We start from the raw sequence: 60,948 nt of genomic DNA, 5'->3' as shown, positions 1-60,948 counted from the left end.
GGACGAACAACACCCCTTCCCCAAAAGACAACACCACCTCTTTAGCTTATGAGATTTTCAGAAGAATCAAACTAAAGTTCATGAAGGCATAATTCAAAATTGACAAGGAATTTTAAAATTTTAACTAAGTTTGAAGACATAAGAATTTTAATGTTGTGGCTCCCACTACAGCCTCCTCATAGTCTATTCCCAATCTTTGAGACGAATGTAAGTCGAAAACTTAGCCTTGAGCTACCAACCTTCTATAAGGCTTGGTATTATTCCATCCATCAATTGTAACGGGGATAATTCATGATCTATGTTCAGTTTAATCGAGGTAGGCCGCAACATAGAGCATAATATGTCGCCCAACAGAAGATGTGAGTTTAGAAAACTTGAGTAGTAGTCTTACAATTAACTAATCATTTTATGCCACCAAAACTTAGGACATTGTTAACTATGCTTTCAAGCATCAACATGCTACCCTCTTTAGTTTTGGGAATACATCCATGATCCATACCATAGAAGTCAATAAAGCAAAAATTGACTGATGTTTCATCAAATCAAGATGAAAAAAATTGACACATCAAACCTATTTTCCTTGGAATTCTCTATAATACAAGTGTACACTATGATTTCAAATCCATTCCTTCTCCACCTTCAATGGTAGGTGATTTGAGTTGTTTGTTGTTGCCATATTTTGTGGGACATAGCATAATCTTCGTAATCCATGAAGATGGCATGACTTGCAAATAATAAAATAAGCAGCAAATATTTGTTCGCCTTGATGACATTTCCTACTGGTTCTTCCCTGATGTCTTAGACAGGGAGAGGTTTTGTGCCAACTCCATAGAACTCAATTGTTCAAACTTCAAACATGTTACTCTACTTAACACTCAATTAGCCAAATTTTCATTTTACAACTTAACATATCACTAAGTGAACAATGGTAAATCGTAAAGAATTTCCGCAATATACATATGATTTGTGGCTTGTGCATTGGCCTTAACAACCTGCTTGATGTTCCATAATACAAATTCATAACAAAAGTGTACAACCTGCACCGCCAAAAGTTGTGTCATTATACAAATTGTGAATCTATTTGCTCCAATTCTTGTTCCTCCGTATGTCTCTCCTCCTCTTTTGCTATCAAAAAGTCTTCGCTCCTCGTTTGCTATTCAAAAAAAAAAAATCCCATCCTTTCATTTTCTCCAAGCTGAACATACCATTATTGAATCATACACCTCTAAAAGGCTTAATCAATGTATCTAGAGCTCAAATATTCTAGAATATTTCTTTTTCTACATCAGTTTCCATAAGGATTAAGGTGGAAAGCTTATCATCCTTGAACAAGCATTACTCAACTTACCAAAACATAAATCCCAAAGCCCATAAGTAACACTAGATTATAAACCCACAAACAAATGATCAATTAATGAATTGCAGAAGTTATGTCGTTTTAACAAAGGATTCATCCAACAACGTCGAAAAAAATCTATTCAGGTGAACCAGGTTCAGCTGGCAGAATAGCGTTGTGGCTAATCTTGACATAAATCAGACAACAACCTCAAATTTACTCAAATTACTCCAATACCATTATTTTTAGCCTCCATTAATAAATAGATTTAACAAAAATTGTGACGGAAGCTGACATATCCTTTTCATGTACAACAAGGACTCTCCCAATACCTCAAGGACGATCAAACTATGCACAAAGATTACGCGCAGGAACCTAATCTCAATGTTTTTTCTCCACGCTAATTTCATCGCCCTTTCCAAAATCCGCTTAAAAAGGAGAAAAAGTGAATAACCTACCATCTTAACTTCCATTCCAACACTATGCAACAGCGGGTGGACTCAATCACCTAAATATCACATATCAAGGGTTGGAACCTATTTATGAATTATAATAAGCAACATCAAGAGGCATTCCGTAGGCACTACAATTAGATATATCAAACTAAAATCTAGCCCAGCTGCGCATATCCAAGGCTGAATCAAGAACAGATTGGACTCCCATTGCATTGCTAACATCAGATAAATTAACACAGCTGTATAACTGGTGTCTCAGTATTTCCATAAAGATAACTATCTAAGGAACAACTTAGAAGATTGAACTGTGAGTATCCACAACAAGTGAAGCCACAGATATATTTCAGTATCCTTCATCCTAATCTAATAGTTATATACTGCAGAATCCTCGAGCACAAAGCTGTTTACAAACTAAATTTAACATGTCGGTCACCTTCCCCTTCACCTTCAAGAATTATTTAGATCCTTGTTGATAACAAGCCTTCATTCATTGCCTACATAGCTGGCCTCACCTTAATCTAAAAGCTACAACATCCCTATTTAATCCAAGCCACTTCATTACATATTCATGGAACTTCAAATTCTAAGAAAATATGAAAAAGGTACAGATTTTACCTTGCTATATGAAGCTTTACCACCCTCAAGCGGATAGTAAGTGCAAATTCAAAAAGTAATTATAGAAGAATACTTGCCTGTGCTTTTATGATTTGCAATTGTTACTGGGTCGCACCTCTTGTGCCTGCTCAAAACCAAAATAGAATATTGAAACAGTGGCTCCAGTCTGAACTATTTCCCAGGGTCATAAGCAGGATTTCCATCCAAACCCAGGAAGAAAAAACAGATGTAACAAAATAGAAATAGAAAGCAGCATCAATAGATAGACTTCAAGCACATGGAAAAAACTCTGCACAGATCAATATTCAATCATAAACCAGAAAGTAGATGCTACATCCGAAGGTTACACATATATTCTGCCACCAAGGAGTCATGCCTGCTTTTGAGGTACCAGAACAGTACCAAAAACAGCATACAGGTAGTCTCTGGACCTGACTCCTATAAATCATACATAAATTCTGATTGCTAGCAGAAAACCACCCCCAAGTGAAATAGTACAGGAAACCTTAGCAAATAAAATATGGATACCATCAACTATGTTCAATTTATTCCGTAAAAACATTGAACGATCTCTAATACCCATTCATTCACTCAAAAAAAAAATAATCTCTAATACCCATTCATCAAATGCTACGTTTACAAGAAAATCTTCCCATTCATCCTCCCAGCATCATTTCACAGAAAGACCATACAGGACAATGACCACAATTTACAACAGAAATCAGTTTTATTAGAGACTAAAGTTCATTCAATACTTGGGTGTGTTTACTACTAATAATCGAATCTTAAGGCAATTTTCACGTAGTATATTAGTTCAGCAACCCAATACATTAGAAATAATTACAAATTGCATTTCAATGTATGCTAAGAGAGACTCTGCAGGTTGACATTTCAAATGGCAAATAAACAACAGAAAATATCAATTAAGAACATACAATGTAAATCAAAACCACACAACAAAATTAATACTTCAAATAGGTAGACAGATAACACAAATTTATTGCTACAAATTTTAACACAGCCATAAATAGTCAAGTACACATACGAAACATGAAAGCAAAATTGCTACAAGCAACAATATCCACAAGCTTTTCCCGCCCTTTGTCTTTTCAGGAAAGGGGAAAAAGAGAGGGGGATAAAGTGGGCTGCTGACACTGGATTAAGAATAAATAAGCTGAAAGATATACTTCAATAAAGTTACAAATGAACAGTGCAACCATTGCTAAACATTTGTAATTACTCACATGAGGCTCCTTTGCAGAAAGCTAGAAATCAAAATCTGGAGAAACTTTATCAATACACCGTCTCAGAAAAGCAAAATCATCAATGAGCAAAAAGAGTTTCATTGCGTCTAGGAGGTCTATCAGGAACTGTCCCAGGCTTAAATTTAGAGGCTTCATGTCTTGCAAGTTCAGGTGGAACAGGACTATTACTCTGAACAAGCATTTGCTTTAGATCAAAGAAGACATCAGTGTCATGCAAGGTCAAAAAGGTAGTCGCCACACCAGTCTTCCCGGCTCTACCAGTACGACCAATGCGATGTGTATACATCTCAATATTACCAGGCATATCATAGTTTATCACATGTGCAACATCAGGTATATCTATACCACGCCCTGCAACATCAGTTGCAACCATGACATTGTACCTCTTGGTCCTGAAACCTTCAAGGCTAATTTCTCTTTGTTCCTGTGATTTTCCACCATGCAAAGTAGTGACTCGATAGCCTGCCTTGTCCAAATTTTTCGCAAGCACATCAGCAGTCTTCTTGGTGTTAACAAACACTATAGCTGTCTTATCACCTAAATCATCGAGCAATTTCTGTAACCTGAAAGTTTTTTCTGAGTCCTTCATCATGATGACATGTTGTGTAATGAGGTCAGTGGCTTTCCCAGCTGTGCCAATAGTTACCACTACAGGATTCCTTAAGAACTTCCTGGCTAGCCGCTCAACAGCAGGTGGCATAGTTGCGCTAAACATATAGGTGGTCCGGTAAATCTTTCTCTCATCAAGCTCCTCTTCTTCATTCTCAGGCTTCATATTACTAGAAGGCATTGCCTCCAAGACACCAACAACCTGTGGCTCAAAACCCATATCTATCATCCGATCAGCCTCATCAAGAACAACATAATTGCATTGATTTAGAACAACATAACGCCTTTCCAGACAATCCAAGAGACGTCCAGGAGTTGCAATAACAATCTCACAGCCCTGTCTGATTTTAAATCCTTGCTCCTCGATGGATTGCCCACCAACAATGGAGACAACCTTGATGCCCAGATAGTGTGCAAACTTAACGGTTTCTTCTTCAATCTGTTGTGCGAGTTCACGGGTAGGAGCCATAACAACAGCATAAGGACCCTCAGCCTCATTCTCCTCAGTAATCGGTGGCAGCCTAGTAATGTAAGCCAACATAGGAAGAACAAAAGCAGCCGTCTTACCCGAACCAGTCTCCGCAATGCCAATGACGTCTCGTTGCTGAAGTCCCAACGGAATAGCTGCCATCTGAATAGGAGAAGGAGTCTTGTAGCCAGCTCGCTCCACAGCTTTCAGCAGCTCTGAACTCAATTTACTCTCCACCCAATTCCTCATTGGCCTAGGTATCCTTGAACCTTTATAAGATATATTAAAGTCCTCCCTGAAAATTCTCCAGTCCCTGTCTGTCATTTCTTCAAGCCTCTTTTCAGACCAGTGGCGATCAACCCTCATATCATGGCTTTCGTACTTTTCAGCAGCTTGCTCCCGGCGTCGTAGTGCAGCAGCTTCCTCTGGATTCTCTTCAGTGCCATCTTTTCGGCGAATTTCCTCACGTAACTCGACTTCATTTTTAGCAGCCAGCTTCTTCTGCTCCCTACGGTCTATTCCCGCTCGAAATCCTCTACCAAACAACAGCTGAGCCTCATGAGGATTCTGATACAGGGCATTCATATCACGAGAGGTGTCTTCAGTGTTCTCCCAATCAAAGGAGAAGCGGAACTTCTCACTAGGCTTTATCACTCGCTTCTTTGGCTTCTTTGAACCTAAATACTGCTCTTTAATAAGCTCTAGTTCCTTTTCCCTCTCTCTCTCCGTCAACTTCTCTAGCCTTGCCCGATCCCTAGCTTTGCTCTCCTCTTCACGTTCCTTCTCACGATTCCGCCTCTCAATGTCACGATCACGCTCTCTCTCACGATCACGCTCTCTTTCTCGTTCACGCTCCCTCTCTCGATCACGGTCACGGTCACGATAACGATCACGATCACCATCACGAGAGGAGCGGTGATGAGAAGAATCTAAGGATTCTTTGTCAGAAGAATGGCCTTTAAGAAGTTCAGCACGACGTCTCTGTTCAGCAACTTCTTCTTGTCTCCTTTGCAGAGCCAACTGCTCTCTCTGTGCTTTAGTCAAGAACACAGGCTTCACATTATTAGCAACTTCTTCAAAGGATCGCTTCATTGTATTCAAAAGTGTCTGATTCGTATTAAAAAATGATCAAGAAGCAAGCACCTGATTAACATCAGCAAAAAAAAAAGGATCACTATAGTTTTAGATAAAATAGTTATGAATCTTCAAATATGCAATAAAGGGAATTGATGCTTCCACTCAGAGGGAAATAGCAGGGAAGATGGCACACCCTAATGCAATTGACGTCAGCTTAACAAAAATTTTGCAATCAAACTAAAGAAAAATGTATCAAAATTTTAAAGTATCAAATATGCTTAGCCATTCTGGCACAACTTTTCATGTTTGTAGATGCCTTAAATTTTGAAATCTTGACAACAATCATACATCAAACAAAAGGCTTCTTGATAGTTACCAAATAACAAAATGTTTGAAAACGGAAAACCTGAATAACGAAAAAAAATGATCAATAAAGGCAAGAGAACATGGAAGGCAAGACAAACAAGAATTGCAGCATGTAGATTACCAATTGATAAACTAAAATAGTATTCATTGGAATAAAAGCATAAAACATAGGGCAAGCCATGCTTCATCATAATCTTTATCAAATCAATTATAAAACACCATACAAGCCCATATGAAATGAAGAAATTAAACAAGCAATGAGCTCAATTTGCAAATTTACCAGTCTTAGAAACACTCAAAACTACACGAAATTACTTCGAATCACACCGAATTATGACGAAACATGGCACAGAACATCAATTTCACAATAAGCACCCAAAGTTTGGAATCCATTTCCTAGAAACCAAGTACAAAATAAGGAACTCTTAATGCATTATTTTGACATTCAATACAAACAAAACAGTCCATTACCTCAATGGTATTAAGTAACACCATCTTAAGCTCCACCAAAAAAAAACATAGTTTACTAAAAGATACTATACAGGAGCTCCATAACACGAACTCTAGGTTAACAACATATATTTATTAGAACTCTAGAACATAGTTACGTAAAACGTCGAACGTTGCACCGATCAGAGTTCAGAAACGTTCCCAGATCGGCGGCGGCATCGTTCCGGTTGCTAACATCAGAACATTTTGAGCCATCCGAAAATGGTGTTGAGAGGGAGAAAAGATGCAGTCTAAGAAACTAGAAACCTAACAAAAGCGCAGAAGAAAAAGAAAGAGAAGAGGAGAAAGAGAACTTACGGTCGTCAATGGTGGTCGAGGACTTCGAGATTCCGGTTAGGGTTTTCACAGATGTGTCGCTCGTTATTCTTTTCTGATTTCGGAACTATGACGGAGTATTTTAACATTTACTGTATCATTTGTGGCTTAGTACGAGCACTATAGTATGATGTAACCTTTTTTTTTTAGATTATTTTTGACTTTTAAATAAAAAGTTAATTAAAACTTGGTCCGAATTGTAATAATTTTAACACAAATTATTATATGATATCGTATTTTTGTAAATGTATCTTATATTGGGTTAAATTTTTCAACTAATATAAAATTTGAGTATATAAACCCCTTTACAAGAATAGTTGAAATTTTAATTAATTTTCTTCTCACAATTAAAAAAGCATAAGTATAAATCTCTGTTTGTTCTATCATTTTCTATTTATTTATTTATTTATTACTTATGAATGGAAGTATGTAATATTAAGGTTTTCAAGCAATTCAATATAATATTTAATTATTAATATCTTTAATTGCATATATTTAAAAATCATAAAAAATATATATGTTAAAGTTCATATTTTAAAATGTATCTAATAAGTTCTCACTTAACTATATTTATAGTTACAATTGGGTGACAAAAAATAAGACAATATTAGTTGATTAATGATGTAAAAGTATAAGTGTTGCATTTTATTAGGACCCAAATTAATTATTTAACTCCAATTAAAGATGAACAAAAATAATACTACTTCATCCTTAATCAAAAGTATTGACACATGGTTAATTTGACATCTTGTTGTTGACAAGAGCTATTAATTTTATGACTAGTTAAAGCTGGAGCTGTTTTTGGACGGGCTACCCGCCAGGCTTGATCCATCCAGCTCGAAAAACGAGCGGATTTAGACAAAGTTTTTCAAAAAATAATTAAATTTGGACGGGTAATACCTGCCCGCCAAGATAAATTGGCGGGTAGCGACGCCATAAAAATTTCCGCAAGTATACCCGCCCGCCCGCCCGCTAAGTTTAATATATTAATTATTAAATAATTAATTCTATTGATTATGAAACTAATAGTCTACTGTTTAGTACTAATAGTTTACTACATACCCAACTTTAGTAATTAGAGTTCATATCCACTTTAATAATTTTTTAATTTATTATGATTAGAGAGGTATATGTCTGGACTTCATACTCCGTGGTAAAATAAATCAATGGTGCAATGCTTTTGTTGGATTATTCAACATAATGTTTATATTCATGTAATTTGATTCCCGTCCGCTTTAAAAAATGGGCATGTAGCGACAAAAAAATATGCACGCAAATGCGGGCGGGCTTTTGAATAATTGACCCCGTTGGTAGATTTTTTAGGTACTATCAATTATTTATATGGGAAAATGAGTGAAACATTAAAAAGCCAATGAAAAAGTTAATCATAGTGAAATTATTTAATAAATGATTAATTGGCTTTTTGATAGTTGGGGTTGGTCATAAACCAAAAAAATAAATTTGATAAATGACCTTAATAATTGGCTTTTTCGGCAGTCGTTAGAACAAAAAAAAAATATATTTGATATTTAACTTTTCAACCAACTAAAAATCGGCTTTTAAGCCTAAATCAAAAAATAATTTGGTTACCTTTTGTTATGGGCATATTGTCCCATTTCCCTAACAGTCGGTAACCAATAGTTCATTTTCTAATATCTTTCTTTTAATAGCTGGTTTATCTAGTTAGTTTTAAAAACCAATATTTTCATTTGGTTAAACAAACAAACTAAAAAGCCAACAATCATTTGTCAAACACTATCTACATTATGCTTTTTCCTTCTAGACTTCTAGTGCAGATCCAGGTTTCAAAACCCAATTTAAGAAATAGACCAAAGATTTCCATAAACAAAGAAAGAAGAGACCTGGAGAAAGACAAAAGCTAATAAACACATCATGCAGATTGCAGATATTGTAAGTTAAAATAAATTGTAGGCAGTTTAACAGAGAGCATTAATCTACAACTATCTACCGAATTAATTTCTAGGCAAAAACTAATCTCCAAAAGTCTAATATGCTCTCAGAAACAAAAACCGATTCTACACAACCCTAAAAACGCCTATAAAACTGTCTGAACTGTTGTGATATTTTCAAATAGTAGCCACAAATGCTGTGAGCGACTTATCATTAAACAGCACAGATCGGTATTTTCAAATAGTAGCCACAAATGCTGCGGGTGACTTGAAACAAAACAGATCGGAGAACCTACAAATTTAACAGCAACGACAGGCAAAATGACATGTATCTCAGCCTTTGGTACTCCGCTTCCTCTTGTTTGAATTCTTTTGCGACTTCGATGGAGACTTCACCTTTGGATTTTCGGGCTTTTTTACTGGTTCGGGCGACGACTCCCTATCTTCAGTCTCCTCCTCCTTTGCCGAAGAAACAGCTTTCACTTTGCTGCTGCCACTTGGTTTACTGCCAGTTTTCGGAGATTTGCCCTTGGACTTTGAAGCAACTTTAGGAGTTTCTTGCTTAGACTTATTGCCCCCCTTGGATGTCTCATCGGTATCTTTGGATTTCGCACTTGACTTAGGGGTGATTTCAGAAGCCTTGTTGGAAGATTTAGAATCATTGGTTTTTCCAATTTTGTTTTCCACAGATTTACCAATACTCTTCACGGTTTCATCCTTTGATTTGTTATCTGTTTTATTACTATCCTTCTGTTTACTCTGAGACTTGGGTGGAGCTTTGGATTTGCTAGTTGAAGCTCCGGCCCTGGCACATAAAAACAATTAGGCAAAAGTGTATATACAAAAAAAACAGACCATATAATTAAAAGATTAAGGCGAACAATGCAGTACTTTTTAGCGGAGGTTTCAGTCTTCCCTTTTTTTGCAAGGACAGGGCTTGTCTTAGCTTTCTTAGCTTTTGGCCTACAGATGAAAAAACATAAATAGATACCAATGAGACAACCGTGGAAAATGAACAAAAAATGCACTCTAGCGATCTGTCTCTTGATAAAAAAAAAACATGACATTTTTTTTAAAAGTGAAAACTCAGGATACATTTGAGTTTGATTGAATCAGCAAATTTGCAAGTCTAATGCTTTACACAGAACTCACTGACGGCAAGTAAGCTTACGTTTCAGCAGTTTCGTCAGCGGTTTCACCATCAGTTGAATGGTCCTGAGATCAAGATGAACAAGCCCACATCAAAAATGGATATTTATATTCAGAAAAATAATAAAACAGTGATATTCCTCCACAAACCAAGAAGCTTGCAAGAGACATCACCTCTTCAGGCACAATATCTTCTAGAATCTGTTTCCACTTCTCCCTCTCAAGCTTCAGAATCTCTATATCACCATCAATATAAGCTACCTATATGAAAACGTAATTAAATACTTGAAACAAAAAAGAAAAAAGCATGTAAACAAATGAAAATTGGGGGTAATTGACATGTAAACAAATAAAAAATGTGGATAATTGACTTCCAATCACCTTATGCTTTCCACTAGAATTGTCGAAGTGCTCAATAACACCTTCATAGAACCTGCAAATAGCTCCACAAAAAAGACATTAAATCATGAATAGAATCCAGCAAACCAGGACGAGAATACCTACAATCTTCAAGACGTGTCATGCTAAACTGACAAAAAGAAAACACGAGTCTTGTTTATGAATATGCATACAAGTTAAAATAAAGAAACAATGAAACATCCACACAAAGGAAGGAAGTATGCAACCTGGGCATTACAGGCTAAGAAATTACATCAAAGTTCATGGAGGAACTATTATAATCAAATCAAATCAAATGATAAAATAAGTGTCAAACAAAAGTGGACAGATGGGACACATGGTTGAGAACGCAAAGCGGGTGGATAACAGCTATTAAAAAATGAGCTGAACAAGAAAACAGCCAACTTACACAAAAGTACCTGGCATGAGCTTAATAACATATGCATGCATGGCCACCCAACAGTGTCATGATATGCTAAGTAGCAAATCACGGACCTAAAAAAAGGAATTCTGGTTGGTTTTGGTCTACTTTTGGGGTATTTTGAGCAAATTGCAACTTCAAAAAGCATATTAGCACGGCAACCCATCAAGACCCCACACCCAACCAAAGCGTATTAACAGCTTTAGACAGAAGGGTAGCGAGACTAAGCTTATCTTCTGTATACGAGGGAAAATGTGAAGAGTAGTGAAAGTGAATACACCAAGCTAGAAGATTGGTGTATTGTGAAAATTTTGGTTTACATAGCGATAACGGTCACAAAAAGGCTTTTTGCATTTTACAGATGGTTTCACAGTTGTCACAGTGGTAAGCTCTAAAACCTTTACATAAACATGCAATATTTGACACTATGCCTCAGGCCATGTATACATACATGTTTAGTGACAATTTCAATGTTTTTAGCAATGCAGAATATTTGTAAAACATACAAACTAGGTGAGCAAGAATGCAGAAGGGAGCAATTTAAAAATAACCTTAATATGGTCCTAGTGCATTATATAAAGAAGCATACAATAAAAGTGAACTGTCAAAATTTGTCAAAATCTAGACAAAACGAAAAAATTGATGTCCAAGATCCACATAATTAATCAAATACACACAAGGGAAAGCTAAGTGCTCAACTTACTTCTTGTCATCGGGCCACCAAATCATCACCCTTGCACCAACCATTTCCTCACCATATTTCGGTCCCTGAAAACTCACAAAAATAATCAGAATAAGAACACAATTCTACAATAAAATCTACAAAATGGCTATTGGAAGTTCCTACCCTAAACACTTATATGAGAAGTTTGTTAAAAAAGAAACCTCTAAAAAAAACATCATTTCATTACCCTAATGATATTACTTGCTTCACCAAGGGGGATTTCAAACAAAAAGCTGTATAAACTAGCCTTATGACCCAAGTGATGCGACCCATCAACATCATGTGTCATTATGATCAAGAATGCCCTACCAATAAATTTTAGCATGCCGCCAAGCCCTCTACAAATCTAAAAGACTGGTAGTAATGAGAAGCAGATTTCTATTGATTTATCCGATCATGACAATTTTTACATCAAAAGGAATTTAGACATCCATATCAAAAATCCATTTGAAATCAATCATCACCTGAAAGCTAAAATGAACCCATTTTTGCAAGTTAAATGTATCATACAAATGTTTTCAGACCGTATACATTGGCTCAGACTATGGACTTCAGTAATCTAAACATTGAAGGAAAAAAATGTAGCGCAATGAGAAAATCCATTCAATGACACATAACTCTTCCTAATGTCACATCAGTACCTCTCAAGTCCTAACTCACAAATAACCATCAAAATACCATCCGTCACTAAAAAGGCATCACCACAACCTTATAAGTTATATCGTACCACCATTTCAAAACAAAACTTTTACAATACTACACACAGCTTATCAAACAATTCCCACAGTACCTGTAGAAACAATCTAAACAATTTCATTAAAAATGTAACATTATATAGCTGCGCTCTCCTGGGAGAATTACTTGATAACGAAATTAATAGGAACATACTTTCTTTTGGCCTGAACGCTTCCTTTTGGAACTTGACTTGGATGCTTTTTCTACATCACCTTCACCTTTAGTCAATTTTGCAGCAGACTTCTCTGAAACAACAGATTTCTGACAAAAAGCAACAAAAACAGTTAAGGCATCAAGCATAGGGCAACAAGGCATTAGTTAAGAATTTAAGTCATCAGAAGACAAACTAAACAGCTTCCTGAAATACCTTCTCCTCATCCTTAAAGGGCTTATTTGTAAGATCCTTTGCAAGAGTCACTTTATCATGCCCTCGTTTCATCTTATCTTCACGATGAGTACCAGCTTCAGCCTTCTTTCCCAACTGCTTCGTTGCTTTGGTGTCCAAATCACTTGTCTTTTCATCTTCCTTCTTTGATATATCAACAGAACTTGGTATGCTATCTTCATTATCAGCAGCAGAAGGTACCTTTTTCTCGGTGCGTTTTGACTTGGCCTCGGATACACCAACTCCTTCAGAGGACTTCTTTAAAACATCTTGCTTTTTCAAATCTGTGTCATCCTTTGGCACATTATCAACTACTTCATCTTTCTTCTTCTCGGGTGGGACCTTTTCCGAACAAATTTCATCAACACGGCTTCTGCTAGGAGAGGGAGAGGGAACATTAACAGGCTCATCAGATGTTTTAGGTGAAGAGACTGGGGACTCAGATGTTTTAGGTGAGGAGACTGGGGCCTCTAGCTCATTCTTAATTCCAACTGGCTCTACAGTATCAGTCACATTCCCCTCTTTCTGTTCTTCAGCTTCTTCCAGAATCTCAGGCATTTCAACTCCCTTCTTTTCATCAATAGGAAGTTCAGAAGAGCTCTTTGAAGAATTTGATTTCTTCCCTTTTCGTTTGTTGACTTTATCCACCTTTGTTCGTGACTTTGTGACTTTCTCAGCAACTGAATTTTCAACCTTCGTCTTGACTGGTGCTGGTTCTTCAACTTGCATCTCATGATTTTCCTCCTTGGATTTGTTATTACCAGCAGAAGCATCTTCTTCCACCTCTCTCTGGAAAGTACCATTGCTCACGGCAGATTTTGGTGATCCAACAGTAGTAACACTGACATCTTCAGAAGGAGGTGCATCATTCATAGTTTCCAAAGCAACCTGAAAAAAGAAATAACAGAAAACATTTAACCCATTTATAGAGAGACAAAAAAACAATGTAACAGAAATAAAAGAGCAAACGTACTTCAGCGGCCTTTTCTGAAGGCTCTTTAGTCACATTGTTCTCCTCATCCTGAGTAAAGGCGAGAAAGATTTAGAACATGGTCAATCAAAAATCCAGAGATGACAGATAGTATAATATATACCAAACATCTACATATGCCCAGGAAATTAATCTGGATTTATAAAAACGGAAGGAAAAAAATAAAGATACTTGTGTGAGAAACCCCACAATTGCGACAAATTAGTTACACTCCTATTAAAATAGCACTGGCACAATTGGAGAAGACTTGTTCAACTGTTAAAATGTGTGGTTATTATCTTATCTTGTAATAAGAATTACAATAACCTTTCCAGGTACCAAACTCCACTTTGCACATCTAAAATTCAACTAGATTTGTAACATGTATCATCTAGAATTTTTAAAATGTACATCAACGAGAAGCCTTTCTGTATCAAAATATCTTCCAGGCTACAGATTTTCAGTCCTTTGATTTTCGCTTATTGGATTATAGTAAAAATGACTCATCAAATAATCAGAATTTTTATTTTCCAATGAAGCTTGCTATCAATTGTCAATCGGATGTCTTTTTTTTAAAAAAAAGATAAGGTTGCGTACATACGACCTCTCGAAAAAACGCCTAAGCTTAGTAAGAATCAAATAATAGCATGGAATGCTGTTGGTAAATGGTAGAAGATAAGTCAAGTAACTATATACATGGACTTGTCCTTCAAATACAAGAGTAAATGACAAATAGTACATGTAATTCAGAGAAGAAGCAACAATACAATTTGACAACATCACATTGGATGGATATTGTACCTAGGTAACAAATTCTTTCACACTCAACCATTCCAGGGCTAAAAATAAGAGAACACTCTTCATGCAAATTATAAATATAAACTATAACTTCAACAAGTCATAACACTTCCAAGCATTTTATAACTTGGCTAGTTAATAGAAACAATACTAATGTACACTAATATCCGATACAATTCCTAAAACAAGAACTACTGATTTACCAATGTAAAAAATAAATTGGCTCTAAGGAATTTTTCAAAGTGGAGTCATGTCATCAGTTCACAGCCTCTTACTACCTCACCATCCCTCCCCCACAACCCTCCTTCCCTTGCAAATGAAAATAAAAACAATAAAAAATCCATGTATTGGGTCTCACCTAGGGCATGAGATCAAAAACATGAAAATACATAGCAATATAACTACACACCGCATGAGCCAAAAGAAAACACCAATTGTTGGGCAACAACTTTGCAAAACTAGTGAATACAGTAAGAAAAGAGCACAATAATCATGAAAGAAGAGATGTACTACCGCGTTTTTGCTTGCAGCGTCTGCATTCTGGGTATCATTAACTTCACTTCCCGATCGCAAAACATCTGACACAGCCTTAGTATAATCATCTATACTAGTACCAAGAGACTTCATAGTAGGCACCAGAAGATGTTTAAGCTTGTTATCACATTTTTTAATCACTTCCTCCCCAAGCTGGCGAGCAATAGGCAGAACTTCCTAAACATGAGAGAAAAAAGGGATCAAACATATTTTTTCATGATGATCAAAATATAAGCTTCTGGAATTGAAGATCACAGACCTTGTTCTCTATTTTCAGGACATTCAAGATAGATGACAAAAGATCTTTTGAAATCTCTTCACTTTCATCCAAGACCAGGGTCATGATTGTCTTCATAGAACTTAACACATTTGCAGGGTGCTCAGTCCTGTAAGTAGCAGCCACACCCACAAAATAAGCTCCATCAAGTATGAACAATATATGACAGTTTATCATAAAAAATCAATTTGATAATCTTCCAATTGTAATTCAGTTTATCCAAGAAAGTCAACAAGACCAAAGGCAAGAGCATGAAAGAGTGTGCTGCTTGAAAAACACAAATATGGAGCAAAGCTTCTCTGTCTATGTTATTTGTCTCACTTCACATTGTAGTGTAACAATATTTTTAAAGCACTTCTTATCCAACACTTAGTGCCGTGACACAAAAAATAGAACTGCTCAAATTTTACACTGTTACCACACAAGGACGCGTCCATAAAAATATTTGCCAACTACATTAACGCAGATTCTAAATAGGTATTCAGAAACACTATTTCTCTATACTGCAATTATTAAAAGCATGGACAGAAACAAGAGTATGATGCCATAGCCCTAGATTAAATGACAGCCTTTCTCAGAGCACTAGGACAATAATTAGCAGTAGAAGCACCATAGTAAACTTAGAAAGACCAGCAGTCTCCTTAAACGGATAAGGTGAGTCCTTGAAAATGAATAATAAAAATGTATTCTTTACCTCTATGCTATATAAGAAGAATGGCCAACAAAAATCCCCCATTAATGCAAGAAACTAATCAAAACGAGATAAACTATCAGAAAAGAGCCCATCTTCTGAACTTCTCTCCTCAAAAATACCCAAGACACTTAGCTTTACATCAAGTGAAGGGAGCATATATACAGAACACAGCTCTAGAGTTTCACGCATTTACTACTTGAAATCTCTTGAGGGAAAGATGGGTCTATCGGGGGAAAAATCTGTAAGGTGAAAAATTAGGTAGTTTATAAAAGTACTTTTCATTCTATTCCTAAAACAAAGACCAAGGAATCTAAAATATATACATACTACAAGATGAAAAGACAAATATGAAAGCTAAGCTAAGAATTCTATCATGCAGAAAACCAAAGGTTTTGAATACAAAATCAGACAGCAGGCCATAGACTCAATCATATAGCAAAAGACCAAAATACTAACAGGGAATCATCATAAATTATAAATTCCCCACAAAATATTACCTTATTGTTCTAAAGAAGTGCTGAAACATTTCCAAAATCAAAGCATCACATTCGAGATCAAGCATCACAACACATGATCTGACTTTTGCAACTGTCTCCAGGATGGAGGTCCTCTTGAGGTACGATTTGCTACATTTGTCATCCAGTTTCTCAAAAGTTGATACAATCAAATGAAACACCTCCTGAACACCATAATGTATTATAGCATATAATATGGAATAAAATTTTTAAATTGATCTAGAAAAACAGTCTAAGGGCAGACTTGGGATTGAGAAGCAATAGAGTCACACCTTCATTTGATCATCCTCATATGGTGCATCTGGAGCTGTAATCCTTGTAATCTCACTGATGCATGAAGCAACAGCAACTTTCACATCAATATCTGGATGTCTCAGAAGCTCATTGGCAACCAAGGCTTTCATTGATGAGGAGAGTGCATTCTTCATCGACTCTGATGGTGACTGCTCCACTCGGGAGAGCAAACTTTCAACTCGCTACAAGAAAGTGATTCAATGGTTACATAAACAACAAACCTCATTCCATGGAACTATCTAAAAGAGACTGCATTATAACAACTTGGTGCTTAAGCATGTGTTCTGATCAGAGTTTGAGTGCACTGACATATCAGCATGATTTATAGATCAGTAATAAATCTCATAACCACTCCCACTGCTACTCCTTCATTTCACATAGATACACAATATATATAGGCATATTAGGCATCAAGCACTATGAAGCCAGAAACCCAAGTTGTAACCTATAAACATAGGTCAGGAAAAGTCCATGAAAGGGAAATTAGAATCAAATTAGGAGTTTTTCAAACTATGAACTTGAGTCACAGTTGTCAAATTATCACTTGAGTTCTCCAAATCTAAATAAGTCAATTTGGAGTTTGGAAGCTATTGGCCAGCCCTATGGAAATAGATGCATAGCTTCCAAAAGGAGTAATTGGTAACAAAGCTGTATGATCGTAACAAGAGTACCGATAAACTGCGGATTCTAGAATACTTGGAGAAGATGTCCAACTAGATTTCCTGTTCCTGATATTCTTTTCCTTTCCGGTCTTTTCAAGTGTAAAATCTGTCTTAATTGTCCAGTCTTCTATATTGCAAAGCATTCTCTCTAATCTCTCTCTCTCTCTCTCTCTCTCTCTCTCTCTCGGTTTTTAAATAATAAAATGGAAATGCGAGTAGAAAAAGAAATGAAAGTTTCTCAAATCTAGGGAAAACAAAGAAATGATTCTTCTATTTCTAAATTAAAAGCAACATTTATCTCAAAAAGCTAAGAAATGATGCAACTAAATAAATGTAAAGTATCTAAAACAAGAAGCTGAAAAACGATACACACTAAATGTCTAATTTTTGTGCCTACAATTAAACATCTCATTTAAATAGGAAAAGAAAAGGATCATGCGATTTGGAGGCCAAAAACAGTGTTTAGTTACCAAAAAAAGAATAGGCTAAAACTAGAGTTTTCATATATTGTAGACTGGAGTTGACCAACTTGTTGGCCTCTGCTTTAATAATACTAAGATCATAAACAAACAATTTTTCCTTGAATGCAAAAGTGTTTTTAAATTACCTAACCGTACCTTGAATGCAAAAGTGGTACATAAAAAATAAAAATAAGGAACTCTCTAGGTCTTGCTCCATCTTTTAACTTTTTCCTTTACGCCTCAATTTCTCACCCCTCTCCTTGGTTCCTTTTCTTTTCATAGTAGTCTCCTTCCTTAAAAGAGAAGAACATGCTTCTTTTCCACTAATGTCACTCTAACTTTGTTCAAAGGTCATAAACCTCATGATTTGATCCTCCCTTACTATTAATTTGTGCATCGATTTGTAAATTTAGCTTTCGAATACATCCTAGATCCAAGAAAGCATCAAGTATCACGAATTTTAAACGTCTTCTGGCTGATTAAGAGCTTGTAAATGCAAGCAGGGAAGAATATTCCATTCAGATTTCTATATTTATCTTTCAACCAATACGGGATATTTAGAATCTTGTTTTCAATGTTTAATATTTACAAAACATTTTCCTTTTTAAAACGGAAAAAAAATTGCGTTTTAATATGTCTTTCACAACATCTCAATTACAACAGTGGCCTTAAGAATTTCTATGCATACAACTTTCTCTAATTATCTTTTTGGGGGACTCACTATTAAGTCTAGTGCATGTTTTTACAACCCATACAAGCTCAAAAGGTAACAAATTGATAGTTTTACTCTCCAACAAAAGGGGCAATAAGAATCGGTGAATTAGTTTATCCTAAAGAAGTCGATTATATTCAATGTGGAAGTCCCTATTTAGTCATTCGTTAAGAAATGCTGAAATCTCTTGTTACTTTATCCATTCATGAAATGCAAAACTCCTTTATTTGTATTCATTCATGAAAAGTAGAATTTTCCATATTAGATTGTCCATTCATAGTTGTAATTATGGCCTTGGTATTGTTGTATCCATAAACACTTTTCTTGTTGAATTACGAAATACGAATGCACACACTTTCCCTATAAAAGGAAGTGCATTTATGCAAACTCAGAAGCACATTCATCTTTTAAACCCAATGAAAACCCTTCATTACTAGCTTCATTGTGGATTAAAGATTTGGTTCGTATTATACTTTGACACTATCAGAGGCGACACAAGGAAGAGAACAGAAATACATAGAAAGAAAGCATCTTTTATGCTTCTAATTCCAATTAGTTTGATTCAAAAACAACAATTCCAATCGTCAAAAGCTTGAATCTTGATCCCAATTAACAAATAAAAACAAAAAATCACAAAAAAAAAAAGAGGAGGTATAGGAAACAAGGAAAAAAAAATGAAACTTAACACAAGTATTAGTAGCTAAATCATTCAAACGGCAAAACACATCACCAAAAAAACTTCAAAAAATTAGTGGGTACATCAATTTAAATGTTACAAAAATAAACATCAAGACCATAATATGCCAAACAATTTGGAGCTTACTAAACACAAGCCTCCTGACAAGAAAACTAAAAACTAAACTAAATGACACTTGATACTATAAATCAAGAAATTTCAAACTTGAAAATAGAAGTTTGGGAAAGATAGGCTCTATTCTAAGGATCACATGTAGGCACCTTGGGTACAACATACACTTCAAAACATGAAACTCTATGGGTGCTATAACCTCATTTATTTTTCTTTTCAGGCACATTTTGTTCTCTCTCCCATTGCTTCTTTTAATTCTTTTAGTAGCCTCTACTCTTAGACTCTCTTAATCCCTTAACAAGACGCTCATGCGTCAGTCACCACTCTAGATCTCTTAATGGTCAAACTACACACAACTATATCCTTCCTTGTCTTTGCATCATCAAATTGTCAATATGGCTTCTGCATATATTCTAGCCCTAGATAAGGAAAAAGCAACATGTTAATTTATTAAAATTATTCAATTAATTTTTTAAATCAAACTTTTTGAGATAGAATTCCAAATGAAAACAAAAAAAAAGGTTTAGAAGTCCCAAAGGCCTAATGATATAGGATTGCTTAAGATGAGCACATGCAACGACGCGGTATTGGTAAACCAAGGTAGTGAAAACCAAAAAATTAACAAAGATCACTTAAAAGGCTAGATTGGGAATGAATATAAAGGCCTTGTATTTAAAAGTTGTGGTGGTAAAAATCGAAATGAATTGAGAAAGAAAATTCAAGTAAATAACAAGTGAGACGTATCTAATGTTTCATACAGCGGACCAAATCTTTGGCGTTAAAAATTCGGTATTATTATTGTATTCAATTGATGCTCAAAAATGAGTACAAGAAAAAATTATCAATCTATTCCTTCCTCTTTGATGATAACTTTTTCCTCTATATGTTAGAGTATTAAAGTCACTCTTTTGATGTCATCCTCTTTACAAAACCTTTTTTCTTTGAAAGGTCAAAATGTGTCAAGAGTAAGGACATCAATACCCCTTTAGAAGCATTATTTTTACCAGAATGTGTAAACAAGGACTACACTGAGTCTTCAAGCTCCATGCATACAGCTTTCTCTAAAAAACATCTTTTCAAAAAGTTAAAAAATAAATAAACTATGACTAGTTGATTTCTCTTTTCAGATTTCTCTAAAAAACAAATGCATATGACTTGATTCTCTCGTTCATGGAGCAGTAAGGGTCTGTGAATTTCACAATTCAAGTCATACCAAAATAAAATGGCAATAGACAAAGTTGATTTCTCTTATTTCCTTATGAAAACTTATATTACTTAATTAGTTTGTTCACCAAAAAAGTATTGAATTCCCTAATCAGTTTGTTCATTCACAAAACATACTTCACTAAGTGTCACTGGAAGAGGAATCAAAACACTTTCCTCATAAGAGGGAAGTATAACCACGGAAAGTCTAGACTCTAGAATACAATCAACCACTAACCCTTTGGAAACCCGCAGAACCCTGAGGCCAAAACCGCTTCATTCATTACCTTTAACGTGTATTATCTCTCTGGATGCTATTAACCTTAGACCCTATCAAAAATGACACGAAAAAAGGGGGGAAATAATAAATGAAATGATATCATTTCCATGATTCTCTTCCTAAAATGGACCAAAACTCAATCATTCTGATAGCAGCAAATCAATATTAATATGGAATTAGTATATATTTTTTCCATAATTACTAGAAGCCAAAACATTCAAACGGTAAAATGCAGGTCACAACATTTTTTAAAGCAAGACTTAATAAAACAATAATGAAGCAATTCAACTTCAATTAAAGCATCAAAATTTGCGCAAGAGAGATAACAGCATGCTCATAAAACATAACTCATCAATTAATTTAGGACTAATAAATAAACACATGCAATTCTTACCGGGCAAAAACAATTAATAGAATCAAAAATTAAAGCCCCAAACTAAAATTCAAGATATTTAAAATTTATAGAGAAAAAAAAAATAAAATAAAATCTTACATCTAGCGACGAAAGCAACTCCGTCACTGAGGATGAAGGAGACAGAAGTTTGTTACCAACTTCAGTAAGCTGTTTTTCAACCTCTTTGTCGGTTAACGCCATTGTTACAACCCTTGATATCTCTCAATTTTTCAATTTCTTCACCAGCAGCAAAACCCTAAAAACTTCAAAAGATAAAAATCATCATAACAACCAAAAAAACAACAAAAACTGATCTCAAGTTTTTTTTGGAATTTTCACTCTCTTACGAAAGAGATAAAAAATGCGGAAATACAGAAGTTCCAAATTTTCAGATTTTCAATCAATTTTACATGAGAAACGAGAAACAGAAAGCAAAAAATTCTCGGTGACATAAAAAAGTTAGGGTTCGTCTTTGAATTCTAATTTTGGGGGAAGAAGAGAAATTAAAGGAAAAATGAGGAGAGAGAAAGAGACCTTGTTTTTCGTAGAGATTTATCTCTCGTTTTCCTTTTTCTTTTTATTTTTTATTTGTTGTGTGGGCAAAAGTATAATGATGGGTTGTTGGATGTTCAAAATAAATAGTGCTCCGGTTGGGATTTTACTGAGGGTGAAGATTTATGAAATAAGGCTTTGGAGTGAATTTGGAATCCTCTTGTTGGGAATTTTGGGCGGGCATTGTAAATGAAAATTATTGAAGGTAATTACTTAAACCTTTTCACCTTCTCCCTTAAATTAGAGTTAAAAATTGGGAATTTTGTTTTTTGGGTGTGGGATGTGTTGTGTGGAGGTTAAATTGATGATGTGTTAGATTTGATTGTAGTTTGAAAAGTTTATGTTTTTGTTGGTTTTAGAATGAATTAAACGGTCATTTGAAAAGTATTTATTGTTTTCTGGGTTTAGAATGAATAATAATGGTTGAATATAATAAATATGTATGTGTGTCGAGTTGTTTACATGGTGTCTGTCTAGATTTCCTTAATGTGTTTTCCCATTGAATATGATACAAGGTGTGGTGCTGCAAAATAAATGAATGAAATGTGAATGTGTTTGGCATATAATTTAGAAAAACATTTGTGTTTTCTGGGTTTAGAATTAATAGTAATTGTTGATAATAAATATGTTTAATATGTGTCTCGTATTTATATGGTGTCTAAGTTTCTAAATGTGTTTTTCCGGTGAATATGGTACAAGATGCGGTGCTGGGAAATAAATCACCGCAATGTAATGTGTTTGGCATATAATTTAGGCTTGAATTGCACTATATTTTGTAGAAGTTTATGCATTTGCTTGACCAAATATGGTGATAAGTGTGGTGTGATAAATAGGAGAGTGAAATGTAAATGAATTTGGGGCATGATCTGGGTTTGAATTTTATGTCATATAAAGAATTTGCATTTACTTTGAGTGTTTGTGGTATGATGAGTAAATATAAGTTTTCGCATTTGGTTTGAATAATTTGGTGTATCATCTGAGCTTGAACTTCATGTCGTTGAAAGGTTATTGATTTCTTGTGGTAAATATGTTAAAAGATTTGTTGTTAGTGATTGAATACGTTTATGTTTATCGTACGACCTGGATTTGAATAGCATATTATTTTGTGTTTATGTAAATATGCAATAAAGGGAATTAATGCTTCCACTTAGAGGGAAATAACAGGGAATATTGCATCGATCGGAGTTTAGGAACGTTCCAAGACTCCGGCGGCATCGTTTCGACTGCTAACATCAGAACAACTTAAGCCATCTGAAATTAAAAGAGCAGAAGAAAAAGAAAGAGAAGAGGAGAAAGAGAACTTATGGTTGTCAATGGTGGTCGAGGACTTCGAGAATCGAGATTCCGATTAGGATTTTCACAAATGTGTCGTCGTTATTCTATTCTAATTTCGAAACTATGACGGAGTATTTTAATATTTACTATATCATTTGTGGCTTAGTACGAGTATTGTAGTATGTAACCCATTTTCCTTTTTTTAAATGGCTCATAACTCCTTGTATCTTCATCATTTTTATCAATAACTTTTTTTAAAAAAGATTACTTAAACAAATTATTCAAAGTCTCCAACTAGTCTTAAGCATTAACATGCCTCAATTAATATATCATATGGCCAAATCTCTTGCTCTCTATTAAATAGATGATCAAAAAATTTCCCTCTATTAATCCTTAATGTTCTTGTCCTGAACTCGAATATTCTTATCCTTATCCTTAATACACTTTACTAAACCTATGTCATCAGTTATTGGTTTCCTTCTCTTTGCCATCGCGCGCGTGCACATCACTAGAGTTGTTCTTGGACGAGTAGCGGATCGGTTAATGCCTTAAAAATCTACTCATAGGTTCAAGTATTCAAAAGTCCGCCTGTATTTGCAGACCAATTTTTTTCACTACCTATCCATTTTTGTAGTGGGTTGGACTCGCAGGTAAACGGACATTTCTATATAAAAATTAAAAATACAATACAAATTATAAACGTAAGTCTTGATAATAAGTAACTAAAATGATGCAATACGTTGTGTAAAATACTCCAAAATATATTTTAAAAAAAAATCTCAAAAGACTAAAATTGCTTAAATATAAAATTATTACAAAGGAAAATGGTAGAATGCGAGATACAGCTGCTTTGATATTGAAGATTAAGGAAAAAGTCTCACAGTTGCTTCACATCCCCATTTGAAATGGTTACTTTTTTATTTGTTTCTTTAAACACAGAAGATAATTAATAATTAATAACCAACAATGAAATGGTTACTCTACAAAATTGTGTAGTATTTTTTTTTTCCATTTGGTCGTTGACTGTGAAAAATTAGTTCTTGTCAAATATTTCATATCAAATGACTAAAAATTTGATTAATCAAATATAAACATACTTTATATTTTATACTTTTAATAAAAGGCAAATATCCAGTATATATACAATACACAAATTTGAGTTTTTAGATAAACTTATCAATTTTTAATGATAAAAAATGTTGCATTATTTTGTATTAAATGTTTTGACTATTGATAAAAAACTTAAATATTATATATAAAAACATTAAATATCTTAAAAATATTTTTAAAAAGTTTTAATAAAAAAGAGAAAAATTTTATACAAATAAGAGTACCAGTTACTTTGCCTTAGCCATGGAGTATTTTTCTAGGGTCTTGCACAAGGAAAAAAGAGGGGACATTAAATTTCACCCTGTGTAAGAAATCAGGAATTATGGAACTATTGTTTGCTGATGATTTGCTAATATTCACTAAGTCTGATCCTCTCTCTTTAGGCAAGCTTAAGGAAGTGATTGGTGTGTTTGCTAAGACCTCTGGGTTACCTAATAGTAGCAAGAGTGTAATTTATTTGGCTAGGGTTTCGGTGCATGATGTAGAGGGTATTCTAGAAGTTATTGGTGTTCCTAAAAGGGATCTTCCCTTTAGATAATTGGGCTTTCCTTTATCTTCTACAAGACTTGATTTCCATGACTGTCTGCGTACAGTTCGTAAAATCCCTACTAGCATTAAGCATTAGACTAGCAAGAAGCTTTCTATGGCCGGTAGGGTTCAACTGATGACCAGTGTTATTCATGATACGCAATCCTATTGTGCTCAAGTCTTTGTGCTTCTTAGAAAAATTATTGCTATGGTTGACAAGTGTGTAATGACTATATTTGGTCTCTTGATAAGCAGAAGGGGTCCAAACCCAAGATTGGTTGGAAACATGTTTGTAAGCCTAGAGCTTATGGTAGGTTGAATATTCGTAACATTCAACTTTGGAATGATGTCGCTCTACTCAAGAGTTTGTGGGCGTTGGCTTACAAAAAGGATAGACTGTGGGAATCAGCTGAGTTCATTCATTATCTGATTCCTAGTTCTGCTTCGTGGATGTTAGCTCGGAAACTTGAGAGTAGGGAACATGTGACTGATTGGAATGAGCTCAATTAATGGGTGGTCCATGGTAAGTTTAGTATTGGGAGTGCTTACATGTCTGTGATCTCCTTTCATTCTAAACCTACTTGAAAGACACTCTGGTGTAACAACAAGGCTTCTCCTCATAGTGTTATGTGCTAATGGAAAATCGTTCAGAACCGCCTGCCCACAAAAGACAGACTTAGCAAATGGGGGGTTATGAGTGACATTGACTATGTGTTGTGCAAGCAGGGTGTGGAAGATAGGGATCATCTCTCATGTTCTTGTAGCTTCATAAAGGCGGTTCACCAACATATGGCTTTGTTTGTTCAGTTTGCTTGGCCTTCTTCTTTTTCGAACGTAGTGCATATCATGCAGAATATGTGTAAGAGGAAGAAGGTCAATACTTGTATTATTCCTATGTTGTGGACAAAGATGCTATATCATATTTGGATTCAAAGGAATGCACATATCTTTGGGGGAAGGTTTTGAGTCCTATCCAGGTAGCTAAAGGCGAAATATTCAATGTCGCTTCTAGGCTCGAGGATAGTAGGAAAGCTAGCCTTATTGTGTAGTTTGTTGTTTGTCTCCCCACTGTTTCGGGGGCTTGCTTTGGCTTGCTTGTTTTAGCCATGTTTTGTTAAACAAAGTCACCAACCACTTCTCTTTTATCAATGCATAAATTAGTCAAAAATTTACAACCAAGGGTGGTAAAATTCTACTCCTATCACCCCTTCCTATTAAGCAAAGTGTAAAAGCTTTAATTACTTGCCAACCTTTATTGAATTTTGGAGCATTTCTAGTAGTATAAATTGGGTACTCATCACTTGCATTTTAATCATCCCACCACAACATCCTTAAATAGTAAATCAAAAGTGATAGTAATATTTTAGAGTGAGTTATTGTAAGAATAAGAGTGAGCTACGACAATATAGTAGTAGTATATATTGTAATCTTATATGTTTCTAGTGCTATTATTATTACTTTAAGCATTAGTTGTTCAATACCACTCTAAATTTTATTGTCCACATTATTATTTTGCTATTCCTTCCACATAAATATACCCCGAAATCTTCTACAATTGGTATCAGAGCCAAATGGTCTATTGTGAGACTCACTTTGGTAAATTATCAGTCAAGGACTAGTAAAATTTAGTTGAAATAATTCTGGCTACCCGAGTGATCAAGTGATCACATTAAAATTCCATCTGTGTACAATCTGGGATTGTGAAGTTTTTGGTGAGAGACCAAACTTACTTATTACGTTAGAGGCGTAACTAAGTCACAAATGGGGGATATTGCGAGTACATCTAGTAATATTGAGAAACTCAACAATAATAATTAGACTACATGGAGCATACGTATGCAATTTTATTTGTTGGGTCAAGACCTTTAGGGTATAGTCGGTGGTGGTGATACCACAGTACCAACCGATGTAGAAGAGTCAAAGAAGTGGAAGATTAAAGTCGAAAAGGCGATGTACGTGTTGGCAGCAACTGTTGAAGACGAGTTGTTGCACCGCATCAAGGATGCAAAGACACCCGAGGAGGCATGGGACATATTGTCAAGGTTGTTCTCCAAGAAGAATGATGCTCAACTCCAGATGCTAGAGAACGAGCTAATGTCGATCCAACAAAATAAATTGACGGTGGACCAATATTTCACTAAAGTCAAGACTTTGTGTGAGCAAATCACAAAGTTGGATCCAGAGAATCCGATCACGGAGACTAGGATGCAAAGGATCATTGTGCGCGGCTTGAAGCCGAGTCTTAATGGTCTTGTCACAGCCATCCGAGGTTGGGCTACACAACCAACTCTAATCGAGTTTGAAAATGTGTTAGCTAATCAGGAAGCTCTAGATAATCAAATGTCCGGAGCTTCTGTTAAAGATGAAGAGACTGCTCTATTTGGAAACAAAAATCCAAATAAGAGTGGTGAGAAGATTGGTCAGTCGATTAATCAATTACCTGGTAAGTCAAATCAAAAGTCAAGAGGATTTCGGAAAGGACGAGGAAAAGGAGGCTTCCATCAAGGGGGAACTCGAGATCGACAAGAAAATCAGAATAAAGATAAGACCCGGACACGACGAGAGGTTGTGTGCTACAAGTGTAGTAAAAGGGGACATTATGCTCGCTGGTCTAAGTCAGCAGAAGGGAATGCTGCAACTTCGGTAGAGCCAGAAAGCCGAAGCGAAAAAGAATGGGATTTTCAAGCTTCCTATGCCGTTGAAGAGTCTAGTTCAAAATGTGAACTAGATGTAGAAGAACAGTCTTTCGACATGATGGTTGTTTCAACCTGCAACACCGAGCCAAAGGAAATTGCATATGCCACAACAAATGATAAGATGATCAATTACAAGGATGATTGGATCATCGACTCTAGTTGTTCGAATCACATGACAGGAGATAAAGAAAAGCTTGTGAGCATGTCCGAGTATAAGCGTGGTCGAGCTGTTATTACAGCAAACAACGCAAAATGGCCAATTACTCATATTGGCAAAGCGGTTGTAACTCCGCGATTTAGCAACAAGTGTAACAACCCGACTTACCGTTGACTGAGTAAACAGGGTCATCACGGGGTTTATATCCCAAGAAAAACCGAAATCACACTTCTAAAACTTGAGTAAAGGGACACCAGCTCTTTAACGTAACTAACTCAGCTATATCTCCAAAACAAACATCTAACTAAAGCAAGGGTAATTATACAATTCTCTACAAGTCCGAAATAACCAACACAGCCAAATCAAATATACATTTATCCAAAATTCCTAATACAAATCTATAATTCCTAAATGCTCAGCTCAATTTACATCCTTGGAATCTCTATTCTCCTCCGCTAATCTGTTATTCCCGACTGGTCCCGATCTGTAGGCAAGCTAAAAGTTGGAAACAACATATGGTCAGATTAAACTGAATGAGAAGTAACAATCCAAAACAACAAACACAGTAATTCAAATCATAGGTTTAAAAGCAACATCAGTTCCCTAGATCTATGTGCGCACAGGGAGTCTAGTTGAGAGGAACATCCATAGCCCTAAGGCTATGTCACTCTCAGGTGAAGCTAGTCAATATCTGAATGACAATTCGCTTCAAAAACAGGGAGTAGGGAACAATGTTCCTCAACTCCGTCAATGACCAGCTCGCAAGCCCGATCCATTGACATATCTCAATATCAGCATAAGCATTCACAGCAATATTTGTCTCAACAATTTTCAAATCAAAGAGTTTTAATAAAAAGTTTATTTTCAAGAAAGTAGTCTGGCCAGACCCTTTAAGGGACTGCTACTACTCACCAAAAAGAACGCTTCAAGAGGCTAACTTTGGTACTCCGCGATCACTAGAAGGGCTCCTCGATAATGTCGCCTCCTGAAGCATAACAAATATAGCATCACAACAAAGCATACGATTCTACAATTAGGTTCATATAGCTCATTGCATCTCATCCTAATAATGCATCTTAGTTCCACCTTCTATTCTAATATTTCTCATTTCAGCGATTGTGCAAGTCCTAACTCCAACCCTCAATATCATCAAAATTATTAACCTTGCTTTAGTCTAGCTTATATTCTTGTAAAGATTATATGTCTCCACAATTTCCTTGTATTCTAATTCAAACACTTCCATTTCATCTAAACTCAAAACCAAGAAACTAAACAAGATTTACAAACTATCCAAAAGCAAGATTCAACTAGTTTATCCATTCAACTAATAATTTCCACACAACCCTAGATACTCTCAAGAACAACCAATATAACAAAGGGTTATATCCAACACTTACATTTACCCAACTATTCGCTTAATTACAACAACAAGATTTATCCACATTAGTAGTTTCACAAGAGTCTCCTAATATTCAAGAACATCAAATTTCCATAATCTTTCTACATCTAACATCTAACAATATTCTAATCTTTGTAAATTACGTACTAATCAATAGTTCCAACAAATTGTTTCAATATTCCACAACCTACCATTTATACATCATAAAACCCAAATTACATTTAATTTTAGAATTCTTCCCCAAAACTCCTCAATCACAATCTCTTATAAACACATATCAATCATCACATAACTCACTAAAATCACATTTTCCACGAATTTCCAATTTAACGACTCATCTACTAACTCATACACATTTCAAGATTCATCAACATTTAGGCTTCATACATGGTTAAGAATTAAACAAGTGAAAGTATGCCAATGGAACTAATTTCTATATGAATAAGAGTATGATTATTAAAGAAAAAAAAGAAAGAGTTCAAGAAGGACTACCTTCTGTTTGCAGCAGCAAGAAACGAAGAAAATTTCAGATTCAACACTTTGTTTTCGACTTGGATTTGATGTTCAATCAACAAGACCAAAACTCACTCAATCTTCCCTAAATCGACAGAATTCAAGTCAAGGGACGAAGTTTTCGACTCCTTCTACACTTATGGTGGTTCGAAATTAGAGAAAAGGTAAAGTGATTGCTGAAATAATGTGTCGAAATCAAAGAAGGAATCGAGTAAATTATACCTGATTAGCTTTAGTTCGTTACTTTTTCAAAAAAAACAAGCGAAGGACTTCGTTTCTTGAAGAATCAGGAGCGAAATCAGATGAATAACGACATTGTTGCTTCGAAATTAGATGAAGGTTATGGTGTTAGGGCTGTGATTTCCTTCGAAGGTCAAAGACAAGAAAGACGACGGCCATTGTTGTTCTTCTTGCGAGATCAAAGTCAAGGATTCAGAGGGAGAAAGAATACGAGAAAGAAGAAATCAGAGAAAGAAAGAATTTGAGGAAGAAGAAATCAGAGAAAGAAAGAATTTGAGGAAGAAGAAATCAGAGAAAGAAAGAATTTGAGGAAGAAGAAATCAGAGAAAGACATTACTGATTTTCCTTTGGGTTCCCACGAGTGAGAGGGAGAAAGATTTAATATATATTTATTTATTTTATTTTTATTTTATTATATTATGTATATGTAAGGTCATTCTCGTACTTACAATTCTTTTAAATTCACTCGTCTTAATTATGAATTTCCCAAATGTTACAACAAGCAAGTTTAGCTGGATAATGTCTACCATGTTCCAGGTATGACAAAGAATTTATTGTCAGTATCACAACTGACTGCCTCAAGAAACTATGTGCTCTTTGGACCTCGAGATGTAAAGGTGTACCAAAATTTGAAGGAAGATTCAACACCAGTATTAGAGGGATAACGTTTGGAATTTGTCTATGTAATGTCTGCTCAAACAGCATATGTAGACAAGACAAGGAAGAATAAGACAGCTGATTGTGGCATGCACGCTTGGGTCACGTGAGCTATACCAAGCTAAAAGTGATGATGAAGAAAGGGATGCTCAAGGGTTGAATTGGATGTCAGGGAAGATATAATTTGTGTCGGATGTCAATTCGGTAAAGCACACCAACTGCTATATGAAGACTTAAAATTTAAGTCTCAGGCACCTTTAGAACTTATTCACTCAGACGTATTTGGTCCGGTCAAGCAACATCAGTAAGTGGCCTATGATATATGATCACCTTTATAGATGATTATTATAGATATGTCTGGGTAGACTTTATGAAGGAGAAATCAGAAGTAATCAACAAGTTCCAGCAGTTTAAGGAAGCAATGGAAAAAAAAGTTGGTAGAAAAGTGCAATGTCTAAGAACAGACAATGGGGGAGAATATACATCAGCTGAATTCTCTCAATATTTGCAAGATTTCAAAATACGACGCCAGCTCACTTGTCCAAACACTCCACAAAAAAATGGAGTAGCAGAGAGAAAGAATGGACACCTAGCAGAGACATGTAGAAGCATGCTACATGCGAAAAACGTGCCACCACGTTCACGTTTTTGGGTCGAATGCATGAAAACAACAATACATGTGACAAACAGGCTACCACAAGCGAGGCTAGAATTTGTCTCCCCGTACGAGAAGTTGTGGAAGATTAAGCCAGTAGTGAGCCATTTTCGAGTTTTCGGATGTGTATGCTATGTGTTCATTCCTGAGCACCTACGTAGCAAATTTGACAAGAAGGCGATCAAATGTATCTTTGTGGGATATGATGATCAAAGGAAAGGTTGAAAATGTTGTGATCCAACTACACATAAGTGTCATGTGTCAAGAAATGTGGTGTTTGATGAAGCATCATCTTGGTGGTCACCACAAGATGTATTATTGCCAGACTCAAAGGAGATCGAGGAAAAGTTTCTAGAGAAAATAGAGGATCAGTCTACTCAAGATGGTGATCTAGAAGGTGAAAGTTCACAAACTTCAACAAAAGCAAAAGAGCAAAGTCCATGGAAAACGGGAGCACATCATAGAAGTCTTGAAGAAGAAAGGCCAAGTCAAGTAGAAGATCTTGAAGAAGAGGAACCTCGTCTAGTCCTACGTACATCGATAAGATCTCGAAAGCCTAATCCGAAATATGCTAATTCTGCAATGGTTGAGAATGTCAAAGAGCCAACTAGCTATGATGAAGCAGCTTGAAGCAAAGATTGGAGGAAAGCCACGGAGGGGGAAATTCAAGCTCTACACCAGAATTAAACTTGGGAGTTAGTACCAACACCCAAGAAAGTTCAACCTATTTCATGTAAATGGGTGTACAAGGTGAAGACTAAACCCGATGGCTCCATTGAAAGGTACAAGGCACGACTAGTAGCTCGAGGATTTTCTAAGCAATATGGGTTGGACTATGATGAAACATTTAGTCCAAGTGGCAAAGATTACTACAGTGCGTGTTTTATTAGCACTTGCGGCTAGTCACTCTTAGAAGCTTTGGCAAATGGATGTTAAGAACGCATTCTTACATGGTGAACTGGATAAAGATATCTACATGGATCAACCTAAAGGGTTCGAGAGTCAATCTCATCCAAACTATGTGTGCAAGTTGAAAAAGGTGCTTTACGGTTTGAAACAAGCACCACGAGCATGGTACGGCAAAATAGCAGAATTCTTGCTACAAATTGGTTACTCAGTTGTACTAGCTGATTCATGTTTGTTTGTGAAAGCTCGAGATGAAAAGTTGACGATAGTTCTTGTCTATGTTGATGATCTCATCATTACTGGAGATGATGATTGGGAGATCCAATAGAAAAAAGTAAATCTCTCGGTTCGATTTCAGATGAAAAAACTTGGAGAATTGAAGCATTGGAGCGAATCAATGATGAGATATTTCTCTGCCAATAGAAATATGCCCAAGATCTTTTGGATAAATATGAAATGCTTGACTGCAAGCCTATCTCAACTCCAATAGAGATTAATGCAAAACTATGTTCGGCAATAGGCAAAAAGTTAGAAGACGTGACAATATGTAGATAATTGGTGGGAAGTCTAATCTATCTCACGCTAACCCGACCAGATATTACCTATGCAGCTAGTGTGATTAGTTGGTTCATGCAGAAACCGAAAAAACCTCACCTAGAAGCTATAAAGCGAATATTGAGGTATTTCAAAAGAAGTATTGATTATGTTATCCTTTACCGTAATGATAGAAAATTTGAAGTTACTGGATATTGTGATGCTGATTATGCTGGAGATCTTGATATACATCGATCGACTACTGGTTATGTGTTCAACCTGGGTTCTGGAGCAGTTTCATGGTGTAGTAAGAGACAACCAATAGTGTCATTGTCAAGTACAGAAGCAGAGTATCGAACATCAGCGATGGCAACACAAGAATGTGTATGGCTCACCCAACTACTGAAGGATTTGCATCAGCTTGTTGACTATGATGTCAAGTTAAGTTGCGATAATCAATCAGCTATACGACTAGCTGAAAATCTAGTGTTTCATGCTAGGACTAAGCATGTGGAGGTACATCATCACTTTGTTTGAGAAAAGGTTCTATGAGGTGAAATCCAACTTGAGCAAGTGAAGACAAATGACCAAGTTGTTGACATTTTCACAAAGGGTCTTGAAGGACCAAAGTTTGAGAAGTTTCGTAAACAACTTGGTATGACCTTAAGGCTTACTCTGAGGGAAAGTGGTTGTTGAGGGGGAGTGTTAAACAAAGTCACCAACCACTTCTCTTTTATCAATGCATAAATTAGTCAAAAATTTACAACCAAGGGTGGTAAAATTCTACTCCTATCACCCCTTCCTATTAAGCATTAGTTGTTCAATACCACTCTAAATTTTATTGTCCACATTATTATTTTGCTATTCCTTCCACATAAATATACCCCGAAATCTTCTACATGTTTTGCTTCCCTTTCGTATTAGGGAAGTGTTTTTCCTTTTATAGCTTAGGCTGTAAGAGGGTTTTTTGGGAGTTAATATATTCTCATACTTGCCAAAAAAAAGAGTACGAGTTACACAAAAATAGTCATAACCTAAATATAGTCAAAAATAATATATAATTAACCAATTAAAAATGGAAGTATATTACTAACAAAAGCAAATTCAAATCAAAGTATATTATATATAAAGCATCTCAATATATCCGATACAATATAAAAATTTAGAATAAAATTAATTGTAAAAGTTAATGTATTGGAATATAATCCTCTCATTACTTATTCTATAACATCACTTATTCCGATAGTGTTTCAATTACTATTGCATTGCTCGTAAATTTTAATTGCAATGACATCATCAATAAAATTTGGAGATATATCTCATTAGAATTTGACATATAGTAAATTTTTAAAATTTGATGATTTTAGAGTGATTAGCTTGAATTGTTTATTTATAGGAAATTCTACATAAAAACATCGAACTTTCATGAAACGTGAGTGATAGCAATTTTATAAGATTTTTCCACATGATAGCATCCAGTTTATGCACTATCTAATTGACGTAGCATTATCAGTTAAATTCTTTCTTATTTCCTTTAATTCATCATTTTGACGTTTAATTCACCGTTTTGGTTAATACATTATTTATTCTTAGCAAGTCAACAATTGATATGACCCAAATTTTTCGTTTTCTTGCCTTGAAATTTATAATTTGCATTTAAAAAAATTGTAAGTAAAATAATTTCTTTAATTGGTATAGCAACTATACATCTTTTAAATTGTAAGTAATAAATTATGAGATGGTTTGGGCATGTGCAGAGAAAGACTCATGACGCCACAGTAAGAAGGATCGAATGCATCATATTGGAGGGCAAGAGAAGCCGAGGAAGACCAAGGAGAACGTGGGAGGAACGGATTAAAAGTGACCTGCGCGAACTCCACTTCTCTAAGGACCTGACCAGGGATAGAGCCAGTTGGCGGCGTCTTATCCACGTCTTAGATTACTTGACATGTCCCTCTTAACCACCGTTTGATTCTGTTCTTTGCCTATATTTATCGTTCTTTACCACCGCTCTTACCATTATTACCATTATCGTTTTTTTAGCTATTTATATGTACTCTATTTATTGTGTAAATTTAGTTGGTTGATTAAGATTCATGGTTAACGTGGGTGTAAGTTGCAAGCTTTCGGATAGTTGCAGGTTCCTTTCTCTTTGAAGACCCTTCTTGAGCCGAGAGACCCTTTGACCGCACTCTCCTACATGGGTATGAGTTGCCATCTATCTTCCCTCCTTAGACCCTGACTATAGTTGTCTATGAACGGGATACACTGGGTATGATGATGATGATGATGATTTCTTGTAAAATAATAAGCAATTACACAACTAAAAAAATATTTTGAAGCATTTCAAATATGTAAATTGGTTGATTGTTCAAGGTTTTTATTCTATATAAGTATAACAAACTTAATAAAAGCAAAAAAAAAAAAAAAAAAAAAAAAAAAAACCAGCCACTTCTCTTCCTTTCGAACAATATTCTTTTGCGTACCGCAAAAATTATTTTGCTCAAAATTAAAAATTTAGAATTTCTTCTAGTAATTAAGCTTGAAGATTAGGAAGAATAACATATTATATTTAAAAGTCAATTTTATTTCGAAAAAAAGGTACTTAACACTTCTATATGATAGTCTATGCTAAACTTTGTAGGAGTATATATGTAGTATAAAAGCTATTTGGAGTTTTGGCTAGGAGTAAAAAAGTATATAATCAAAATGATCGGAAAAGAAGATTCAATGTAGAAGACCATTAGAATTGATATATTGACTCATGCAACGATCTTTAATTTTTTAATATTAAGGCTCTGACATTGTTGTTGTTGTATTTCAATTATTTTGTCAGTTATATATAAATTAATTATCACTTTTTAAGAAAAATCAAGTATATAATGTTAATATTTGCTTTTTTGATGATAAAGTTTATATTTTATATTCATAGAATGATATGCCCGAATGGAGTTAAAAAAGAAAAAAATTCTTATTATGGTGCTCACTTAAAAATATTTCCCGAAATGGTGTTCATGTCACTAACCTATTTTAATTTTGGTTTGGAGTCTTCAAATCTTATTATGAACCAAAAGAATAGTAGGTTTAAGTAGAACTAGAAAATAAAACAATACAGTCTCTAATCCTCACTAAAATTTATAAGGAAAAAAATTTAACCAAATTTATCTAAATTTGATTTGAAAACTTCAAACATAAAAATTAGACCGACAAAATAATTGGTATATACATCATATAACATGTGATACATAGAATCAATTATGATACAATAATATAGATACAAAATCGCAACAAAGAATTAAAGTCAGCTTTCAACTTTAAATATGTTTAAAATTATCATTTAGTTATATGGGTTAGGGGAATTTAGAAAAAAAAATAGGAATGCATGGTTGAAATATTTAGAACGACATTAGACAGTTCACTTATTTATTTACTTTATTAAAAAAAGTTGTTCCCAATAAAAACGAGAAAAATCTGACAAAATATCAATTATAATTTATCTACTTTATGAGAAGGATCCACCAATTGTAAGGATAATTTTAAGTTTATCAATACTAAGAATTTTTTTGAATTAACGAGACAGAGTTAAAATTGTTATTAACAAATTTTCTAAAAATAAATCAACGTCCAACGATAATTTTATATCCAAATGTTCATTATAACTTTTTTTCTTTAGTTTTTACTGTTATTTTACTCAGATTGATCCAAGTCTCAAATGTATCAAGTAGTTGTGGCTAGCTATAGGAATATCAAGAGAAGCAATTTTTACTTTATTTCATTGCAAATCGAAGATACTTTCAAATATTCAAATATTCTTCAATCCCTCAAAAAAAATATTCCAACAATTATTTTAGCTCACATTGAGGTTTGAAAATTCCAAACCAAAAACAAAGGTTTGGAAATTCCAAACTAAAAACAAAATAGCTTAGTGTTAAACCTTACCTAAATGAGTACTACTTTGGGAAATTTTTTTCAATGAGCACTGAAATAGGAATTTTTTTCCTTTATTAACACCATATAAGGAAATCATTCATATTCATAGGACACTGTGAGTTTGCTTTCACCATTGCATAACAATGGTTTAGCGCAAGTTATAAAGACTACAACCAATACTTAGTAAGAGTAGAAACGTCAAAATGGTGAATTAAATGGTAATAGGCAAGAATTTTAACTGATAATGCTACGTCAGTTAGATAGTGCATAAATTAGATGCTACCATGTGGAAAAATCTTACAAAAATACTACTATACGCGTTTCATGAAAGTTCGATTTTACCAGTTGAATTTCCTTTTATTTATTTATTTATAGATAGATATATAGATTGCTCATAATATATGTTAAATAGATAATATTCCTAAACAAACATGCCCTTACAAATTCTTGTATAAGACGGTATTACAGTGAGATGGTCTTAACATCTTTATTCAAAATATATTTTCAATGGCAGTTGGACATGCATATCTTATACGAAAAAAAAGTTTAGTAAAATATGCAAACAACATTTTTTTTACAATGATATCAAATAAAAAAAAAATTTAATTTGAATTTGAAATTCAAATTGTGTAATGAAATAAATATCAAGAAGTGACTTTAATTTCAACATAAGGAAAGATAATAGTCCAAGTAACTTTATAAATGTGGCAGTTACATCACAATCAACAAAATAAACAACCAACCTATGTTGATTTCCTAAATAACATGCAAACTGTTAAAATTTAAAAAGAAACTAATGGAAGGGAACATAACCCTATTTTTTATACTAATGACATAAAATAGATTTTTAAAATGTAAAAAACAAAATAAATGAGATTTGAACAATTATTTATTTAAGGTTTAGAAAAGAAAAGAAAAGATAAGAGATGAAATTCTTAAAAGTTTACCATAACAAAGAAAATTTAGTTGCATGAATTTTAACAAATTATCACTATGTTATCCATTGTATTGAATACAAATTATGATTTTCTATCATATCAATAAAGATTTTTTTAAATTAACATGTCAATAAAGATTTCGTTTGAAATTAACATATTAATAAATATTTCTTCTAAAATTACGATATTAGTAAAAATTTTCTTTTAAATTACCATAAAATTGCATGCGCACATATATATATATATATTCTGAAATTGCCATATCAATAAATATTTAGTAGATCTACTAAATATTTAATGATATGGTAATTTCAAAAAGATATATGCATTTTTATGGTAATTCCAAAAGAAATTTTTACTAATATGGTAATTTTAGAAAAAATATTTATTGATATGTTAATTTTAAATGAAAACTTTATTATATGGTAATTTCAAATTGATATGACGATTTTAGCAAAAAAAAAAAATTGAAGCTGATAATATTTTTTTAAACTTTCCTATCACTTTTATGCTTCGTTATAATTTAAATCGGAGCATATGTCTTGTGGTAAATGATTTTTTTTAATAATGATAGTATGATGATGTGATATCTAACCATTTATGCAATCTATGTAATTGGAATATCATTAATTATTCGTGTTATTGCAGTTAAATAAAACTATTTTAAATTTAGCTAAAAAATTAATCATAAAATTATACAGTATATCAAAGAAAAAACGACTAGGATACTTCTACATAGATATCATAATTAATGATTTATTTCATCTAATAATTACTTGTAAAATAGCTATAACCAAATCATGCATCGGGATGTAAAGTTTTCAAAAATATTTTAATTGATTTATTTGATCTAATATATTTTTTTTGAAAACTTAACTTTGATACTTAAAATCATAATTAATTTAATAAAATCTTTTTTAATTTTACGCAATTACATTTTAATATGTAAAAATGTTTTATTTGCCAAAGCTCTACAAAATCACCATTTAAAATTTGATTTTATTTTTAGGTAATGTTTGGCAACATAGAATTCATTTGAAAATAGAGAATTCAATTTTGGTATTCAAATTCAACAACTGCAAATGACACTTATGTACTTGAAATTTTCAAATTTTAATATTTGGCCCATTTTTACTTTGTTATTGGAATTTTATAAAATTGACCCAATTTCACATTTCCAAATTGAAAATTTGCCAAACATAATATTTAGGCCAATTCAACATTTGGAAATGAGTTTCAAATTGCCAAACTTGTCATTATAGTATTGTATGATACTTAAAATCATAATTAAATAAAGTAATAAAATCTTTTTGGATATCCCACAATCACATTTTAATCTGTAAAACTTCTTTCATTTGGTAAAGCTATATAAAATCGTCATTTGCAATTTTTCTGTTCTTTTATAGTATTGTATGATTGTATAACTTGATCTAATAAAATCCTTTTGAAAACTAACCTTTAATACTTAAAATTCTAATCATGTAATAAATTTTTTGAATATCACATCATCACATTTTAACCTGTAAAAATGTTCATATATATATATATATATATGTATATATATATATATATATATATATATATATATATATATATTCTGAAATTGCCATATCAATAAAGATTTAATAGATCTACTAAATATTTAATGATATGGTAATTTCAAAAACATATATGCATTTTTATGGTAATTCCAAAAGAAATTTTTACTAATATGTTAATTTTAGAAGAAATATTTATTGATATGTAAATTTTAAATGAAAACTTTATTGATATGGTAATTTCAAATTGATATGACGATTTCATCAAAAAAAAAAAATTGAAGCTGATAATATTTTTTTATACTTCCCTATCACTTTTATGCTTCGTTATAATTTAAATCGGAGCATATGTCTTGTCATAAATGATTTTTTTCACTAATGATAGTGTAATGATGTGATATCTAACCATTTATGCAATATATGTAATTGGAATATCATTAATTATTCGTGTTATTGCAGTTAAATAAAACTATTTATAATTTAACTAAAAAATTAATCATAAAATCATATAGTATATCAAAGAAAAAACGACTAGGATACGTCTACATAACTGTCATAATTAATGATTTATTTCATCTAATAATTACTTGTAAAATAGCTATAACCAAATCATGCATCGGAATGTAAAGTTTTCAAAAATATTTTAATTGATTAATTTGATCTAATATTTTTTTTTTGAAAACTTAACTTTGATACTTAAAATCATGATTAATTTAATAAAATCTTTTTGAATTTTACACAATTACATTTTAATATGTAAAAATGCTTTATTTGGCAGAACTCTATAAAATCGCCATTTAAAATTTTATTTTTTTTAGGTAGTTTTTGGCAACATAGAATTCATTTGAAAATAGAAAATTTAATTTTGGTATTCAAATTCAACAATTGCAAATAACACTTATGTACTTGAAATTTTCAAATTTTAATATTTGGCCCATTTTTACTTTGTTATTGGAATTTTATAAAATTGACCCAATTTCACATTTCCAAATTGAAGATTTGCCAAACATAATATTTAGGCCAATTCAACATTTGAAAATGAGTTCCAAGTTGCCAAACTTGCCATTATAGTATTGTATGATACTTAAAATCATAATTAAGTAAAGTAATAAAATCTTTTTGGATATCCCACAATAACATTTTAATCTGTAAAAACTTCTTTCATTTGGTGAAGCTATATAAAATCGTCATTTGTAATTTTTCTGTTCTTTTATATTATTGTATGATTGTATAACTTGATCTAATAAAATCTTTTAGAAATCTTACTTTTAATACTTAAAATTCTAATCATGTACTAAAATTTTTTGAATATCACATCACCACATTTTAACATGTAAAAATGTTCATATATATATATATATATATATATATATATATATATATATATATATATATATATATATATATATATATATATATATATATATATATTGAAATTGCCATATCAATAAAGATTTAGTAGATCTACTAAATATTTAATGGTATGGTAATTTCAAAAAAATATACGCATTTTTATGGTAATTCCAAAAGAAATTTTTAATAATACGGTAATTTTAGAAGAAATATTTATTGATATGTTAATTTTAAATGAAAACTGTGGTGATATGGTAATTTCAAATTGATATGACAATTTCATCAAAAAAAAAAGAAAAAATTGAAGCTGATAATATTTTTTTAAACTTCCCTATCACTTTTATGCTTCGTTATAATTTGAATCGGGGCATATGTCTTGTTGTAAATGATTTTTTTTCACTAATGATAGTGTGATGATGTGATATCTAACCATTTATGCAATCTATGTAATTGGAATATCATTAATTATTCGTGTTATTGCAGTTATATAAAACTATTTATAATTTAACTAAAAAATAAATCATAAAATTATACAGTATATAAAAAAAAAACGACTAGGATACGTCTACATAGATATCATAATTAATGATTTATTTCATCGAATAATTACTTGTAAAATAGCTATAACCAAATCATGCATCGGGATGTAAAGTTTTCAATAATATTTACATTGATTGATTTGATCAAATATATTTTTTTTAAAACTTATCTTTGATACTTAAAATCATGATTAATTTAATAAAATCTTTTTAAATTTTACAGAATTACTTTTTAATATGTAAAAATGCGTTATTTGGCAGAGATCTATAAAATTGCAATTTAAAATTTTATTTTTTCTGGGTAGTGTTTGGCAACATAGAATTCATTTAAAAATAGAGAATTCAATTTTGGTATTCAAATTCAACAATTGCAAATGACACTTATGTACTTGAAATTTTCAAATTTTAATATTTGGCCCATTTTTACTTTGTTATTGGAATTTTATAAAATTGACCCAATTTCACATTTTCAAATTAAAAATTTGCCAAACATAATATTTAGGCCAATTCAATATTTGGAAATGAGTTCCAAGTTGCCAAACTTGCCATTAAAGTATTGTATGATACTTAAAATCATAATTAAGTAAAGTAATAAAATCTCTTTGGATATCCCACAATCACAATTTAATATGTAAAACTTCTTTCTTTCGGTAAAGCTATATAAAATTGTCATTTGCAATTTTTCTGTACTTTTATAGTATTGTATGATTATATGACTTAATCTAATAATATCTTTTTGAAAACTAACCTTTATCCTTAAAATTCTAATCATGTAATAAAATTTTTTGAATATCACATCAGTATATTTTAACCTTTAAAAATGTTCATATATATATATATATATATATATATATATATATATATATATATATATATATATATATATATATATATATATATATATATATATATATATATATTCAGAATTTGCCATATCAATAAAGATTTAGTAGATCTACTATATATTTAATGATATGGTAATTTCAAAAACATATATGCATTTTTATGGTAATTCCAAAATAAATTTTTACTAATATGGTAATTTTAGAAGGAATATTTATTGATATGTTAATTTTAAATGAAAACGGTATTGATATGGTAATTTAAAATTGATATGATGATTTCATCAAAAAAAAAAAAAACTGAAGCTGATAATATTTTTTTAAACTTCCCTATCACTTTTATACTACGTTATAATTTGAATCGGAGCATATGTCTTGTTGTAAAATATATTTTTTCCCTAATGACAGTGTGATGATGTGATATCTAAATATTTATGCAATCTACGTAATTGGAATATCATTAATTATTCGTGTTATTGCAGTTAAATAAAACTATTTATAATTTAACTAAAAAATAATCATAAAATTATACAGTATATCAAAGAAAAAACGACTAGGATACGTCTACATAGATAAGATAATTAATGATTTATTTCATCTAATAATTACTTGTAAAATAGCTATAACCAAATCATGCATTGGGATGTAAAGTTTTCAAAACTATTTTAATTGATTGATTTGATCTAATATATTTTTTTTGAAAACTTGACTTTGATACTTAAAAGCATGATTAATTTAATAACATCTTTTGAATTTTACACAATTACATTTTAGTATGTAAAAATGCTTTATTTGGCAGAGCTCTATAAACACTACAAGAAAACTTGTTTTTAGCAACAAGTTTTAGGTAGTGTTTGTTAACATAGAATTCATTTGAAAATAGAGAATTCAATTTTGGTATTCAAATTCAACAATTGCAAATGACACTTATTACTTGAAATTTTAAAATTTTAATATTTGGCCCACTTTTACTTTGTTATTGGAATTTTATAAAATTGACCCAATTTCATATTTCCAAATTGAAGATCTGCCAAACAAAAAATTTAGGCCAATTCAACATTTGGAAATGAGTTCCAAGTTGCCAAAATTGCCATTATAGTATTGTATGATACTTAAAATCATAATTAAGTAAACTAATAAAATCACTTAAGATATCCCACAATCACATTTTAATCTGTAAAACTTCTTTCTTTTGGTAAAGCTATATAAAATCGTCATTTGCAATTTTTCTGTACTTTTATAGTATTGTATTTGCAATTTTTCTGTTCTTTTATAGTATTATATGATTGTCTGACTTGATCTAATAAAATATTTTTGAAAACTAACCTTTAATCCTTAAAATTCTAATCATGTAATTAAATTTTTTGAATATCACATCATCACATTTTAACCTTTAAAAATTTTCATATATATATATATATATATATATATATATATATATATAGACATATACATACATATATATATACATATACATACATACATATATATATATATATATATATATATATATATATATATATATATATATATATATATATATATATATATTATACATATATATATATATATATATATATATATATATATATACATATATATACATACATATATATATATATATATATATATATATATATATATATATATATATATATATATATATATATATATTTATATATATATATATATACATATATATATATATATATATATATATATATATATATATATATATATATATGTGTGTGTGTGTGTGTATATATATATATATATATATAAATATAAATATAAATATATATATATATATATATATATATATATATATATATATATATATATATATATATTCTGAAATTGCTATATCAATAAAGATTTAGTAGATCTACTAAATATTTAATGATATGGTAATTTCAAAAACATATACGCATTTTTATGCTAATTCCAAAAGAAATTTTTACTAATATGGTAATTTTAGAAGAACTATTTATTGATATGTTAATTTTAAATGAAAACTTTATTGATGTTAACTTCAAATTGATATGACGATTTCATCAAAAAAAATGAAAAAATTTTGAAGCTGATAATATTTTTTTAAACTTCCCTATCACTTTTATGCTTCATTATAATTTGAATCGAAGCATATGTCATGTAGTAAATGATTTTTTTTCACTAATGATAGTGTGATGATGTGATATCTAACCATTTATGCAATCTATGTAATTGGAATATCATTAATTATTCGTTTTATTGCAGTTAAATAAAACTATTTATAATTTAACTAAAAAATAAATCATAAAATTATACGGTATATCAAAGAAAAATCGACTAGGATACGTCTACATGGATATCATAAGTAATGATTTATTTCATCTAATAATTACTTGTAAAATAGCTATAACCAAATCATGCATTGGGATGTATAGTTTGTAAAAATATTTTAATTGATTGATTTGATCTAATATATATTTTTTGAAAACTTAACTTTGATACTTAAAATCATGATTAATTTAATAAAATGTTTTTGAATTTTACACAATTGCATTTTAATATGTAAAAATGCTTTATTTGGCAGAGATCTATAAAATCGCCATTTAATTTTTTATTTTTTTTAGGTAGTGTTTGGCAACATAGAATTCATTTGAAAATAGAGAATTCAATTTTGGGATTAAAATTCAACAATTGCAAATGACACTTATGTACTTGAAATTTTCAAATTTTAATATTTGGCCCATTTTTACTTTGTTATTGGAATTTTATAAAATTGACCCAATTTCACATTTCCAAATTGAAGATTTGTCTAACATAATATTTATGCCAATTCAACATTTGGAAATGAGTTCCAAGTTGCCAAACTTGCCATTATAGTATTGTATGATACTTAAAATCATAATTAAGTAAAGTAATAAAATCTTTTTGGATATCCCACAATCACATTTTAATTTGTAAAACTTCTTTCATTTGGTAAAGCTATATAAAATCGTCATTTTCAATTTTTCTGTTCTTTTATAGTATTGTATAATTGTATGACTTGATTTAATAAAATCTTTTTGAAAACTTATCTTTAATACTTAAAATTCTAATCATGTAATAAAATATTTTGAATATCACATCATCACATTTTAACTTGTAAAAATATTCATATATATATATATATATATATATATATATATATATAAATATATAAATATATATATATATATATATATATAAATATAAATATAAATATATATATATATATATATATATATATATATATATATATATATATATATATATATATATATTTTGAAATTGCCATATCCATAAAGATTTAGTAGATCTACTAAATATTTAATAATATGATAATTTCGAAAAGATATATGCATTTTTATGGTAATTCCAAAAGAAATTTTTACTAATATGGTAATTTTAGATGAATTATTTATTGATTTGTTAATTTTAAATGAAAACTTTATTGATATGTTAATTTCAAAATGATATGATGATTTCATCAAAAAAAAAAAATAAAAATTGAAGCTGATAATATTTTTATAAACTTCTCTATCACTTTTATGCTTCGTTATAATTTGAATCGGAGCATATGTCTTGTGGTAAATGATTTTTTTTCACTAATGATAGTGTGATGATGTGATATCTAACCATTCAAATTCAAAAATTGCAAATGACACTTATGTACTTGAAATTTTCAAATTTTAATATTTGGCCCATTTTTACTTTTTTATTGGAATTTTATAAAATTGACTCAATTTCACATTTTCAAATTGAAGATTTGCCAAACATAATATTTAGGCCAATTCAACGTTTGGAAATGAGTTCCAAGTTGCCAAACTTGTCATTATAGTATTGTATGATACTTAAAATCATAATTAAGTAAAGTAATAAAATCTTTTTGGATATCCTACAATCACATTTTAATCTGTAAAACTTCTTTCATTTGATAAAGCTATATAAAATCGTCATTTGCAATTTTTCTGTTATTTTATAGTATTGTATGATTGTATGACTTTATCTAAAAAAATCTTTTTGAAAACTTATCTTGAATACTTAAAATTCTAATCCTGTAATAAAATTTTTTGAATATCACATCATCACATTTTAACCTGTAAAATTATTTAATTTGAGAAAACTCTATAAAATTGTCATTGAGAAAATTTCATTTTCATTACAGTATTGTATGATTTTTAGTATTTTTTTATACTATTGTGTGATTGAATGATTGTATGATTTGCTCTAATAAAATCTTTTTGATTACCTTTAATATTTAAAATCACAATTAATGTTAATAAAATATTTTGAAATCACACAATCACATTTTAACCAATAAAAATGCTCTGTTTGGCAACGTTCTATAGAAACCCCAATTGAAAATTTTCAATTTTTTAATAGTATTGTATACGACATGATATGATGTATGATTTTTTAGTTCTTTTATAGTACTGTATGATGATTGAATGATTTTATGATTTGATCTAATAATACTTTTTTGAAAATTACCTTTAATACTTAAAATCAGAATTAATGTAATAAAATCTTTTGAATATCACACAATCACATTTTCACATGTAAAAATGTTCCATTTGGCAAAACTCTATAAAACCGTCATGTGAAATTTCAAGTTATTTTATAGTCTCGTATGATGTGTAATCATATAATAGACAGTATCGGAGGAAGTTGAATGATTGTATGATTTGATCTAATTTTTTTAGTTTTTGAAATCTTACCTTTAATACTTTAAATCATAATTCATATAATAATTCTTTTGAGTATTACACCATCACATTTTCACATGTAAAAATGCTCCATTTGGCAAAACTCTATAAAATCGCCATGTTGAATTTTGTTTTAGTTCGTTTATAGTATAAATTTTATTTTATTTATAGTATAATTAATGTAATAAAGTCTTTTGAGTATTACAAAATCACATTTTCACATTTAAAGATGCTCTATTTGGCAAAACTCTATAAAATTGTCATGTGGAATTTTTCCAGTTCTTTTATAGTATAAACTAGATAGATTTCTGTGTAAAATACGAATGTTATAAATATTTACTGATATGAATATGATATTATTTTATAAAATTAATTCATTTACTACATAAACTTAATTATTAAATCTTTGTATTTGTTATGATACTATCATTATCAAAGTGAATCAATAATTTATTATACAACAATATTACAATATATACCCATAATAATTACTAATAATTGAGACAAATAAATTTAAAAAGTCTTCAATATATACCCAGTCAAATTAATTAGCTTATTCATTATAGTAGCATGATGATGATTTATTATCTAAGCTAAAATAAAGATTTACATGTATATTATTTTTTTGGTTTATATAAGGAAATTAGTATCAATAGATTATCAAATATAGTTATAGTTAATCAATACATATTACATGTTTTAATGAGTTAATTGTTTCTCTAAATATTAAATCAAATATCAAAAGTTTCCCTGTCAATAATAGAATAAAAGGCAAAAAAAATTTTAATGACAATATGACACGTGTCTCAAGTCGTTTCTTTATTAATATATCTTATTGTTTCTCTAAATATCAAATCAAATATCAAAGTTTCCCTGTCAATAATAGAAAAAATAGGTAAAATTTTTAATGACAGTATGACACGTGTCTCAAGTCGTTTCTTTATTAGTAAATTTTATTGATTATTGATGATATTTTATTGTTTCTCTAAATAACAAATCAAATATCAAAAGTTTCTCTGTCAATAATAGAGAAAAGATAAAAAAAAATTTAATGACAGTGTGACATGTGTCTCAAGTCGTTTCTTCATTATTATATTTTATTGATTATTGATTTTACAGTATAATTAATGTAATAAAGTCTTTTGAATATTACACAATCACATTTTCACATGTAAAATTGCTCCATTTGACAAAACACTATAAAATCACCATATAAAAATTTTTTAGTTCTTTTATAGTATTGTATGTATATTCTTTTATAGTATTGTATGTATATTTTATTTGATTATTGATTTTATAGTATAATTAATGTAATAAAGTCTTTTGAGTACTACACAATTGCATTTTCACATGTAAAATTGCTCCATTTAGCAAAAACTCTATGAAATCGCCATGTGGAATTTTTTCAGTTTTTTTGTAGTATTGTATGTATTGATTTTATAGTATAATTAATGTAATAAAGTCTTTTGAGTACTACACAATCACATTTTCACATGTAAAATTGCTTCATTTAGCAAAATTATATGAAATCGCCATGTGAAAATTTTCTAGTTCTTTTATAGTATTGTATGTATGTATATATGATATGATATGATGGCATAAAACACATTAAAAAAAAATAAAGTAAAACAATCTAATTAAAGTAACCGATTTTAATTTATCATTTTAGCAAGTTGTTATGTCGTGTCAAATATCGCAATATATGATTGAAACTTGTCAAAACATCAAATATATATATATATATATATATATATATATATATATATATATATATATATATATATATATATATATATATATATATATATATATATTATTGATTTGTAAGATAATCTCAAGGATTTTCAATAATAGTAGATGTCATGGTATCATTTATTTAATTTATTTATTTAAATTATTTACGTCATATAACCTTATTGCCCCTTGACCTTTTCGCATTGACTTTGACTTTGGGTCAGACGGGCCTTTCTCTGGATTTCCCATTTTCCTTGAATGGCTCATGGGCCAGTTATTTCTAAAAACCCTAACTTCCTATAAGGGAATGACCATCAAGTTGACTCACTTCCCCACTCTCCCACAATGCATGGTTCCCCTTGCTTGGTAACTTCCCACTCACCCACATTCTCTGATCATCCTTCTTCCACGGTGGATAACTGCCCACTATCTTCCACTCTCCATCATAACCACCAGCTGCTGCCCATTATTCCCATGATCATCCACTCCTCCTCAACAATAACTTCCTTTCCTTCATTATAAATAGGGGCAGCCACCAAGAAGGAAGAGGCATCTGAAAATAATCCTCTTAAGCATCCTTGCTCATACTCCACTTCATTAGCCTACCAACATTCCAATAACATTACCCACTGCATCTTTTGGTATTCATTCTATAATCACTAATTCCATATTCTCACATCCACGTTCTAACTTGAGCGTCGGAGGGGTTTTCCGGGAGATCACCCCCGGACAAGGCTAACGTGTTGTTTCGCAGGAATTCAAGTCGCTTCCTCCCACGAGTCGCTCCTCTTGATCACACTTCCACCTATCTCCAGGTATTTTAAGTGTCTTTTGCACTTCCTCGTTTCACCACCAAAACAGTTTGGCGCCGTCTGTGGGGAATAAACAAAAAGTCATGGCTCCTAAGAAGAATCCCACACAAACCGCAATCGTGCATAGCATAGATACAGACACTTCCGCGGGTCACGCTAACAATCAAGCCGTGACTCGCCGTGATCTGGACATGCTAGCACGCAACCTTACTGCCGCTTTTACTGAACAGCTACGCGCCGTCATAAGTAATACTCCCACTCAACAACGAGTGTTAGAAGATATGGCAGACCAAATTAAAAACTTGCAGGAACGGATCGAACCCCACCAGGAGGTACCAAAGTCCCACGAATCTCAAGATGGGAATTCGAGGACTTCCCACTCCAGCAGGCATAATAAGAAAAGGCGGGAAAGATCGGAAACCCACACGGATGTTAGCAGGAGTGATCCACAGGACAAAGTGTCCAAAACCACCTCTCGAGATGCCCGAACCTTCCTGGAAAGCAAAAAGCATAGGGCATTCGAAAGCGTCCAGTCGCTGGTGGATCGACGGAGGCAAGAGAGGAAGAAGGCGCAGCTGGTAGGATTTGACGGCAGCTGGTCAATATCCTCCCTGGAGATCCTACGCCGATAATCTCTCCAATGGCTCCTGAGATACTAAACATTCCCAACCCGGGGAAAATAAAAATCCCAAATATGGCAGCATTTGACGGCACGTCGTTCCCCGAGGAACACTTGATGGCGTACAAGAATTTGATGGTGCTGCACACTACCAACCCTTCCTTATGGTGTAAATTCTTCCCAACTACTCTTACGGGAGCAGCCTTGACATGGTACACCTCCCTTCCAAGAGGAAGTATCCACAATTTTGCCCAACTAGAAGGCAAGTTTCTGGGCCACTTTACAGCCTCAAGAAGGCAGGAGAAATCAAACTTCCACCTACTTAGTATCACTCAATTGGAAGGAGAGTCCATATCCTCCTATCTTAAGAAGTTCCATGAGGCGGTGCTAGAGGTGACGGATTTAGAGGAATCAGTCGCCTTAAACGCCCTTATCAATGGAATGAAGGCTCAAAGGCTCAAGTTCCAGTTGTTGGAGAGCCAGGTGAAGACATATGCGGAGGCCATGAAGCAGTGTCAAAGTTATGTCACGGCCTCCGAGATATGTCAGGCACATGACCCCAAGAGGCGGAAGTCTGACAAGAAAGACGTCGCAACCCCCCATCAATCTTCGAGGAACAGAGAAGAGCCCCAGTCGAGGAGGGAAAGAAATTACATGCCGCGTCGTCCCGCGCCCCCTTCTGATATGGGACCCCCACGATCCCATCACATTTGTACCACGGAAGGGGAATCCAGAACGCGCAATTTGTTAGACGGGGGAAACGACCCGATGTTTAATCGAAACAAAAGGGATATTTTCTTAGCCGTTCGAGACAAATTGCCAACTCCACCTCCCACTACCACTCCTTCCGACAGGCGCAATTACAATCTGTGGTGTGACTACCACAAGGAGCACGGCCATACCTTGGCCCAATGTCGCGAACTCAAACGTATCCTGCATCAACTGGCCGATGAAGGAAAGCTTTCCAGGTTCCTCAACAGGAGGGACTATGAGGCGGGAAGAGAAGCGAACCGAAGGCCGTGGAATCAAAGACGCGGATCCCCCAAAAGGGAAGAAGCGAGGCACGAAAATTCCCACACGCAAGGGACCATCAACATGATTTTTGGAGGATATACTGAGGAATATCCTACCGTTCGCGCCGCGAAAGATAGCGTCCACACTCTGCTAAAGGGACCTCCATTAACAGTATCCAGGGGACCGATTATGAAATTCGATGCCACGACCTCGCAAACACTGCAACAGCCCCATACTGACCCTCTGGTGGTCACCCTCAAAATTGGACAGATGAAAGTCAAAAGGGTACTTGTGGATACAGGAAGAACGGCTGATCTCATTACAATGGAGTGCTTAAGAAAAATGAAGTTTGAGGAAAAGCACTTGCAGCCCCTAGATAAGCCGCTGATCGGGTTTGGGGGAAGTCAGGTCATTCCGCTAGGAACGATCATTCTCCCCGTGCGCGTAGGAGAAAGAAATGAAAGTAGGTCCATGCCCATACGTTTCACGGTAGTGGATCTCACTTTCCCCTACAACGCCATCATGGGACTTCCCCTCATTAACAAAATCAAAGCTGCAATCTTCCCTCATCAACTCTTGCTGCAATTCGAGCGGGATGATGGGCAAGTAGGCATCCTCAAGGGAGATCAGGCAACGGCCCGCCAATGCCTCATAAACACTCTGAAGCGCGGACATTCCGCGACACCCGCCAAGAGGGAAAGGGAAGATCAAGACGCTCCCGCTGTCATGAGCGTGTATATGGAAAACCCTAGCACACATGAAAGACCTCGCCCCATAGAAAGATACGAGGAAGTAGACATGTTCGAGGGGAAGCAAATCAAGATAGGGAAAGATCTTCCTGGTACGATTAAACAAGAAATCGTGGCCACCATTGTTGAGTTCCGCGACGTCTTCGCCTTCAGCACGGAAGAAATGCCCGGCATCCCTACTAGCGTCATATGTCATAAACTTGACATAAGACCAGGCCACAAACCAGTGAAGCAAAAGCTGCGGCATCAAGGAAAAGAGCGGACCGAGGCTGCCAAAGAAGAAGTTGAAAAATTGTTGAGAGCCGGATTTATTAGAGAATGCAAATACTCTGATTGGCTATCCAATGTCGTCCTCGTGAAGAAACCGAATGGCAAATGGAGGATGTGCGTCGATTTCACGGATTTGAATAAAGCCTGTCCCAAGGACGACTATCCACTCCCAAAAATAGATCGCCTGGTGGACTCCACAGCAGGCCATGCACTATTAAGTTTCATGGATGCCAATGCCGGATATCATCAGATTCAATTGGCGCCGGAGGACCAACCACACACGGCCTTCATCACTAGCATGGGTGTCTACTGCTACAAAGTCATGCCCTTCGGGTTAAAAAATGCTGGAGCCACCTATCAGAGAATGGTAAACAAGGTTTTCAATCCCAGATTGGACGGAATTTAGAGGTATACGTGGATGACATGATAACAAAGAGCAAGCACGCAACTCAGCACGCCGCGGACTTGCGTGAAACGTTCAATACCCTCCGTAAACACCAGATGAAGCTCAATCCGGACAAGTGCGTGTTCGGGGTCACCGGAGGAAAATGTCTCGGCTTCTTGGTAGACGAGCGGGGCATCGAGGCAAATCCAGATAAAATTCATGCCATTCAAAACATGAGATCCCCCACCTCCGTAAAAGAAGTACAAAAGCTCACGGGGTGTATAGCTGCTCTAGGAAGATTCCTTTCAAAGTCCGCGGACAAATGCTTGCCTTTCTTCAAAACGATAAAGCAACAGAAATTCGAATAGACCGCGAAAGCAGAAGAGTCTTTCCGCCAGCTTAAGGAGCACCTATCGGCCTTGCCAAAACTAGTTTCGCCCATCAACGGGGAAAAGCTAGTCTTATATGTCTCTGTCTCCGAATACTCGTTATCCGGAGTACTTGTGGCGGAAAGGGAAAAGAAGCAGCTCCCAATATACTATGTGAGTTATGCATTCCGTGGCTCGGAAGGGAACTATTGCGAAGTGGAAAAGGTCATATTTGCGATAGTGATGGCCAGCAGGAAATTGAAGCCATACTTTCAGTCCAATCAGATCATTGTCCGGACTGATCAACCTTTAAAAAAGATTCTGGAAGGGAAAAACAAGTCAAGCCGCGTCACAGATTGGGCAAACCAGCTAGCAGATTTCGGCATCGAGTACGAACCTCGAACAGCAATTAAAGCACAAGCTTTGGCTGACTTTATTGCTGAAAGCACTTCCCCCCCTCCTGCTGAACTTAATCAAGAATGGAAATTATATGTAGACGGGTCTTCAACACAATCGGCGAGTGGGGCCGGGCTCCTCATTGTATCTTCCGCCGGGGTCCGCATGGAAAGGGCGGTCAGATTCGAGTTCGCGGCATCCAACAATGAGGCCGAGTACGAAGCATTACTGATGGGGCTGAAAATCTGCTATGAGGCAGGGGCTAAAGAATTGGCCGCATTCTCGGACTCTCAATTAATAGTGGGGCAAGTAAACGGGGAATTCGAGGCTAAAGATGATAGCATGAAAATGTATCTGCAGCAAGTGAAGGACTTTGTTCCAAAGTTTGATAAGTTCACGTTGGAGCACATTCCACGATCCCAAAATGCCCAAGCCGATTCCCTAGCAAAACTTGCTAGCTCCGCAGATACTTCCGCGGCTCGTGATATAATCTGGGAAGTGCTCTCTAACCCCAGCATCAACTTCATGGTCGATATCATCGACAGATCTGAAACATGGATGGGGCCATACGTTAAGTACTTGCGAGATCAAATGCTCCCCCAGGACGTGAATCAGGCCAAAATGCTCCAGAAGAAGGCCAAATGGTTCGAACTTCACGAAGGAACGCTATATAAAAAGTCATACACACATCCCCTTCTGAAATGTGTTGCTCCTGAAGAAGGAAACTACATCCTACGCGAAATACACGAGGGTGGATGCGGAATACACCAGGGAGTGCGAACTATCATTAGCAAAGTCCTTAGGAGTGGATATTATTGGCCTTCACTCCGGAAAGACGCGGAAGAACTGATCCAACGCTGTCCTGAATGTCAGTATCACTCAAAGATAGGGAGGAAGCCCTCTAATTACTTGACCGTCTTGCAAGCCGTCCTGCCCTTCGACAAGTGGGGTATGGATCCCCTTGGCCCCTTTCCACCAGCAAAGGGGCAGCGCAAATTCATCATTGTGGCTATTAATTACTTCACCAAGTACGTAGAAGCAGAGGCTCTTAGTTCAATCACAGACAAGCAAGTCTGTCAGTTCTTATGGCGGAACATCATCACAAGATACGGCATACCACGGGTGATCATAACAGATAATGGAAGGCAATTTGTCAGCAAGAACACCATTGGGTATTGCGACAAATTCCACATCCAAATCAGATTTAGTTCTGTCTCCAGGCCGCAAACTAATGGTCAAGTCGAGTCCGCCAACAAGGAGATACTAAATGGTATCAAAAAGAAGATAGAAGGGGTCAAAGGCAATTGGGATGAAGAACTACCCGGAATCTTATGGGCCAGTTGAACCACCGTCAAAGAGGCCACGGGGCACACACCGTTCTCTTTAGTGTACGGGTCCGAAGCCGTACTTCCAGTGGAAATAGGAGTACCCTCTACAAGGGTCACCTACTACTCGTACGACGAGAACGAAGATGGAAAAAGAGCAAACTTAGACCTACTTCCAGAGACCAGAGGAAATGCACTGCTAAGATCGGTGGCCCAAAAGCAGAAGATGATTCGTAGCTTCAACCGCCGTGTGAAGACAAGACGTATTCAGGTCAATGATCTCGTCCTCCGTAAAGTCGAAGCTACTGGGAAAACAGTTGAAAAAGGAAAGTTAGGGGCAAACTGGGACGGACCTTTCAAAGTCACCCGGGTCATCAAACCAGGAACGTTCGAACTAGAAGACATGAAAGGGAAAAAAACTACCCCATCCATGGAATGGAGACCACTTAAAGAAATTCTTCATTTAATAAAATTTTCAAGGGGCAATCAGTGACTCAGTCTTATCAGCATCAATCCGCGACTACCTTCATTTCGCAATAGTTGCGTTGTCACTCAATCATTTATGTCATCCATCATTTGTATTCTAATCAATCATTTATAACAGAAGTTTCATTTTCAGATTATCCGGCTCTTATGTTCCCAAGTATTCGGCAAAATCCTATTGCAAATCTTATAAAATTCAGTTACATCGATAAGTCGGACCCCCAGTTTGGGGTCCCTGAATTCAAAAATATTCTGTTTTTCAAAAAGATGTTTCCCAACCGGGACATCGATAAGTCGGACCCCCAGTTTGGGGTCCCTGAGTTCAAAAATATTCCAAGTTTTTCACAAAGATGTTTTCCAACCGGGACATCGATAAGTCGGACCCCCAATTTGGGGTCCCTGAGTTCAAAAAAATTCTAAGTTTTTCACAAAGATGTTTCCCAACCGGGACATCGACAAGTCGGACCCCCAGATTGGGGTCTCACTTCAAAAATTATTCAAAGTTATTTGATAAAATGTTCCCTAACCGGGACATCGACAAGTCGGACCCCGGGACATCGACAAATCTCCTTGATGTCGCCTACACGTGACATCGGCAAATCGTGTCCTCTGCTATTCCAAGGGCAAATGGCTAAAACGATTCAGCAATACTCCGCGGGCTCAGACGAGAGAAGCCACGGCTTAACAAACAGAAGCATGGATACCACGAATAAACTTTCCATACATTCAAAAATATATGCATCAGAATATTCAAAGTACAAAAGAGTTGAATGTTTGCAAAAACCAAGTTACAAAATTACAACAAAACTATACATCCTTCAAAAAGGCATCCACATCTTCCTCGGGAGCTTGACCCGGCGGCAGAGGAGACTCGACCCTCCCCTCTTCAAGACTGGGGGTGAAGCTTACATAATCTTCTACATTGAACGGCTCCACCCCGATCTCGGACAGCTCTCGGGATAAGCCCTGGAGGTTTCTACCTTCATCAATGATAAGGTTGGATAAATCAAGGCACAAACTCTCCAGGCTGGAGAGCGTCAAGTTTTCCGGGACATCTGACGCCGGAGGAGAAGAAAGAGCCAACTGATCTAAGTCGAGGCATAAAGCCTCCTTCTCAGCCTCAGCATTCATCCTTTCGGACCAGGCCTTTTTTTCCTCCGCGTCCCAGACAGCGTCGACCAGTACCGCCGACTCACCTTCCAAGGCGGAAGTGAGGTTGGACAAGGCTTCACCCCCCTTCTGATTAGCAGTTTGCTGAAGGGAAGTAAAATCCATGCCCAACTCTACGGCAGCCAAGCGATACTTTTCGTCACTAATCAGGGAACCGTCGTTCATCATCTCCGCCGTCAGATCTCCAAGAAACTTCGACGCTTCCTGCTCATCCGAAATTAGCCAGTCTCGAGCTATCCGGGCCTTCCTCGTTAGGCACAGTTTGTACACCTTGGCCGCGGATAGAATCATCTTGAAGTGGGCGGAATCAGCCGACACTTGCTGCATAAGTTGCTGGTTCTGATGAACGAGCTTGGCGTGGGTATCCATCAGCAAGCCGACTTCATGGCCAAGGGTCGCGGACCTGTTGGAAGCAGCATCTAAATTTTCGACGGTCTGATCCAGCTGCTTCCTCGCCCTTTCCCGCCATTGTTCGGTCCTGACCAAGCGTTCTTTCAGCTCAGAACACTTGGTCAGTTTCTCCTTTAAGCTCGGCAGGTCCTCCCGCAACTTTGACAATTCGTCGTTCAGCTCTTCGCAGCGGGAGGTAAGGGCGGCCACGGTCTCCTGGTCCGCGGCACTTTGACGGTTGGTGTTGAGCTCAAAAGCCAACCGTATGAATGCCTGCAAAGGAACGGCTATTAAAGTCTCTGGAAACATGAAGTAAGCATCACTAAGCATAAAGTAATTACCTCTGCCGCCGAAAGCTTGCGCCTGACGCACCCTATCACGGGGGGGCAAGGACTCTAGTAGGTCGACGTCCACCTTGCTGACTAGGTTGGACGTCGCCCTGTTAAAGCGAACGATCAGGCCCTTGTGCCCCAACTCCGGAAAGGGCGTATCGTGTCGAAAAGGGGAAACTTCCCGACGACGATAAACTTCAGCAAACTGCGACGAGGGAGCCGCGGAAGACTCCCCCACCTTCTCCTTCCCCTTGCTCGAGACTGGCAGTGGAGCGTCCAAAGGGGGCGACGCTTCCTCTTCAGCCGACCTCATTTGAAGGGGCACGGCTGTGTGGATGGTGCCCGCAGAGGTCCTCTTGGCCGAGCTCCCCTGGTGGGAAGAAGAATCCCTTTTTCTCTTCTTCTTCCCACTCTTTTTTGTCACCCCCCTCGTCTGCGGAGGAATTACCCTCTTGGATTTATCGGGGATGTGAACTTGTCTCCTCTCCTCGAGAAGACGAAGAGCCTCCTGTTCCGAGGGCACGTCATCCAGGCCCTTCTCCACAGTCGTCGAGTCCTATCAAAAAGAAGAGAGGTCGATAAGCAAATCAGTTTAAAAAATAAAGAAAAATAAAGAGTCCTTACCTTAGGGGGAGTTGGCAACGGCTTTTCCGCGGCTCTCTGAGCGGCCCCTTGGGCAAATCGCATAACGCTGAATTTCTTCATCAGCTCCGGATTTTTCGCCCTTAAGTTTTGCTTGGTTATCCCTGAAAAACAAAGAGTAAGAAACAAACTAAATCCGGTAAGAGGGAGGGAAAAGTTAGTCAATCTTACTCCGATCAACAGCCAGGCTGATGCCGAATGCCGAGAGGAGGTTCTCATTCTCCAACTCGGAACGACCCGGAATCCAATTTAGCTGGACGTTCATGGGTTTCCTCCCCAGTTGAACGTCCATCTTGGCATACTCGATAATCACCGCGTCATCAAAAGAACATTGCGGGATTCCGTTATTAAAACCCGAAAGGTTGGGTTTAATGTCGAAGGAGGTCTTGATATTTCATCCCCCTGAGTTATACAAATACGCAAATTTCGTCCTATACCCCTTCTGGTTATCGGGGAGGTCTAGGACTATCTTCAGCCCGCGACGATGCGTAAAAGTAATCCAGCCGCAGCCATATGATTGTGAATTACATAGACAGGCTCTAAAAATGTATCTAAAGGCAGTTAGTGTTGGTGGCACGGCCAAAACTTTGCATAAAATCAAAAAGGCCACCATACACCCCCAAGCGTTAGGATATAGCTCGGGCACCGAAACATTTAACAGCTCTAACACCTCTCTAAAAAATGGGTGAAGAGGGAACCTAAGTCCTAGTTGGAAAGAAGGGAAGTAAGCAGCTATACAATAAGGAGGGGGAAACCTAACGGTGTCGTAATTCCCCGGTGTAATAATATTAATGTTCTCCGGCAAACCCTATTTCCGGGAGATGGCTTCCCGTTGATTATCCAAATCTCTCTTGGTCTGTAAATCAATGAAGTAGTTTAGGGGCCCGCCGTCTGGAATATAGAATGGAGGAGGGACTGGCGCCGCGCTTTCCCTTCCGGAGGACTCGGAGGATCCTTCGATGTTTTCCATATCTACATACAACAACCCTTCCAGGTCAGGATTTATTCGCGGCAAGTAATTAGGGAAGAAAGCAATGCTCACTTCCCAAGGAGCAGTTTTCATTATCTCCGGGGGGTATACAGGGGACACGGATGACTCTTCCCCGGCCTTTACTGGTTCGTAATGTGGGGTAATTCTCACCGAACTACTTTCGTCCGAATCATTCATTAATAACTCGTTTTTATTAAGACGTCTACGTACTATCAAAGGAGTTTCCGGCAAGTTAGTAGGGTTAATGTCTGAGTTAGCTTTGGCCTCTTGAGTCGCCGCGACATCCATGTTAACAAGAGTCATAAAGTAATAGGCGAAACTTGTAAAGAATAGAGACTAAATTCATAAAACGAATTCAAAGTCCTAGGCTAACATTCAAGAATAATTTGAAGAAATTCAAGAAATTTAAGAGCAGTTTGAAGATTAACTTGAAGAAATTCGAAGATCTGGGAAAAAGTTTGAATACCTTTGAAGAAAGTTGGAGATTTGTCAGAAACTTGATGAAGATCTGTCAGATATCTTGAAGATCTTCGAGAATTTGTCAGAAGTTTGAAGGAAGGATGAAAATTGACAGAGCGTCTCTCTCTACTTTCTCTTTCCAACAATGTAAAAATTTGAAGGAGGTAATGAGGATTAAGTGAGAGGGAACTGTTCCAACCACCCTATTTATAACAGCAATAAATGCCTTTGGGACTTAATACATTAAATGGAAAGGAGAATTCCAAACGAGAGCCGGGAATAAGATAAGTCGGACTCCCCATGAGGAATCGTTGGGAATTTTTCTAAAATGTTCCAACACTTTCCGTAAGGTCTACAAGTCGGACCCTCAATGGAAGGGAAATATTGAAAAACCTTTTAAGTGTCAGTTCTTAACTGTAGCCGGGAGATCGAAAAGTCGGATCCCCAATGTGAGGCGAACATCAAATTTCTCCAAGTATCCAGTTAACCACCTCTCAGGCAACCATCGGGTCGATAAGTCGGACCCCCAAGGAGAGTGAGAATGTGGAAATTTGTTCTAAGTTTTTCAACATTTGAATGCGTCCGGGAAGTCGACAAGTCGGACCCTAAACTGCACCTCCAAGAACGAAAATTATTTTAAGTATGAAAAGTTACATATTCAGCTGTCCGACTTATGGATACGGCGAATGTTATGCCGCATTATCTTTGCTCTAAACCGTCGTATGTATGAGGTGAAATATTTCAGGAAATCCGTATGATTGACAAGTCGGACTCCTTGGAACACTCAGTCATGGTGTGAAAATTCAAAGTATGGTATAATCTGCATATATCCGTATGATCGAAGACACGGACCTGAATGCCCCTTTCGCGTCATAGGAAAGCTAGGGATATGTTTTGTGGTTAGTATTAATAATATTCTGAGAGGTCGATAAGTCGGACCCTGAGTTACACTCCAGAACGAATGCGAATTATTCCGTGTTGGGATGTCCGCATGGTCGATAAGTCGGACCCCCAAATGGTCCTAGTTAAGGTGAAAAAATTCTAAGTATGGGAGAAATGCTTCCGTACTTTTAGTGTCATCCGTGACATGGAATTACAAAATCTTTCCACGTCTTTAAAGATAGAAGGGGGGGCATGTCAGAGCAAGGAAATTTAAAACGACTTCAAGTTTTAAAAATTCCCCGCCACATCGATAAGTCGGACCCCCCTAAGTACCTCAATGAAGAATAAAATTCAAAGTATATGTTCAAGCCGTGTCTTCCATATATGTGGCTCATTTAACTAGTGGGTCAGCTCAACTATGTCGCGGTATCATGTTTTCCTCCTACTCTCCGGCTCGAAGCCTTGATGAAAAGGAAGATACCCAAGTCCTTGGAGATCCGTGCGGTCGATAAGTCGGACCCCCCTTGGGGGCTGCCTTATTCAAAAATATTTTAAGTACTGAGACTTCCGCGACATCAGTGGGGCACGTATCGGGGTCCGACTCCCACATCTATTCTTCCGAGGATAAATAAAAAGGATAGCCAAAGATATTCCGCGGCATGCTGGAAGCCGCGGCTTTGATGGTGTTAATCATTTTTCTTTGAAGCATCTCTTACGGTTATTTTGAAAAGGCGATAACTTCTCCGTTACAACTTGGAATTCGGCATATGAGTAGTCGATTTAAAGCTTGTAAATCCAATTTTTAGGATCTTCTAGAGAATTTACCGATTGACGTTTACTATTTCCACACGAAGAAAGATTCTTCGACTCATCAAGATTGCCTGTCTCATATCATTCTTCGCGCGTGGGGCTAACTGTCATGGTATCATTTATTTAATTTATTTATTTAAATTATTTACGTCATATTACCTTATTGCCCCTTGACCTTTTCGCATTGACTTTGACTTTGGGTCAGACGGGCCTTTCTCTGGATTCCCCATTTTCCTTGAATGGCTCATGGGCCAGTTATTTCTAAAAACCCTAACTTTCTATAAGGGAATGACCATCAAGTTGACTCACTTCCCCACTCTCCCACAATGCATGGTTCCCCTTGCTTGGTAACTTCCCACTCACCCACATTCTCTGATCATCCTTCTTCCACGGTGGATAACTGCCCACTATCTTCCACTCTCCATCATAACCACCAGCTGCTGCCCATTATTCCCATGATCATCCACTCCTCCTCAACAATAACTTCCTTTCCTTCATTATAAATAGGGGCAGCCACCAAGAAGGAAGAGGCATCTGAAAATAATCCTCTTAAGCATCCTTGCTCATACTCCACTTCATTAGCCTACCAACATTCCAATAACATCACCCACTGCATCTTTTGGTATTCATTCTATAATCACTAATTCCATATTCTCACATCCACGTTCTAACTTGAGCGTCGGAGGGGTTTTCCGGGAGAT

The 60,948-nt window shown here is 34.7% G+C and overlaps 3 protein-coding genes across 5 annotated transcripts; 1 reads left to right on the top strand and 2 right to left on the bottom strand.

The window, feature by feature from the left end:
• Window positions 1–364: 364 nt before the first annotated feature.
• LOC130802818 (DEAD-box ATP-dependent RNA helicase 21) lies at window positions 365–7,148 on the bottom strand. 3 transcript variants are annotated; one of them, XR_009039808.1, is made up of 4 exons: window positions 7,000–7,130; window positions 3,651–5,892; window positions 2,484–2,530; window positions 365–1,153 (listed from the first exon to the last, which is right to left on the bottom strand). XR_009039808.1 is itself a non-coding variant. In XM_057666904.1 (2 exons), the coding sequence occupies exon 2, from the start codon at window positions 5,839–5,841 to the stop codon at window positions 3,730–3,732; it is 2,112 nt and encodes a 703-aa protein (XP_057522887.1). In that variant the 5' UTR covers window positions 5,842–5,892; window positions 7,000–7,148; the 3' UTR covers window positions 3,373–3,729. The 3 variants fall into 3 exon arrangements, 1 of the variants encoding a protein (XP_057522887.1); XR_009039807.1 differs by lacking the exon at window positions 365–1,153 and having other exon boundaries at window positions 2,004–2,530; window positions 7,000–7,148; XM_057666904.1 differs by lacking the exons at window positions 365–1,153; window positions 2,484–2,530 and having other exon boundaries at window positions 3,373–5,892; window positions 7,000–7,148.
• Window positions 7,149–8,897: 1,749 nt separating this feature from the next.
• LOC130802816 (sister chromatid cohesion protein PDS5 homolog C-like) lies at window positions 8,898–21,987 on the bottom strand. The gene is made up of 15 exons (XM_057666903.1): window positions 21,877–21,987; window positions 21,442–21,598; window positions 16,801–17,004; window positions 16,511–16,692; window positions 15,302–15,428; window positions 15,022–15,219; window positions 13,714–13,761; window positions 12,723–13,628; window positions 12,509–12,616; window positions 11,600–11,664; window positions 10,458–10,509; window positions 10,251–10,337; window positions 10,099–10,142; window positions 9,819–9,890; window positions 8,898–9,732 (listed from the first exon to the last, which is right to left on the bottom strand). Exons 2-15 carry the CDS (start codon window positions 21,541–21,543, stop codon window positions 9,261–9,263), a joined length of 2,667 nt encoding a protein of 888 aa, XP_057522886.1. The 5' UTR covers window positions 21,544–21,598; window positions 21,877–21,987; the 3' UTR covers window positions 8,898–9,260.
• A 10,499-nt stretch (window positions 21,988–32,486) lies between these two features.
• LOC130802496 (secreted RxLR effector protein 161-like) lies at window positions 32,487–33,260 on the top strand. The gene is made up of 3 exons (XM_057666513.1): window positions 32,487–32,567; window positions 32,667–33,080; window positions 33,177–33,260. Exons 1-3 carry the CDS (start codon window positions 32,487–32,489, stop codon window positions 33,258–33,260), a joined length of 579 nt encoding a protein of 192 aa, XP_057522496.1.
• Window positions 33,261–60,948: the final 27,688 nt, after the last annotated feature.

This window comes from Amaranthus tricolor, chromosome 16, assembly GCF_026212465.1.
Source record: "Amaranthus tricolor cultivar Red isolate AtriRed21 chromosome 16, ASM2621246v1, whole genome shotgun sequence".
In the NCBI taxonomy this organism is placed as follows: Eukaryota; Viridiplantae; Streptophyta; class Magnoliopsida; order Caryophyllales; family Amaranthaceae; genus Amaranthus; species Amaranthus tricolor.
This window is presented reverse-complemented; position numbering and strand designations above follow the sequence as displayed.

Excerpts from the sequence above, each read along its gene's own strand:
- LOC130802818 (XM_057666904.1), bottom strand. The coding sequence starts at position 5,841 with ATGAAGCGATCCTTTGAAGAAGTTGCTAATAATGTGAAGCCTGTGTTC.
- LOC130802816 (XM_057666903.1), bottom strand. The coding sequence starts at position 21,543 with ATGGCGTTAACCGACAAAGAGGTTGAAAAACAGCTTACTGAAGTTGGT. Across the intron at positions 15,429-16,510 it reads CACTTCTTTAGAACAATAAG|GACTGAGCACCCTGCAAATG; the intron begins GTAATATTTTGT and ends TGCTACTTACAG. Across the intron at positions 12,617-12,722 it reads CCTTTAAGGATGAGGAGAAG|AAATCTGTTGTTTCAGAGAA; the intron begins GTATTTCAGGAA and ends GCTTTTTGTCAG.
- LOC130802496 (XM_057666513.1), top strand. The coding sequence starts at position 32,487 with ATGCTTGACTGCAAGCCTATCTCAACTCCAATAGAGATTAATGCAAAA. Across the intron at positions 32,568-32,666 it reads TAGGCAAAAAGTTAGAAGAC|AAACCGAAAAAACCTCACCT; the intron begins GTGACAATATGT and ends TGGTTCATGCAG. Across the intron at positions 33,081-33,176 it reads CTAGGACTAAGCATGTGGAG|GGTCTTGAAGGACCAAAGTT; the intron begins GTACATCATCAC and ends ATTTTCACAAAG.